At 50.5% G+C, this 52100-nt stretch overlaps 1 protein-coding gene across 1 annotated transcript; it reads left to right on the top strand.

Moving 5' to 3' along the window:
• Positions 1-14949: 14949 nt before the first annotated feature.
• PDGFB (platelet derived growth factor subunit B) lies at positions 14950-37709 on the top strand. Its single transcript, XM_027870908.1, has 7 exons — positions 14950-15102; positions 26076-26172; positions 29971-30060; positions 30604-30809; positions 32105-32249; positions 35067-35222; positions 36176-37709. Exons 1-6 carry the CDS (start codon positions 15046-15048, stop codon positions 35189-35191), a joined length of 720 nt encoding a protein of 239 aa, XP_027726709.1. The 5' UTR covers positions 14950-15045; the 3' UTR covers positions 35192-35222; positions 36176-37709.
• Positions 37710-52100: the final 14391 nt, after the last annotated feature.

Here is a 52100-nt window from a genome sequence, read left to right on the forward strand (position 1 = left end):
CAGTTCTGACATTATTCTAAGGTTCTATGACCTCTACCAATTTCCCCGGTGTGGGCGCATCCCAAGGTGCCAGGCTTTCCTCGGGGCGATGTCCTATTTGGAATGGGGCCGGGATTTCCCTGAGGCCAACACTAGGCACATGCCCCTTTCTCCCTCTTACCCACAGCCCTTCAAGAGAGTCGGCTGGAGGAGAGGGAAGAGGAAGACACAGGAAAGAAAGGGAGGGAGCAGGTTCTATCCCAGAGAGAACTGGTGGGGAGAGAAGGGGAAGAAGCCGGCGACCCCGACTCCAGCCCCCCAGCCTCCCCATGAGCATAGAGAATATCCCCCCATGAGAATAGAACAGGGTGGCCCGGGAGTCTGGAAAGCCCCTTGGCCTCCTGGCAGGGGGCGGGGTGGTTCCGGGGTGACCTCATCCTCCCCAGCTCCGGTAGGGGGACTGGACGGACAGGAAACCCAGGACATATCAGATACTCTATATTTAGCGTTTTTGATTCAGCTCTGAGGCAGACTATATTCCTGACCTCCTCATTGTTTGAGACGGGCCAGGGCCAGGCAGGCCCTGAATGGCTCGGTCCTGAGAGATGCCACACTGTCTGGGCATGCTGGAGGCTGGAGGGAAGTAGAGCCTCCCTCTCTGCTCAGGCTGCAGCTTGGCTGAGCATGAGGAGTGGTGGAGGGCGGCAGTGGGTGTCCCCCAGCCTCACTCCCACTTCCCAGGAAGGGTTTAAGGCTTAGGGACAGGAGGGAGGCTGGTCGAGAGGCCTGGGGCTACACATGGGAGGGGACCAAAACCAGAGGCATTGATGGAAAGAAAAGGGAGGGATGCTCAGGGAGGGTGGAGAGGAGAGGAGCCAGAATGGGCGGGGGGGGGGGGAGGCAAGAAGGGCAAGGAGGACCCCACTGTCAATCAAATGTAGTAATTGTTGGGGCGCACTTAACACAGTGCCTAGCACAGAGCAGGTGCTCCGACCATACTTGCTCCCCTTCAGAAGTTGGTTGGAATGGGCTGTGGAGGGACAAGGTTAACGGACGGTCAGGCTCCTTTGAACTGTATCATGAAGAGTCCTGGATCTGAAGGCACAGAATCTGTGTTCAGATCTCAGCTCTGCTCTTTTCTGCCTGTGTGGTTTTAGGCAAGTGGCAGAAACTCTCTGGGCCTCAGTTTCCTGCTCTGTAAAATGATGGGTGACTAAATGACCTCATGTCCTTTCCAATTCTAAATAGAGGATCCACAGCCCTCTGCAATCTGGCCCCAATCAGCGACCCTTTGTCAAGCATCTCCTTAAATGCCAGGTGCTAGGGCCTCAAAGACAAAAATAAAGTAAGCCCTGCCCTCAAGGAGCTTCCATTCTAACAGTCCACCTGGCGTGTTATCGTTTCTGTCATGACTCATGGGATCTCAGAGCTGAGAGGGACCTCAGCTGCCATCTTCATCCCACCCAGACCTCCCTTCTACAGCCCTTGATAGAAGGTCATCCAGCTTTCATTTAAACGCCACCTAGGAGGGGGAAGCAGTCAGATGGTGCAGTGGATAGAGCACCAGGCTTAGAATCAGGAAGACCTGAGTTCAAATCCAGACTCAGATATTTACTAGCCATGTGACCCTGGGCAAGTCACTTCACCCTGTTTGCCTCAGTTTCCTCATCTGTCAAATGAGCTGGAGAAGGAAATGGCAAACCACTCCAGTATCCCTGCCAAAAAACAAAAAACAAAAAAATAAAAATAAACCTCAAATGGGATCACAAAGAGTTAGACATGACTGAAAAATGACAACAACAAAACCGTTTACTCTCTGGGGACACCTCATACAAACCTTGGGATAATCAGTCTCTTCACCCCTAGGGATAGAGATGGAAGAGTCCAATGAGCCTAACCCCCTCATTTTATAGATGAGTAGAGTGAGGCCCAGAGGAAGGAAGCGATTTGCTCAGAGGATTTTGGCCTGGGTCCCCCACCCTCTAGGGGTAGTCTAGGCCCCCTCGGACCTGCGTCCCGCTCGGATCCCCTCTCCCACGGATTTCCCAGACCCTCAGCCCTTTTCTCCTCCTTCAGGTACGGCTAAAGTGTGCTTTCTGCAATGTGGGGGATGGGCTTTTCCAGGCCCTGGGGTAAGGGCAGGGGGGTGGGGAGGAGCAGGCTCCAGCCAGGGTGGCCTGAGGAGAGCTGGCTCTTCGCCATTGGAGGCCCTGTAGGGGTCCGCCTGCGCAGGCTCAGCACCTGTCACCATGGCAACCTGGGGTCCAACCCAGAGATGCTTCAGATGGACCTGAACTAGTGGCCACTGGGGAGGAGGGAGACAGACACTCCAGGCTGGGGGTCTGAGGCTGTCAAAGGAGCCAAGGTCAGAAAGAGGCAGGGGCAGTGGAACCCAGCCTGTCTGTGGCCTGAAGACCCACGTTCGATCCCAGCTGTTACCAACTCGTTTGGCAGACGGAAGCCTCAGTTTCCCTATCTGTAAAGTGAAGGGGTTGAGCTGGATAACCCCTAAGGTCTTTTCCACTTCCACCGTTAGGATGATTCTGTGATTACATCACCCAGCTCTTTCTGTTCTTTCTGTGGGCCCTGAGGCTAGCCCCGAACCATTCCTGGGATCCCAGCTCTCGAGCCTGAAGGTTTTTAGAGATCAAAAGGCAATAATAATAATAATAGCTCCTGTTTCTGGCTTTCTGTGCCCTTTCCCTCTTTTTGATTCTCCAAATGCCCCCCCCCCCCCGTGATATAGGTATTATTGTGATCTCCATTTTACAGATGAGGAAACTGAGACCCTGAGAGGGTCACACAGCAATTCAATTCAACAAACATGTATTAAGCACCTACTCTATACTGACCTCAGTGCTAGGCCTTAAGGGAGAAAAACAGTTTGGATCTGGTCCCTGGTCTCTCTTCCCTCCAAGTCAAATGCTCTTTTACCTGCAAGAAGGAGCCTCTCACTAGACTGCCTCGTTTTAATTCGGGTCGTGCCCAGCCACACTGCAGCAGCCCCACCTGCCTATGGTTGTCACCAGCAGCCAGATGGGTGCCCCTCACTCCCTCGTGTCCCCTGCACCACACACCTTCCCCTCTGACTAGCCTCCCTAAGCTGAAAGACCGAGTTCTGTGGGTCCTAGGGGCTGCTTGCTTTCTTATAATACATGTGCATGTGTATATATATGTATATATATATATATATATATATATATATACTCTAAGTATCAGACAAATTCTTTGTAAAAAGAACAATAATAATAATAATAATTCACTCTGCCATGCACAACACTTTTAAGGTTAACAAAGCAAGGATTCTTGCCCCCATTTACAGATATAGAGGGAGTTACAGATAGGGAGGTTAGGGGACTTGCCCAGGGCCACACATAATACCCTTCAGAGGTGGGTTCTGAAGGCAAGACCTCTGACTCCAGAGCCAGCCATCTCTCCCTTGTACCAGGACCTGCCCCTTCTTGCCCACCCCCACCTGTCTGGCTGGGGAGAGCCCCCCTCGGGAGGGAGCCCATGGCTGGCTCTTTGAGCTCCAATGCAGGGTAACCGGGGTCCTCTCTTTCCCCAGCCACCCAGCTCTTACAGGAGCTGCTCCCAGGTCTGGATCTCTTGATTTCATGACTCCGTGAGTCATGTTATCATGTTCTCAGCAGCTGAGTAATCACCTGAGTTATTTATACCCCTGGCCCAGCAGGCTTCCTTCCCTCCCTCTTTCCCTCCTCCCAGGGCCAAGCGAAGGAGAGGGGATCTGAAGAGGCAGTTGAACCCCCTCCCCCTTCCACGCTCCCCTTCCCCCCCCACCGCCGGGAGGAGAGCCTCAAAATAACCCATGAAAAATCCCAAAACAGGATGGGCTGTGATGTATGTCTTCAATATCTAGGTGTCATTACTATTCAGGGGGAATTCCTTTCCTTTCCCGAGTTATTCACCAGTCTGGAAAAATAAAGAAGGAAAAAGCTGACATTTTTTCCTTCCATCAAAACAGGAAAGAGACCCAGGGGAGGTGGAGGATGGATGGGTGGGGGGAATGGAGACAGCAGCCTGCCTGGGTCTGCAGCGGTAGTCTTAGGGGATGGGGCTCATGGAGACCCTGCCTGGGGATTCTCAGGAGCACCAGCTGTGGCGGGAGGCTCCTCTGGCTGTGCCTGTTGCATGTGGGGGTGACACATGGGGGCTGAACGGGGGAGGGGGCTTCCTGCTTCTTCCCCTGAACAAATCACCCACAGATGGAAGCTGGGGGGGGGTGAGGGGAAGGATGCCCAGACACACACACACACACACACACACACACACACACACACACACGTGCTCACACGGGCACAAGAATATGTGCATGTGTGTTCCAGCACGAGGCAGCATGGCCTGGTGTTTACTCTTCCACTTAAGAGTTGGGTGACCTCGGGAAGTCACTTGCCTTTTCTGGGACGGGGTTTTCTCCCCAGGAAAATGAGGGGGTTGGACTCCATCATTTCAAAGGTCTTCTCCAGCTCAATCAAACCCACACACCGAGTACACCCAGCTCACAGGCTGTGCACACTCATATCCTCCTCCCACATCCCTGCCCACCATCCCACACCTCACACAAGCCTTTACAAATGCCCCCAGCAACACACATACACACACCCTACACCCTTACACACACAGCTGTGTGTATAACACGCACAGCCCCGCACGAATCCATACCCTCACACAAATAATATGCACACCCTTGCACACACAGGGTTTTATAATACATCCCCTTACACAACATACCCACCCCTGCATGCACTTATACACTTGCACACACACACACCTGTGTGCATAACATTTACATCCATCCACTTTTATACACATAACACACTCCTGCATGCACTTACACACATACAAACACACACACACAGAGATCAGCATACACTACCTCACTACATAGTACCCACACTCATGTCTCCCCCTCCCTTATACACACAACCCACAAACCTACCATGTATTTCACATACACACAGGTATATACAACTCATATGCCCCTGGGATACACACACATAGCAGTATCTGTTTAAACTTGTTAGCAAACACACACACACAGTATCATAGTATCCTGGTGTGTTGTGAACAACACACACACACACACATCCACCACACTCCCTCTCTCCCCATTCACACACCTGGTGCATATAACATTCACACACACACACACACACACACACACCTGTGTACCTAACATCTACATCTATCCACACACACACACACACCGGTGTATACTAGACTTCAGCCCTGGCACAGACACACACACCCCACCCTCCTTTGTGCTCTCCAGCATACATCCATTCCCCACCCTTGCCCACAGGCAGCCCCAGATCACCCCTACCCCTTCTACCCCTAGCAGCCAGGCCCTTCTCTCCATCTCCCCAGCAGGAAACTCAGATTTTCTCCTCCTCCGGCCTCATTCTCATTCACAAAAGAGGAAAGCCCAGCCCAAACCCAGCTCTCGGCACAGTCAGAGGCCTCGGGCCAAATCTCCCTTTACCTGGAAACCAGGAAGGAGCCCAGGGAAACAGCAGCAGCCCCCTTCCCCACCCCCTTCAGGACCCCCCATGTGCCAAGGCCCGAGTGCCCAGGAACACAAATCTTAACGGTCAAGACATTTACTAGGCTGGGAACCCGTCACCCCAGTAATTCACTGCCACCTTTGTTTATTCAGTTCTTGATGTGGTCTACCTCGGTGTCTGGATAGCTATCTCCGGGCCCTTTCTACCTGGCTGCCTGTTTTGGCCAGGGAGCCCTGAGAGCAAAGTGCCCACAGGAGCTGCCCAGAAGCCAGGCTTCTTTAAAGAGCCCAGAGGATGCCAAGCACCGTGTGGAGAGGGGGCAGCCAGCCTAGCAGGCCGAGAGCTGACTTGCTGTGTGATCTTGGGCAAGTCCCTCACCCCTCTCTGGACCTCAGTTTCCTAACCTATAAAATGAAGCTCCGTAAGGCCCCACTAGAGAGAGGGTGCTGGACTTAAGAGTCAGGAGTATCTATGCAGGAAGCTCAGCTCTGCTGGTTGCTAGCTATGTGACCTTGGGCAAGCCCCTTCCTCTCAGTTTGCTCCTCTGTAAAAAGAGGGGCTGAGATTAGATGGCCGCTGAGCTCCCTTCTGGCTGGAAGGACGAGCTGGGGAGAAAAGTCAACCACACGCTCAGACCTCCAGTCCCGACTGTATGGGAGCAGCACCTGGGGGGCATGGCAGGGGCTGTGCGGGAGCCATGAGAGTCCCTTATTAAATTTTCAGTGTGGACACTTGCCGATTACACCTCCCAAACCGCGGCCAATGCTACAAAGTAGGGCTCGTTGCATTCTTTTGTGGGTATCTAGATTTAGGAAAGTGATGGGAGCAATGTTTCTAATGCAAATTAAACTTCAAAGAGTGTGGAGCCAGTGGTTAGAAATTTACCACTGTGCTTCTGTGAAGGACCTCTCCAATGATGGGGAGCTCACTACTTTCAGAGGCACTCCATTCCACCCTGCAGGAAGGTTAGCTAGAGGCCACAGATTCAGAGTCCAAGGCCAGGTGAGTCAGGGAAGTCTGACTGGGTGGAGTTTCTGAAGGCAGAGAGAAGGGAGGAATAAAGGAGAGAAAAGGGCTGAAACACGCAGCTTTAGCAAAGATAGGAAGGGGGGAATAGACAGTGGTACATTGGACTGGGAGCAAGGAAGACCTAGGTTCCAATCCTGCCTCTGAGAGTGAGCACCTGAATTTTCCCATCTATAAAATGAGGATGACAGATTTAGAGCTGGAAAGAACACCTGGTCAAATTTCCTTAATTTTAAAAATTTAATATATTTTTCAACTCTAAAAAAAAAATCTGTTTTGAAAAAAAAAGAAGAAAAGAAAACTCGTAACAAATATGCATATTCAAACAAAACAAATTCCCTCTCATTCTCAGGGATGTGCTGGTAAATGTTTAACACCCTGTTTAGGGGGACACACTTTTAATCTGAATTATTACCATTTTCCCCATCACTTTCTCCAGTGATGACAATCGACAAAACAACAAAGCCCCGATTTGTAATCTTTGCCAATTTCCAAGATGTGAATGCTCACACCAAACAGAACAATCACCATTCAGTCTGGCTCTAGAACAGCCAGCATTGTGCACCCTGAGTCCTCCACCTTTCTGTCAGGAGATGGAGGTCACGTTTCATCATCTCTGGGATCCTGGTTGGTCACTGCATCGATCAGTTTTCAAGCCTCTTGAAAGTTGTTTACCTTTACAATGCTGCTGTTTCGTAAACTGTCTCCTCAACCCCTTCATTCTACATATCAGTAAAGTGAGGTCAAGAAGGAGGGGAAATGAGTTACCCAAGTCAATTCAGCAAGTTATTTTGAATCCTGGAGAAGAAGAGAGGGAAAGAAAAAAAGAAAGATGGGGGAGAGGGCCGGGGGCTACTTGCTCTCCCTCTCCTGTGTCTCTAATCACCTGCCCCGGCTCTGCTCACCGATGAATTTGGAGGGAGAGGACCTGAGTTTGAATCCTAGATCTGCCCCTTACAATCTGGGGGACCTTGGACAAGTCATTTATTTTGGCTGAGCCTCCCTTCCCTCCATGAAAGAGGGTGGAAGTGACTGGACTGAAGATACCAGAAGGGATCTTAGAGGCCATTTAGACCAAGGCCTTCAGTTTTTAAATAGTATTTACCACTCCCTTCCCCCAATTACATGTAAAGCCAATTTTCAACATTCGTTTATTGTAAAATTTGGAGTCCCAAATTTTTCTCCCTCCCTCCTCTTCAAGACAGCAAGCAATCTGATATAGGTTATACATGTGCAATCATGTCAAACATATCTCCACATTAGTCATGTTGGGAAAGAAGAATCAGAACCAAAGGGAAAAACCACGAGAAAGAAAAAACAAAAAAGAGTGGAAACAGTCTGCTTCGATCTGCATTCAAACTCCACAGTTCTTTCTCTGGATGTGGATAGCATTTTCCATCATGAGGCCTCTGGAGATGTCTTAGATCCTTGTATTGCTGAGAAGAGCTAAGTCTATCAACATTAGTCATCACACAATGTTGCTGTTACCGTGCACGACGTTCTCCTGGTACTGCTCACTTCACTCAGCATCAGATCATATAAGTCTTCCTAGGTTTTTCTGAAACCATCCTGATCATCATTTCTTATAGCACAATAGCATCCCATTACATTTGTATACAACAATTTGTTCAGCCATTCCCCAATTGATGGGTATCCCCTCAATTTCCAATTCTTTGCCACCACAAAAAGAGCTGCTCTAAATATTTTTGTACATGTACATTTGTGCATTTCACTCTTTTTATGATCTCTTTGGAATACAGACCTAGTAATGGTATTGCTAGATAAAAAGTATGTATGCACAGTTTGATTGCCCTTTGGGCATAGTTCCAAATTACTCTCCAGAATGATTGGATTAGTTCACAACTCCACCAACAATGCATCGGTGTTCCAATTTTCACATATCTTCTCCAACATTTATCATTTTCCTTTTCTGTCATATTAGCCAATCTAATAGGTGTGAGGTGGTGCCTCGGATTTGTTTTAATTTGAATTTCTCTAATCAATAGTAATTTAGAGCATTTTTTATAGACCTATAGATGGCTTTGATTTCTTCATCTGAAAACTGCCTGTTTATATCTTTGGACCATTTATCAACTCAATGCCCTCATTTTACAGTTGAGGAAAATTAGATTAAGAGAAATCACGAGACTTGCCTAAGGCACACAGGTGGGATTTGACCCACTATCCTCTGAGTCCAAAGCCAACATTTTTTCCCCATTATGCCATGCTCATCTCTTCTTGTTTCCAATCCTGTGACCCTATAAACCCTGCTACAACAGGGCAGTTTGTCATACTAAGCAGAGGGAGCTCCCACTTCTAGTTGCTGACACTCAACTTCTGCTCAGAAATTCATCAGATCATATTTTTAGAGCAGAAAAGGACCTCAGAGGCCATGGAATCCAATTCTCCTTGTGTTTTACAGATGAGGAAACTGAGGCAGACAAATGAAAAGGTTTGTCTATTGTCATGCAAGTACTCTATGAGAGAGGTCTTCCTGACAGAGAAGATGTCATTTCTGCTCTCATTCAACCTCTCCTCCCTCCCACCATTACCCCCAAGCACAAAGAATGTAGGTTGGCAAGCTTCCTGCTACTCTGAAAGGATAGGGCCAACTTTGCAGCCACTCCAACACATTCACCAAGCAAGAGGCAAACAAGGAACCCCATCTCTAGCCAGAGGCAGGTCAGGGGACAGAAATTCACCGAACCCTTCTGCCTCCAAGCTCACCAACCTGGCCTTTGGCAAAGTAGCAGCAGGGATTCCAGTTCTGACCACCTTGTGATTCTGTCCCTCTCAGGGCCAGGTACACTCCCATACCCACCCCCTCCAATCCCAGTCCAAACATCCTCTTCCTTGTCTGGAGTATCCAGTAGCTAAAAATTTCCTCCCAGTCAGTCCCAGTAAAATAAATACTAGCACTTCCCCCCAATATCATCCGCCAGAAACCAGACTGAGGTTGTGCCCTCCCCGCAAGATCAAATATTGCTGCTTCAGAGTTTTCCTTCCAGTTTGGCATCCTCAGAAGAAAAGGGTCAGTCTGTCCTTTTCCCCTGTTTCCCAGAGTTGATCCCCTTGCTGGCCTAATTTTGGATTTCTGCTAGGAAGCATCCCGAGGAGAATGGGGTACCTTAGAGCAGCTGTGTTGTGGGTACAGTGGAGCCATAATATCCCAAGGCAAGGTTGTGGGAAGTAGGCATGCCTCCTCAAATCTGAATAGTATATGAGGCATCAAGGACCCTTTACCGGGTTCTCCAGACCTCCCTGGACTTTAGAAGGGGAGAAGGTAGAATGTGTAATTCAAGTTAACAAACATTTAGGTAGTACTCACACACCAAACTTGGTGAGCTCCACCTGTGTGACCTTGGATTTGTAACTTCCCCTCTCAGTTTTTCATTTGTAAACTGGGGATAAAGTGACTTGAACCACTTTCCCCAGCCACTTCCACCCTCCCTGACTTTGCATACGCTTTGTTTCTGACCTTGGAATGCACTCAGTTCTCATCTCCACCTCTTAGAATTCCTAGCTAATCCTTAAAAGCTAAGCTCAAATGCCACTTCCTACAGGAAGCCTTCCCTGATCCCCCCAATTTCCTTGACAAAGTGCCATAAGTTTATCTTATGGTTTACTTGTCTCCCCAGATAGAACTGAGCCACTGTACTCTTCCTTCACGAGACCTCAGCTGGAGTCTTGTGTCAACTCTGGCTCTCCCATTTTACAAAGGACATTAAAAAGCACTAGAGGGAGGAATCCTGATGGTGAAGGGCCTTCAGTCCATGGGTCCATGTCACATAAAGACTGATAGAAGGAAAGAGGCATGTTTGTTCGATTCAGAAAACAAAGACAAAAACAGACCAGTCTTTGATGACGTTCTGCCACGTGTTTATAGATAGGTCGCTACCAGGCGGTTCGAAGGGGATTGGAGAGAGTTCTGATAACCAAGGGCATCGGCAAAGGCTTCCTGTGGGAGATGGTGCCTCAGCTGAGGAATACGTTTCTCCTAGAAAGGGGAAGGAGCTTGGGAGGCTGGGATTTCAAGGTATAAGTTGCCGGGGTCATGATCTGCTTGCCTCAAGCCACACATGGCAGAGGACTCAAACCTAAGCCTAGCCTCGTCCAAGAATGGCACCCTGGAAGGGTTCTGAGTCATGGGCACAGCCACGCCCAGCTAGTCCTGGGCCTCTCCCTCTTGGCACTTAGCTCCCAGCTCAGGGCTAGAGTTGCTGAAAATGTTTTCAGCCTGCACCTAAGTGCCTACCATAAAAGCCACTCCCAGGGGGGCCTTGGGGCTGGCCACAGCCCTGCACTTAGTTTCTGGGGAAGCCACATGTACCACATCCTGGACAGCCAAGGTGAGGGGCCATGGGGAGAGGAGACTGACTAGTCTTTGTTTTCTCTAGATAGAGGGTAGCTTCTCTGGTTCAAGAGCCCATTTCCAAGAGAACAATTGTATCACCATCATCATCATCATCATCTTCCAACATTTCATCAGGGTTCAGCCCTTACATCCATTTATCCCTCAATCTAGAGTAGATGCTGCTTTTGTCCCTATCTTTGTGATCTTGGGTAGGAAGCATAAGCATTATTACCTTCCCTGCCCCCATTTTACAGGCTCAAAGATAAGGAAATTCATTCATTCCTGAAGCATTTCTTTTTTTAAAATTTTTTTTCAGAAGCATTTATTAAGCACTGTGTACCAGACACAAAGATGCAAAGATGAAAGCAAAACAGGCCCCTGCCCTCCAGGAGCTTCCTCTCTACTAGGAGGAAACAAGACGGTCATAGATAAGTGAATATAAATGATAAATGATATCAATGAGCATTTATTAAGTCCTTATTCTGGGCCAAACACTGGGGTATACAAAGACAAAAGGGCCTTCCGGTACATAAGTCATGTGAGGGAAAGCACTTAACTGTGATGGGCCAGGAAAGGTTTCTGGTAGGAAGGAGAAGGCAGTCAGCTTGTGAGTAGAAAGAAACTAAAGACTGGGAGATGCAGCCTGGAGGTGGGAGTGCATTCCAGGAGGGTGGCAAAGCTTGGGTAAAGACACAGAGGTTGGATGGGAGGTGGTAGATGCCAGGATTCCTACTCAAGTCCTTTGACCCTGAATCCAGGGCTTCCCCCACCCCCTTCTAACTGTATGACTAGGCTGTGATGGTGAATGGGAGAAGACATTCCAGGTGGGTTTGAATTTTGGCTCTGCCTGTATGATTGTAGGCAAATTCTTTCCCCTTTCTGGGCCTATTTTCTCATCTGTAACATAGGGGTTGGCTTAGATGCCCTCCGAGATCCAGTCAATTTCTAAATCTTGTGATCCTATGAGGACTGCTTCTGACTCTAGTTCTGTGGATTTAGCTATCAGTTCCCCTCTCTGCCTCAGTTTCCTCATAGGTCAAATGAGGGGTTTGGACCAGAGAGCCTTTAAGCTTCCAGCTGTAAATCTCAAATCCTATGAACTAACCCAAGAGCAGAAAGGGTTCTTGGCAGGGAAGGTGAAAATTGGTGACTAGTTTGGTAATTAGGTCATTAGTTTGGGACCAATCCAGGTTCACTTTATTTAAATTCAAATGCTGACTTCATAATGACAGCAACAAAAGTCCTAAGACCAGAGATTCCGAGCTGGAAGAGGCCTCAGAGGCCACGTGGCTGGACCCCTTTATGGTGTAGACGAAGAAACAGAGGCTCATTGAGAATAAGTGACTTGGAGCTGGCCAGAGGTCTCAGAGGCCAACATTTCATCACCGAAAAGTCCGAGCAATTGAGGTGACCTGTCCAAGGTCTCATAGGTAGGGAGCATCAGACATTGGATTTGAACCTAGGTCATCAGTCTAGGTTTTTCTGGCCTCAAGTGGCCAGGGTTCCCCTACAGGGTTCCCCCTATTCTACAGGGTTCCCCCAAAGCGGAATCAAAATTCTGCTTTGATCCCCCACTTCTCCCCAGCCTGATTAGACACTTTAGAAAGAGGAGGGGGCAGATAAGTGAGGGATGAGAAGTCAAGACAGAGAGCAAGCAGAGAGCTAGCCAGGCCTGGGTCTGGGGGCCAAAAAGCCATAAATTCCGAAGAAAGGGAAGTTGTTTAAGCCAACGTGCACCAAAGGACCAGACAGCCGAGAGGGGCTGTGAAGTGTTGGGATCTGCAGTTCACTAGAGTTTGGTGGTGCATGTGTGTCAACAGTAAAGGCAAAACCCTAACCCTACCCCCCCCCACTGGCACACCCCCAGGGTGTGATGCACTGGTGTCCTGGGGAACAACTGGAAACCTTGCAGCAGGGACCACAGGAATGTGGCCCAGGGTCAGGGTCATTGTCAGAAGGGTGAATGTGGCTTGTGTGGGGGTGTGGGGGGCTTGACTGTGGCAGAGTGGTTAAAAAAACCCACACCATCCCCAAATGGATGTAATACAAGTTCACACTGTCATATACAATTTTCTTTCTTGTTCTGTTTTTCATATTGGAATGTCTGTGTTTGTTGTTAAGTTCATGATACAAAATCAAAGGAAGATAAAATGTACAAAGGAAGCCACCGGAGCACTTGATTGGATGGGCTGGGAAAGGGGGGCAGAGAACCAAGGCTGGCTTCTTGGGTAAATGAGAGACATGTTTGTATTACCCACCACACAGAGTAGGGGAGAACGCCATAGATGACCAAGATGATTGTGCCCAAGAGGAACCTGTGGGTATTCACAGAGGCCAAGTGGATGGTTTTTCGCTGGTGGAATGGGCCATTCTGCTCAACTGTAAACATAATGCCCCACATGTCTCTAGTTGGTATAAGATGCAAATAGTACGTCATCATTCCCATTTTACAGACAAGAAACTGAGGTCCACAGAAGGGGGGAGTGACTTGTCCAAGGTCATTCGGTGCTGAGATGCTCCCAGTTCACTCTATTTGTGGTTGGAAGAGGCTGGGAGAGGGTCGAGCCAAGGAAAAGGAGCCTGGCCTCTGGCTCCAGGGGCAGAGGTAGAAGCGGCGCATCGAGTATCTACATTCTCCCACCCCACCCCTCAGTTTTAGAAGCCGGTGTTTCTGGGAGCGCAGACTCTTCTTCAGCTAATCTGGGACCCCGGGACCCCCAGGTTTCTCCTGCTCAAGCAGGTGGGAGCCTGTCCACTCCCTCCCCCCCGCCAAGGCTTTCCTCCCATCCTCCTTTCCTCTTCTCTCCCTCCCATCCTCTCTTCCTCTCTCCTTGCTTCCCATCTTCTTTCCCTCCCTTCCATCCTCCCTCCTTCCCACCCCCTTCCCAGTCCCTGCCTGCCTCCTCCTTGCCTTCTCCGTGCTGACTTCGGGCCAGCAGAGGAAGGCTGTCTCCACCCACCTCTTGCACACTCTGCCGTCTCCTTTAAAAGCCGGAGCAGCTGAAAGGGTGGCAACTTCTCCTCCAGCCAGCCTGGGCTCTCGGCCCCGCCAAGCTCCCGGGCCCAACCCAGCCCAGCCCAGCCCAGCTCCGGCCAGCTCGCCTCTCCCGGCTCCCTGCGGGGGGGGATCCCCTTCACGCCTGCAGCCGCGACCTCCCGAAAAGCTGCAGGACCACGTTGATTTGCCATTCTAAAAGATTTTGTTTTCCTCTCAAAATAAAAAAACCCAGCCCGGCTTGCAGGGGCGAAGCGAGCCGGGGGCCGCCGCAGCCCAGCGCAGCCCAGCCCAGCTCTGCTCCTGCTGGAGCCGCCCAGACGAGAAGCAGCTCGCGGGCACGGAGTCCACCTGTGTCCGCCCGAGGGGGCGCCCGGGAAGAGGCTCAGCGAGGCGACTCTCAGGCGCAGCCCAGGGCAGCGAGGCCCCGACCCCCCCCCCCCTCGCGACTGGGACAGCGGCCCCTCCAACGCCCCAAGGCTGCAACACGGGCTTTTCTCCCCGGCTCCAAGTGCCGCCCCAGCCCAGCCCGAAGGCGCAGAGGGGGTGCAAAGAAAGGGAACTGGCCGCTGGGGTACACCCAACTTCGGAAAAGTTTCCGGGGGGCTCTGGCCCGCTGATTTCCCCTTTCTCCAACCACAGATCCTGAGATTTTTTTTCACGTCCCCCTACCTCAAATACTGCAATTAAGCTAAGCCTGGGGGAGAGAGGATTCGCCCTCTCTCGCCTGTCTTGGGGAGTGCCAACAGGCGTGCCCTTTTTTTCTGAGGGGTCAGGAGCCCCAGGCTCCGCAGCCTTTCCCAGACAGCCCCCTACTCTCTCCCCACCCACACCCCGGGGGACGGTGGATGCGCGCTCCGGCTCGGGATCCGCCCGGGTAGCGCCCCCAGGCCGCCCCGAGCGCCGGCGCCAGCGGCTGCAGGAGAAGGACGCGGCCAGAGCGGCCCCAGGCTCGCTGGGAGCCGGACGGGGGGCGACGGCGCCCCGGGGGCCATGCGGCTGAGTGGTGCCGGGGGCGGCGGCGGCACCAGCGGGAAGAGCCCGAGCGCCTGAGCCGGTGGGAACCAAGGCGAGCGGAGCCGAGCGCGCACACCCTGGCCTGGAAGCAGGCACGGAGGTGCCCTCCGCCCCTGTGTCCAGAGCCCCGCGGGGCCGGCTGCGTCGGGATGAATTGCTGCGCGCTGCTCTTGTCTTTCTGGTACCTGCGTCTGGTCAGCACCGAGGTGAGTGCCAACGACCAAAAAGGCTTTTTTCATTCTTGCCCCCCATCTCCAGCCCTTTACCCCCTTCGCCCCCTCCTTTCCCTCTTCTGCCGAGGCCAGTGAACTTCCCACCCCAACAGTGCCCATACCAAACGGGGCAAGGATTCGGGGGTACGGAGAGGAAACAAGCAAGGCTGGGGTTGGGGGGCTGGGGAGCAGGTAGGGATGTGCCGGTTTGCGGAGGGTTAATAGCAGCTCTCAGATCAGAAGTTGGGTCAGACATCTGAGTTGCATCTTGCCTTTCCTCTCTTCCCCTCGGCCCCCCCCCCCCCGCAACAACAGGTCAGAAAAAAATAAACAAGTCCTTTTCCTAGATGGGGGGGAGGGAGGATGGAAGGCTCTGTTCTTCCTCCTACCCCAAACCCTTCCAGCAGGCGCGGGGGGGGGGGGCATTTTGGCTGCCGCTTGTGGCCCGTTGGGCCCCCTCCCGGCCCGCTGGGGGGGGGGTGTCATGGGGTTTGGGAGGGTCACTGTCCAGTTCGGTAAGACTCGGGAACCCAGGCAGGGGTGGACGCCCACAGAACCGAGGTGCCGCCGGGCTGTGGGAACGGAGTGGGGCGCAGTCCAAGCCCCGCCCCGCTAAGGTAGGTGGGGAGGGGGTGCGGTTCGAGCAGTGCCGCTAGGAACGGCTGACTCGTCCTCCCGCATGCACTGAGGCATGGCTTCGGGAGGCGGGAGATGGCGAGATCGCGAAGATCTGCCGAGCCCCGGGGAGCGGGGGGCAGAAGGACAGCGGCGGGGGAGGGGGCGCGTCTACCTTAAAGGCACGCAGACATTCCCCCCACCTCCCGTCCCGGGCGGAGGCCCGGCTCGTACCTGCGCCTCGCCCCTGCCGGCCCGCCGGGTCAGGGCCCGGGCTGGGGAGCGCGCGCCGGCGGCTGCCAACGTTTAGCCGCAGGGGAGGCGGGCCACAAAAACGTCGGCAGAGAAAACAAATCAGGTCGGATTCACGCAGTAGTGAGTTGGCTGGCCTGTCGGGAATCCAGGTGGGAAAGGGGCGGGGCGGGCGCGGGGAGCACAGGAGGGGAGCGGGAGGGCTCCGGAGGCGGGTGCAGCGCGCTCCTGCGGCACTGAGGAGGGGGCGCGGGCCGCGGGGGCGGGGAGGGGAGGCCGGGCCGCGGGGGCGGGGGGGGGAGGGGAGGGGAGGCCGGGCCGCCGCCAGCCCACCGCATTTGGACCTCGGAGTAGCGGCCGCGGCCGCCGTGGTCTTTTGTTCTCCCGGTTCCTCCCGGAGCCCCACCCTGGGGCAGCACCAGGGCGGCCGGGGGTGGGGGGCGGGGCGGGAGCAGGAGGTTCCCCCTGTTCCCCACCCCCATCCCCAGGCCCGGCCCGATACGACCCGGAGCTAGCCGGCGAAGGAGGCCAGCTGCCCTTGCTGCCGGTGCCAGGGCGCCCTGGGGACTACGGGCCCCCGACCCACTCACCCCACGCATGCCAGGCACGCACGCACGCCGCCGTGCCCCCCAGCCCCGCACCCCCGCCGCTGCCGTACTGTGCGCCCCAGATCCGCGTGGTCCCGCAGCCGGCGTGCGGCCCCACCTCCTCCACCCCGAAGCCGGCGCCCTCCCCGCAGCCTGGGGCGGGGTCTCCCACCAACAGGTGGGTCCCACCCGGGGCTCCCTGACACAGAGGGCTTGTAGGCGAGGCGCTTGCAGCTTCTCCGTCACCCCGTCACTGTCTGTCCTGCTTTCCAGGGAAGGGGAGGGTCCTTCTTCAGCTTTCCTCCATCACCTCTTCCCCCTCCTTCCGGCCTCCTAGCCCCTGCCTAGCGACCCTCAGAGCCCTGACCTTGGCAGTCTGGAGACTCCGGGATTCCCATTCCCCCTTCTGTGACCAGGGCAAGGCACTAACTCTGTCTGAGGCCTCCTCTTTCTCATTTGGCAAATGGGGATGGAGAAGCATCACGGGAGCCCTGCTGGACCCGAGTCCGGCGAGACGCCCGGTTGCTAACTGTGAGGAAGTTATTATTGTTATTATTATTACTATTACTGCAGTGTTGTGGGAAAGGATCCTGTAGAAATATCTTTGGGTCAGGACCCCTCTGACTCAGCTTGGTGATGACAGGGTAGGGGCTGGGTAGGTCTGGGAGGCAGCAAGGCCTGGGTTCACTTCCCCTCTGTAATATTAGCTGTGTCACCAGAGGCAAATCGCCTAACCTCCCTGAGCCTCAGTTTCCTTATCTGCACAATGAGGGGTTTGGATTGAATTGCCTCTAAAGGCGGGCCCAGGTGCTGACAGGCTGCTTTTGTGGTTGTTGTTGTTTATCAGTCCTTCCTCTCTCGGGCTGCCAGTGTAAAAATGGGGCTTTGGAATGGAGGTCGGATCTGCCCCCTCCAAGGCAACCGGCCCTCTAGGAGAGGCTGGGGTGCTGGAAAGAACAGTGCCCTGCTCAGCAGCCCTGGATCCATATCCTGGCTCTGCCCCGCAGATCGGTGTGACCTTGGGTAAATCACCGCCTTCCTGGCCTCCTGCTTGCCACTTCCGCAAAAGAAGGGGGTGTCCCAGATGATCTCAGAGCGCTGACATTCTGTGATTTGTCTGGTTTGGTTTTCTTCCCTAGAAGGAGCATGGGCAGAGATGACCCAGCGCTCCTAGGATCCTGCCTTTGCCCCGGTTCTGCTTTTTATTTTTAAAATGAGCTCATCTCAGTCTGAGTTAGGAGGTCTGAAGGGCAGTTCCATAGTGTGATGGGGCTTTTCACAGATCCTGGTAACTTTCTCTATTGTGAGCTGCTAGGGTCCCCTGCCATACTAGCCATGGGGCAGGCTTAGACTAACCTTGCCCATGCCCCTACGGAATGCCTGCTTGGATGGCACTCCAGGGCTTGCTTTACTCCTGCCAGCACTGTCAGCTTTCCAGATGAGGAAACTGAGGCCCAGGGTCACACCACCACTAGTCAGTGGCAAGTCATAGACTTGGGCTTGGACTTTTTGACTCCTGTATTTACAGTGCCCCCAGGTATTATAACTAGAAGGTCACCTTTCTCTATAAGATGGTTTCAGAGCCATCCTGGGCCCAGTCTGGGAGGAAGCAGGTAGGAGAAACAGAGGGGAAGGAAACTCTCAGAGAGAGAGAGAGAGAGAGAGAGAGAGAGTGTCTCCATCAGCTGATTCCAGCACTTGGTAGCGTGACTGCAGCTCTCATGTGACTTGCTGTTAGCACCCTTTTGGGTCACAGAAACTCAGAGCTGGAGGGGACCTCAGGGGCCCTCCCACACCCCAGAAGCAAACCTCCTACCGTATCTTTCAAGCAAAAGCTTGAGGAGCTCCAGGGAGGAGGATGCCCTTAGCTCTGGAGGCATCCCAGCCCTGAGGGAGGACTTTCCTGACCTGCAGCACCCCCACCCCAATCACTCTTGGACTCCTCTGGGGCCCAGCAGAACAAAGCTAACCCCTTGCCCATATGACAATCCATCATATACGTGAAGTCAGCCTTCAAGTGTTCCCTTTCCCCACTCTTATTCAGACAAAATGTCCCTAGTTCTTCCAACAGATAGACACAGTCATCACCATCCCCTCCTCAGGGCACTCCAGCTTATCTGGAGATCCCCAAATGGGTGCCCAGAACTGACCACAATATTCCAGATGCAGTCTGCCCAAGGCCAAGGACTGGGGACCCTGGAAGGGATATTCCCCTTCATGAAGCCTAAAATTTCATTGATCAGTTTTTTTCTTGGCTTTCTTGGCTGTCAGGCAGTGATATGGAGGAGGACTGAGGAGGTCCTTGGCCATCTAGTCCCCATGTGTTTTGTTGAGTTTTTTCTTGACTGTGAGATATATCCTGATATGGAGAGAGGAGAACGCCACCCCATCCCTGGGCATTCTGTGCTGGCTAGAACTGGTCCCCCAGCACTTTGGAAAGAAGAGAATGGGGACCTGCCCCCCAGCATCCAGAAAGGGAGGAACCCAGACAGACACCTTTTAAACAGGAGGTGGAAAGAGGGGAAGCAAGTGAAGCTGAAGGTCTCTTTGGAAAGATTGCTATATGGAGCTTCCCAGCAGGAAGAGGGCTCCTGTGGGTAAGGGAGCTTCCTGGACCAAGAGAAGGGAGGCGGCCTGGTTAAGTGATCGTGGTTGGGTACAGCTTCACTCCACAAGGAAGGAAGAAACATTTGTATCTTCTTTCTTTTTAAAGGTTTTATTGTAGCTTTTAAAATAAATTACCTCCCTCAATGGCTAGTTCCACCCCTTCCTTCACCATGGAACCCTCCCTAGTTCTGGAATGCAAACAAGCTGGTCCACTCTCCATAGCTGACAGTGTATACCCTATTCTGCAGCTGTAGGCCACCACCCCCCAGAGCAGAGGGGAGATACGTTTTGTCCTCAATCCTCTTCCTCTTTTCTTCCGGGCAGTACCTGGGAGGGTCATCATAAGCTCTGATGGAGCAGCAGCTGTCCAATGAGGAGGCTGGAGCACAAGCACCTTGTAAAAGTGGGCAGAGGGCACAGTGACCAGGCTTCAGATACGCAGTGGCAGGACAGGGAGGAAAGTTGCAGAAACAGGAGATGAGCTGAGGAGCCTGGTGAGGGGCGAGCAGGTCAGGGAGGGATTGTCTAGCTTTTCATATCTTGGGTTGTTCGCCCAGAGATGCCACAGAATACCAGGATGTTAGAGCTGGACTCAGCCTTGGAGGATATCCTCTCATTTCATAGGTGAGGAAAAGAAGGCCCAGAGAAGTGAAGGTGTTTACTGTGGCCCCCCCACTCCCCCCCACCCCAAGTGAATAGGGACTAGAGTGAGTTCTGGTTAGGATCCTGCAATTACACCAAGCTGCTATCTGAAAAGACTACAGCATCTAAGGCTGATTCAACAAGCAATTATTAAGCACTTTCTGTGTGCATGCAAGCTTCTTTTTTTTTCCCCCCTGGGCCTAGAGCAATCTCAAATACAGCAAGTGCTTAATAAATGTTTGTAAGGCCTCAGCCAAGGAGGTAGGGAAACATATACAGTCCCTCCCTTCAAGGAGCTTACAGCCTAATGGGCAATGCAACTTTTCTCCACCCCACCCCCCACACTTCAGGGAGAGGGAGAATGTATTGGGGCAGAGGAGGCCCAGGCAAAATGTCCTGAGCAATTTCAGGAGGGAGATGAGGGATTTCCCCTTTCTTTCTCAGTAGGCGGTGCCCTTGGTGACTTGATGTGACAAGCTTGGGTGGTGGAGAGCCCCAGACCGCCCCCACCCAGCTGTGGAGGTAGAGGCAACCACAGTGTGTGTGGCTTTGGCTCTGGGTGCCCAGCAGGTGGGTGGGGGATCAGGCCTCTTTGATGGGGCGGCTTCCCTTCTGAGGGAGGTAATTAACCTGCCCTGATCCATGTGGCCTCTTTCCTCCGCCTTCCAGGGAGGAGAGAGCTGTTTAGTTTGGCCCAAGTGGCTGGCTCAGCCTCAGGTACCTCCTGTGTACCTGCCTGCCCGCCTGCCCCACCCCTGCCCCTACCCTGGCCACTACCCCAGGCCTGGGATCAGTGATAACATGTGATAACATCAGGGATTGGCAGTCTTTGGCCCCAGCCCCAAGTGACACCCCTCTCTCTTTCTGGAGAGGGAGGGTGCTCTGTGCCCCAGCTGTGCTAACAGTGTTAGTCAAATCACCAGCTGCTCTCAGGAAACCTGGGCTCCTGCCATCTTCCCCCTCCCAAGCCAAGCCAAGCAGAGCAAGCTGGTCCCTGATCCCCAAAGCTCTGCCCTGGAGCTTCAGGAGTCGTGGTGCGGTGGAAAGAGGTCAGGATTTGGAATCAGAGGGCCCAGGTTCAGATCCCAATTCTGCCACTGACAATTGGCGACCTTAGGGAAGTTATTCTGTGCCTTAGTTTTCTCATCTGTGAGATGAAGTTGGATTAAGGGGTGTCTAAGGTCCTTAAATGTCATCTAGAATTTGAGGCTTTAGGGCCCGAGTGGCCCTGGACAAATCACTTTCCTTTCTCTGGTTTCCTTCCCAGTAAAATCTAGGGGTGGGCTAGCTGACCTCTGCTTTGCCATCCAATCCAGATTTGTGATTGTTCATCTTCCCCACAACCCAGAGCTGGCAGCCCCCTCAGCTTGGAATAACGCCATTCTGGTGACTGAGTGCTGCCTCCCGCTGGAGGCAGAAAAGGCTTGGGGAGGCACACAGGCAACATGTGGCCCAGGGGTGATGGTGCACACCTACGTAGGTAGGGCGCTACCAACATCCACTCTCAGCTCCCTGGTTATCACCATCTTTATCGTCCTTGTGTGGCCACCAAATCTCAGAGCTAGAAGGGCCCTTGGAAAGCATGTGGTCCAACCAGAACCTGAACTGGCATGCCTCTGCAACGTGTACCCCATACAAGGCCTGGAGGGGGAGCAGAACCCCCTAGTGCCTCTCACAGCAGCCTGCTCTGCTGTTGGACAGCTCTCAAGGTTAAGGGGCTTTTCCTCCATAGGAGCTTAATCCTATTTCCCTGTGATTTCCACCTGTTGTTTCTTGCACCTGCCTTGGGGGCCAAGTAGACTTCCACAGGGCAGTCTTTCAAAGTCTTGAAGAAGACAACTCTTACATCCTTCCCTTCTGTGGGCTAAAGCTTTCCTACTTCCCTCAACTGATCCTTCTATGGCAGAGTCATATGACTGTCTTCCTCATCCTGGAGGCCAGCACGTCAACATCCTTCCTAAATGGTGGGCCGCAGAACTCAACCCAGCCCTCCACGTGTGTTCTAGCCAGGGCAGAGACAGCCAGACATTCAACACCCTTGTTATGGACCCTCCTTCTTCCTCTTATTGGAACCCAAGATCCAGTGGCTTCTTTGGCCACCGTGTCGTACTGTTGACCCAATGGCTGTCTCAGGGTCTCCAACTGTGATCATACATCAACTGATACATATATTGACAAGGCTTCCTATAGGGAGGACTCTGTTAGACCAGTGTAAAATATGGTGTAAATATGGATAATACAGTCTTCTTCTTCTTCTCCTTCTCCTCTTTCTCCTCCTCCTCCTCCTCTTCTTCTAACTTCTCTTTTTTGTTTTTTGAGATTGAGTCTCTTTATGTTGACCAGGCTCAAAGTACATTGACCACTTACTGAATGGCCCCACTGCTAATCAGCATGGCAGCTTTGACTTGCTTGGTTTTTTCCACCTGAGCTAGTTTGTACCCCCTTATCCAAGCCCACTGACCCCCTACCTCCACCCAGACATATTGGTGGCAGACTTTGAGAGGATGCCTGAATGGTTTAAACCTGACTGTAGCCCAGAACTTCTGAGTGCAAAAGATCCACCAGTAGTGGGGATCATGTGTTGGCCACTACTCCAAAGAGGTATTTCAGAAGGAGCATAAGATAAGGTCATACGTTCCAGAGGCTAAATTAATAGCATAGGTGGCACACTGACTGGGTGGAGAATGCTGAATTTAGTACCAGAAAGACTTGAATTCAAAAACTGCTTCAGACACTTACTAGCAAGTAGGGTGGGCACAGCCTCATTTTCCTCATCTGTAAAATGGGGGTTATAATAGCACTTACCTCCTAGGGTTGTTTTGAGGATCGGGGGAGATGGTATATTTAAAGTGCTTTGTAAACCTTAAAGTGCTCCAGAAGTGAGAGCTAGGAGGAATAGCAGAGTTTGGAGGTAGGAATGATCATCCTTGGGGGATTCAGGGGTTCTTTGGTGGAGAAGGAAGCCTATGAGGTCAGAGCTTAGAACATGGAATATCTTTAGAACAGAGAAGGTCAAAGCTGGAAGGGACTTAGAACAGAGAACGGCAGAGCTGGAAGCGACCTTAGAGCACAGGATATTAACATTGTAGAATGTCCAAGTTGGAAAGAACTTCAAAGACCCGTGTAATCCAAATCTTTTGTCAGTCAGAAAGCATTTTTTAGGGGTCTGTGGTGTGCCTGGCACTGTGCTAAGCCCTGAGGAGGCAAAGAAAGGCAAAAAACAGCCTGTGCCCTGTTGGAGCTCCCAGTCTAAGGGAGAAGGTAAGGTGTATACAGATGTAGAGGAGGAGACAGAAGGTGGTCTCAGAGGAGGAGGAAGGCCCACACCCTGGTTGGACCTTGCCTAAAGTCCTCTAATTTGCAATGCAAGTGAGTTGGGAGTCCAGCCCAGAGGCCCCTTGTACTGTACATGCTGCCTCAGGGTTAGGGGTGGCACCCAGACCACCCAAAGGACTCCCCTGGATCTCTCTGGTCCCGTTCCTCTCATGCCCTGATGCTCCAATGTGATGCTGCAGGTAGCTGTCCAGGGGACAGAGTGTAACTCGACAGTGCCAGTATCCCCTGCAGAGCACTGCCCCCCACCCTTGCTCTTCTCCATTGCCCCCCACCCTCAGACGCTGGTTCAGAACTCAGCTGGGAAGCCGAGGCCTAGCTGAACCTCGGGGAGCAAAGTTCCTGCCTCCCCAGACCCTACAGAGCTCTAGCCAGGCTCCCTTCCCCACCCCCACCTCAGCCTGTGTTTCTAGAACCAAGTCATGGGAAAACAGCTCCTCCCCCCTGCGCCCCACCCTCCCTCAGCCTTAACTAAACACCAGGAACCAAAGTTTGAGTCGGTCAACATTTACTCTGTGTCTGCTCTGTTTGGAGGCCTGGCCTGAGTTGTTAGAGGTTGGAAGACAGCAGAAAAGGCCTGGCCTGGTCACAGCCAGGTTCCGGAGACCCTGGTTTGTGACCTTGGGCAAGCCCCTTCCCGGGGCCTCAGTCTCCTCATTGGCAGAAAGAGGTGAAAGACATGTTGTATACTCTTGCATTCAGGAAGCACTCCCTAATCCACCACTCTACCATGTGGGGTTGGATGCTGGAGACCCAAAGAGCCCCTGCCCTCAGGGTGCTCACACTCCAGGGAGGGGCACTGGATCCCCAGTCTCCTTCTTATCAGCTCTGTGACTACAGGCAGGGCATGTCACCCCTCTGACCCTCAGTCTCCTTTTCCAGAATGCCCGCCCAATCGACCTACTTCCTCACAGGGTTTTTAGGAAGGATCTAGTCAGATGGCAGATGCAAAGCTCTTTGTGAAAGGCCGGGTAAGTCTCGGCTTTTACCGTGGGGGAGGCATCGTAGTGCGTTGCTTAGACCAGCCAGCAGAACTGAGTTTGAATCCTGACCCTAATGCTTCCTATCCTTGGGACCTTGTGTGAGGTACTTCACTTTCCTGGGCCTCAGTTTCCTCCTCTGTAAAACAAGGAGGTTGGACTAGATGGCCCCTAGGGTCCCCTACAGAGCTTCAACCTAAGGTTTTAAGAGCACCTTCTAGCTAAAAACAGGATGATTGCAGTGAGGGTCCGAGTGAGCCCCGGAGGGACGCCTGTGCTCAGGGGAGTACGTGTGACCGGGGGGAGGGGAAGGTGGGCGGCCTCCATTGAAAAGAACCTTCCCGACAGAGGAAGTATTTGCAGAGAAGGCTCCCCTCACTAGGGTCTTGCCGTTAGCATCTAGGAAACTGAGTGGTGAGAGGAACCTGCAGTACCAGGCCCTGGCCTGTGAGATCATCCTTCTCCCAACAGTCTAACTGGGCAGGCAGCTGGAAGAGCAGTGTTTGCCGTGCTGAGGGCTGCACACTTGTTCATCCCTCCAGCTTCCTTTCCCTCCCTTTGGAAGCTGGTCTTTTCCCTGAGCCCTTCTTTGCCCTCCCCCCACCTCGTGTGGGATGTTGGGGGCCGCCCCCAACCCGCGTGAGGTGTGAAACCTGAATCCCATGTGATATGGCCCAGGATGGCCGATGATGTCATATGGCCCTTCGAATGCTTGCGATGTGATATTGTAGGATGGATGGCTTCCCTGGAGGAAACTGGGCCATGGGTGGGGAATGGTTCACCCCCTTATTCGGTTTCATGTGCTTTTGGGGAGAGGCCAGGGCAGTGCTCTGAAAATAGTCTTGGCTGGACACTGGGAGAAGGGCGGATTTCAGGCCTTGGGGTACCTGGGAAAAGAGCTCCCCTATCATGCAAGAGGCTTGTCTGTCTGCATTTTCAATAAGCATTTATTAAGCATCAACTACATGCAAAGCACTCTGCTCAGGGATGGGGAGACAGAAATAAAAAAACATGGGAGGCTTTGAACTTCAGTGGGAAATGAAGGGATTGGGGGTAGGAGGACCTGATTTCAAATCCCTTTCTGCCACTTACTACCTGTATGACCTTTGACAAGTCACTTCTCCCTGGGCCCTACCTTTCTTATCTGGAAAATGAGGTGATTGAGCTACATGGTCCCTTCCAACTCTAAATGTATAATCCTAGAAACAGCATAGGCTCTGTCCTCAAAGAGCTAACAATCTGGTGATGGGGATGGATCATGTGCACAGGTCAGTTTCCTCATCTGTAAAATGGGCTAGATGACCCGAGGTCCCTTCCAGGGTCAGAGATCTGATTTTATGGTCTGAGTGACCTCTGAGCCTCCGTTTTCTAACCTGAAAGATGAGGGCTTGGGGTAGCTCTTCTCTACGGTGCCATCCGTGCATCCAGAGGATGCTACAAGGTAGAGCGTGGCAGAGCTAAAGGACGATCTCTAGGCACGTATGAGGATGGAGATTGGGATTGGGGGGAGCGTCACGACAGAGACAGCCGCTGAGCTGGGCCTTGAAGGGAGAGGAGGATTTCAGCAGGTACCCAGAAAGAGCACGCGCATTCCAGGCCGGAGAGGGCCAGCCTGCCTCAGTGATCAGTTATGTCCCACTCCAAGGGAGGGTGGTTAGACACACGCGCGTGCACACACACACACACACATGCGCGTGCGCATGCACACACACAAGCACATGCACACACACATGCACACAGTGCACACACACACATATGCACACGCACACACGCGCACACACGCGCACACACGTGCACGTACACACATGCACACAAGCACACACGCGTGCACGCACACACATGCACACATGCACGCACACATACACACATGCACACACACACATGCACACACACGTGCACACACACCCCACTTCCAAGCTCATGTCTTCCTGTTTGTGTCTTTGCCTGGCAGGGGGACCCTATTCCTGAGGAGATCTATGAGCTGCTCAGCCACCCCTCGCTCCGATCCATCAGCGACCTCCAGCACCTACTTCGGATAGACTCCGTAGGTAAATCCAGTCTGCCTGAGCATCTCGCCCCTTCATCTCCCCTCCCTACCCTCTACTGGGGACAGGGCATCCACTGGACTAAAAGAGCCAGGTGACCTTGAGCAAGTCACTTCCCCTCCTCTGAGCCTCAGTTTCCTCATCTGTAAAATGAGGAAGACTGTCTTGCCTCCAGTATTTCTTCCAGCTCTAAACCTGTCATCCCCATAGTTCAAATTTCCTCACACAGCAGGGCTGGTGGCAGCCTGGGCCCCAGCTTCTCTGGGGACCTAGCTATGTCCATTCATTGCTGGGCAGGGCCAGCCCATCTTGATGTAAAGGCTGGAAAGAGGACCAATAGCAGGGAGGCAGAAGAGTAGAGGGTGAGGTGCCCAGGTTGCAGGATGGGCACAGGATGTGCCCAGAGCAATAGGATGGTTTGGGGCGGGGGGGGGAGTGGGAAGCTACTGTATTTGCTACCCGTGTGACCCTGGGCAAGTCACTTCCCCTTGACAGACTTCAGTTTTTTCCTCTGTTAAAAAAATGATGACATTAGACAAGGTGATGTCTCTCAGCTCTAACTGATCCAGGTGTGTATGGAAGCTGGCGAGGGAGGGGATGGCATCTCTAGGGAGTACATCCTCCTTCTCTCGCTGGCCACTAGCCCAGTCTCTGAGGTCTCTTGGGGACACCTGCCCCAGTGGAGCCCAGATCTCAGGCACGTGCTCCCGGGCACACACGTGCCAGGGCCAGCGGGCTGGGTCAGGAATGTATTTATAAACTCGGTCTTCAGGGCAAATTCCATTCTATTCTAACCTCTACCCCCTTCTCCACAGCCCCCCCCACCCCTCCCCCAGTTCTCTTTCTCTCTAGGGTTTTGTCTGTAGCTTTCTGATCCTCGCTGAGACACTATCTATAGGGGAACAGAATTTCCTCTCTTTGTTCCTTCTACCAGGCGGCCCACTGGCGTCCTCTCAAAGGCATTCTCGCTCCCTTTCAAACTGGCCTGCTCTTGGTGGGAGGGTGGGGGGAGGAGAGCGAGAGGGGGCACCAGCTGTGTTCACCTATTGTTTGCCTGGTTGAGAGGAGACGGGGCTCCCCACCCAATGGCGGTCTGCTCCAGCCCACTCTCAGCCTGGTGCCCTTGCAGCCGGGCCACACAATGGGGCAGCTTCCAAATTTAGCAGGCCTTCTGCTAGCAAGATCTCCTCCACCTCCCAGCCTTCCCACAGTCCCCTCACCAACAATGCAGCTGAGAGCGGGATGGCAGAATAGGGTGGAGGCCAGCGGGTGGCCAGAGGGGCAGCGGCAGGATCCCAGTAGCAAATTTGTCTCAAGATAACCACGGAGCTATTTTGTTCCTAATCAACCTAACCTCCATAAGAGTATCTTTCCCTCCCCTCCATCCATCTCGCTCCTTCTCCCATTCCCCCCAACCCCCAGTGAAATTCTAAGAGAGGGAGGGAAAAATCCAAGGAGACAGTCGGGTGGGGATAGACAGACAGACACTGTCATGGGACTAATTGGGAGGATGGAAATGCATCCAGCAGGACATTTTCCAGATTCCCCTGAGAGAGCAGGCCGGCTGGCTGGAGGAGGGAGCCTAATCTTGGCCTCAAGGGACCTGGTTAGCTGGAGCTGAGTGGAGCCACACATGGCCAGAGGACAGGCCAGAGGGAGAGCTGGGAAGGTGTGGGAGTGGTCAGGAAGCCCAGGGATCAGAGGCTTTAGAGCCAGAAGGGCCCTGGGCCTTTGTGCAGCCCCCTGCTTTTACCGAGGCCCAGAGAAGGGGTTGACTTGCTGTTGCCACCAGACACCTAGTCCTAAGGCTGGCATTTGAACTCAGATCATCTGCAGGGGAGTGTGGCATAATAGGAGGAGTTGGATAACCCGGGTTTGAGTCCTGGCTCCAACACTATTTACCCACATCTCCTTGGGCAGGTCATTTCCCTTCGCTGAGAACTGGCTGGTTGGGCTGGTTCATGTCTGAGGTTCCTTCCCTTGAACCCCCTTTGACATTGATGATCTGTAACATGGGGATAATGAAAGTACTTCCCTCCCAGGGTTGTTGTGAGGATCAAATGAAATCAGAATCGTAAAGCACTTACTATGTGCCTGGCACATGCAATGGTAGCTGTTATTATTATTAATCACCCGGCAAACATTTCTTGAGCACTGAGCCTGGTGCTAGGGCTACAAAGACCCCAAAATGAATCATTCCCTGCCCTCAGTGAGCTTCCATTCCAGGGAAAGGGTGGGGAGAAGCCCCATGTACATAGAGCTCTGACCTTGGACTCAGAGGATTTATCTCTGACGCTTCCTCTGTACGACTTAAGTCACCTCCCTGTGTCCTTGTCTTTAAAGAGAAGAGAGTTAGGATAGGTGGTCTCAAGGGTTCCTTCTCTCTCTTGGACCCTTTGAAGTACACACGATAAAGGCAAGAGGGCAGAGGGAGACACTGGGAGCTTTGTGACCCAGGAGAGGCTTCTTGTTGATGGCATTTGAGTCTTAGAGGGGAGTAGAAATTCAAAGAATTCTTCGGGATTCTAAGAATGAGAGATTACCCCTCCCATGACCAGCCAAAGGCTTGGAGGTTGTCATTGGAATTCTGCATGTGAAAGACAATGGCCTGGAGCCCCACTTCACCTCCCACCTGCAGCCTCCATCCGAGGCTGGCAGGTAGGCTTTGACTAGAGCCGGTCAGGGGGGTAGAGTTAGTGACTCAGCTGGGGAAATCAGTGTAAGAGTAGAGGGCACCGCTCCTCCCTGGCTTAGAAAGTCAGGACACTTAGAGCCCAGAGACCTAGGTCCCCTGTAGCTGGGCAAGGCACTTGTCTCTGAGCCTCAGGCTTTCCATCTGTGAAATGGGGGCAGTGGTCATGGAGACCCCAAGGCACTGTAGTAGACTCAGCCGGTTAGTCCTTTTAACTTTCCAGCCCTCAGCAGAACAGAATGATCCACAGGGTTGACCTACTCAACCTTCATTTATGCTAGAACCTTTCCTCTATCTGGGGGACAAAAGTATCGACTCCCAATACCAATGGCCAGTCCAGGCCTCCCTGAGAAGGCCCTCTGCCCTCTCAACGAAGGCAGTGCCCAGGAGTAAGGAGGGGCTGAAAGTAAGAACGCTACCCTGCCCTCTCCCCCACACCCAACTTCAGCTCCCCCCTGAGGATTCTGGGAATTTCTCCATTCAGCACTTCCTGTGGGAAAGCAGGGGTGGATGGGGGCACTGGAAATAAGTGAATGCTCAGGGTCCTTGCACCCGCCTGGCCTGGGGGACCGGAGGTTTCACTTACAGTAGCAGAGGGGAAGGGCTATTTTTAACTCCATTTCTATGGGTTCTGGCCAAAAATGTGACTCTCTGACAGAGGGTGGGGTTGGCAGCCCCAGGGGAAGAAGGCTTGACTCTACCAAGCCTGTAATTGTTGCCTCCACCCCCTCTCAGTCTTCCTTGCAAGACTCCCTCTCTCTCTGCCCGCAATCTCACATAGGGCTGAGGAATCATCTTGGGTAGAAGAGGATCTGAGGATCCTAGCTCCAGAGACCGTCTAGTCCAAGCCTCTCGTGTGATGGATGAGGAAACTGAGGCTTGGGGAGGGATATGTTCAAAGCCACACCCCCTCGGTACCAGTCGGTGTGTTTGCTACTCCCCCACAATGCATCGGTTGTACCTGATGGTACCACTTGTGGTGAAGCAGATGACCAGGGACAGAGGATGGAGGTTCTTTTATCTCAGCCTCCCCGGGGAAGATCCCCATCCCTAAACCCAAGGGCCCCATTGCCACGGTCCTGAACATGAAGCTGGTCCTTCTCTTGCAGGGGAGGATGTGGCCCAAGTGGACCTGAATCTGACCCAGGCACATTCCCTGAGTGAGCCGCTCATCCTGCCTCGTGAAAGGAGGAGTGTGGGTAAGATGGGAAGGGATCCTGGGAGAGACTGGAGGGGCTAGGGAGAAACCCCCATGGTTCCCTCCCTCCCTGCCTGCCCTGCTGAGCGGGAAGCTTGGGAGAGACAGAACGATTCCTTCCTTCTGGGGAGTCCGAGGACCTGGATTTGAACCTAAGCCTGGCTTCTACTAGTCATGAGACCTTGTTCAGGTCCCTTTCCTTTTCCGGGTTTCAGTTTTCTCCTCTGTACCATGAAAGGGCTGGACCGAATCACCTCCAAGGTCCCTTCCAGCTCTATATGGGGGCGGGGGGATGGTGTCTGGGGATGTGGCCGGCCTTCCCGCCGTACCACGGGGTGGTGAGAGCCCCAGCGTGGACTCAGAAGACATGGGTGGGAGTCCCAGCTCCGCCTGGCCTGAGCTGTTTCCCTGGATGAGTCACTTAACTTGTCTGGGCTGCAGCTTCCTGGGGTTGGGCCCCCAGGGTCCTTCTCAGCTCTCAGCTGCCAGGCTCCCAGAGGCCCAGGAGGACTCCGTCCGATGGCCACTGCCTCCTCTTCCCTAGCGGCTGTGACCGTGGCCGAGCCAGCCATGATTGCAGAGTGCAAGACGCGGACAGAAGTGTTTGAGATCTCCCGGCGCCTCATCGACCGCACCAACGCCAACTTTCTGGTGTGGCCGCCCTGCGTGGAGGTTCAGAGATGTTCTGGCTGCTGTAACAACCGCAATGTCCAGTGCCGCCCCACCCAGGTGCACCTGAGGCACGTACAGGTGTGTGTCTCTGGCTGCGCCGTGCCTGGTGGTCTGGGGCTGGGCTCCCTCTCCAGGTGGAAGGGGCCCTGCAGAGAGAAACTTGGAGCACCTGAGGGCTGGGTGACCTTGGCCAGATCCATAACTTCTCTTGGCTTCAGTATTCCCATCTTTAAAATGGGGGCCTTGGACTAAATGATCCTAAAGGTCCTATCTCCGCATCCTGTCGGGGTGCTATTGGGGCAGCTGGGTAGCACAATGGATAGAGTTCTGGAGCTGGAGTCAGGAAGACCTGAGTTCAAATCTGGCCTCGGACACCCATCAGCTGTGTGACTCTGGGCAAGTCACTTAGCCACTGCTTGACTCAGTTTCCCCATTTGTAAAATGGGGATAATAATAGCACCCACCTCCCAGGGTTGTTGTGGGAGAATCAAATGAAATAATCATTGTAAAACACTTAGCACAGTACGCAGTAAGTAGCTTATAGATGTTAGCTATTATTACTGTTCTAAGAAGGAAGAGGGACACGGGGAATCCTCATCCCCTCCCTGAGATCAAATGTACACTAAGCATGTTGTAAACTCTAACATGCTACATAACATTAATTATCCATCCATCCATTCCGTAAGGATGGATTAAGGGCTTCTATGTGCTGTTTCCTGCAGCAGGTGCTACCCGAGCTGAGTTTTGAAGGAGGCTGGGGAGGCTAGCCTCTTCCTTTTCCTCGTCCTCCTTGATGCTTGCTGGCTCCTAGCACCTCTAGACCTCCCTGGGCTGTTTCACTTTACTTGTAAAGAGGGAATTCAGTGGGTATTAATGACCCTTTGAGTGGCTCCATGCCCCCAACCTCTTCCCCCCGGTGTCCCTCTGTCCTGTTCACCCTCACCCAACTGGAGGTCCTTACCAACTGGAGTGTTCCCAGGGACAACCATTCCCTTCTCCCTGATGGATTTCCCCTCCAGCCATCTGGAAATGGGCACTTGACAGCTGCCCAAACCCCTGACAAGTGGGCTCCCCCACACTTCCTCCCAGACAGCCACCTGCCCCATCCCTCACCCCCACAGCCGACCCCTGTGAGCTTGGCTGGCACATGAGGGATCACAGGAGCAAGGATGCTCACCATCTGCGGCTCAGAAATGGAAATGCCTCTTCCTCTTCTTAGGGGGTATTTGTACTGGGGCTGCTGGGCAGTCTTGTTTGATGGAAAAAGTGAAGGGAAGGTGGGGGTTGGATTTTCTGATGAAGGAGGAAAGGGTCAACGTTGGGAGATCTTACATCTTCTCTGCTCCGTTCTTATTTCCATCAATCTCCTACAGGTCAGGAAGATAGAAATTGTGAGGAAGAAGCCGACCTTCAAGAAGGCAACAGTGACCTTGGAGGACCACTTGGCCTGCAAGTGTGAAACGATAGCAGCCCCCCGCTTCTCCATCCGGAGCCCCGGGAGCACCCAGGGAAACAGAGGTACTGGGCTCTTTCTGCGAGGAGCTCGGGAAGGCAGCCAGGGGTGCCCAGGGGTGCCAGAGGCTGGGGTGGGAGTGGATGCCAGAGTCCTGAATCCTTGTGGACAGATGCCCAAATTCATCATCAGTATCATCATCATGACCAAATTCAGCATCAACATTGCCATTGTCACGACAACCAACATTTCTGGAGCGCTTTGAGGTTTGCTAAGCTTTACAAATATTATTTCATTTCATCCTCACAACAATCCTGAAAGGTAAACTAAGGCAGACAGTGGTGAAATGACTTACCCAGGGCCACACAGCTAATAAATGTCTGAGGCTAGATTTGAACTCAGGTCTTTCTGACTCCAGGCCCAGAACTCTATCCATTGCACCACCCAGCTGCCTTAACATATCTCGACCATGGGCAAAGTTGCTCCCTTTGTTTGACCCTGCCCCTCAGCCATCCCTCAGACCCCTGCCATTGGTAGAATTGAAATTCAAATCAATTCCAGCACTTGGCATTTATTAATGCCTGCTTTGTGGAGAGAGAAATGATAGGGTGAGGAGTACAGAGAACTGGGACTTTGGAGTCAAAAGGACCTAAAGTGAATCACTGTGTCTTTGGGTCTCAGTTTCCTTCTGTGTAAAATAAGGGAATGAGGTGACCTCTAAGGTCCCTCCCAGATTTAACATTCTATGATCCTATCAATCTGCTTCTAAAATGAGTTAACTATGTGACCTTGGGCCAATCTCCTGGCCTTTCTGAGAAATGGTCTCGTCATCTGTACAAGGGAGATTATAACATTCCCTATTGGTGGTTAGGGGGCAGCTAAGTGGCGCAATGGTTAGAGCGCTGGACCTGGAATCAGGAAACCTCCTCTTCCTGAGTTCAAATCTGGCCTCAGACAGTTTCTAACTGTGTGACCCTGGGCAAGTCACTTCACCCTGTTTGCCTCAGTTTCCTCATCTATAAAAATGAGCTGGAGAAGGAAATGGCAAACCATTCCAGTATCTCTGCCAAGAAAACCCCAGATGGGGTCACAAAGAGTCAGACATGCCTGAAAAATGATTTAATGACAACAAATTGTTGTGGTCAAATGGATGATGCCTGTTAGGGCTTTGTATAACTTTAAAAGCATCGTGTAAGTATAAACACCTCAGCAGGGGGAAAGATGAAATGAGATGGAGTCAGAGGACATGAGTTCAAATACCAACTCTGCCCCTTACTGCTCTGTGAGCCCTTGAGCCCATTCTGGAGCTCCTCTGGAGAGGCCTCATCTCTAGAAAGAAGAAGGTCCAGTCCAGCTCTGGATCTCAGATCTTAGGAAATGTGGGACGAGTTGACCTTTGAATTTTGTGTTTGCTTTTCCGTGTATGTGTTGTTTTCCCCAATAGAATGTAAGGTCCTTGAGGGCAGGGACTATTTCTTTTTCATATGTGCAGTCCTATGTTCTAGCACAGTGCTGGGCACACTGTAGGTGGTTAACAAATTCTTGTTGAGTTGAATTAAATGACGAAAGGAGCTGAACAGGCCATCTCTGTTGCCTTCTCTTCACCAGGGACCCACTGTGAGACCTTAGTTTGCAAAGACACCACGCCCTCTGTGTGTGTGTGTGTGTGTGTGTGTGTGTGTGTGTGTGTGTGTGATGTTCTTGAGGTTTCTTAAAATAAATTTGATAACTTTTATCTTTACATCACCTACATTTCCTAGTGTATTTCTCTTCTCCCTTCTCAGATAGCCTCCTTGATAAAAAAGAATGAAAAAGAGAAAAAACAAAAACCACACACCACCATTTGTTTAGCCATTCCCCCATCAATGGACATCTCTTTTGTTTCCAATTCTTTGCTACCACAAAAGGGAGTGCTATAAATATTTTTGTGTATGTAGAGCCTTTGTTTTTGTCCATGGCCTCTTTGGGATATATACCTAGCGGGTGAGGTGTCTTTGGATCAGAGAGCGTGGATATTTTAGACGCTTTCTTCAAGTCATTTCAAATTGCTTTCCAGAATGGTTAGAACCAGTCTCAACTCCAACAAAGACAGCATTCCTAACTCTCCACAGTCCCTCCAACATTCCTTGTTCTCCACTTTCATCGTCTTTGCCAGTATGCTGGGTTCAAGATGGAACCTAAGAGTTGTTTTGATTTGCATTTGTCTTATCATTAGTGATTTGAAGTATTCTTTCATATAATTGTTAATAGTTTGTGACTCTTTTGATAATTATGTGTTCACATCCTTTGACCATTTATCTGTTGGGGAATGGCTTTTGTACTTGTATATTTCCACTAATTGCCTATATATATCTTGTATATCAGACCCTTCTCAGAGATACTTTATGCAAAGATTTCTTTCCAGTCAATGGCTTCCCTTCATAGTCTAGTTAACATTAATTTTATTCATGCAAAAACTTTTCAAATCCACATAATCTAAAGTATCTATTTTATCTTTTGTAATCACCTCTATCCCATGTTTATTCTTTCAAAAATCACTTCCAGTAATTTTTCTTACTTTTCCAAAAAAATTTATTTCTAATAATCCCAGTACCCTGATATGATCTTTAAAATTCAGGGCGTGTTTCCATTTTGAGTTTGTTGCGGTATAGGGTGTAAGATATTGGTCTAACCCTAATTTCTGCCAGACTGCTGTTCAGTTTTCCCAGAAAGTCTTGGCATGTAGGAAATACTTTCCTATGCAATCTACGTTTTGGGGGTTGAGTTCAATGATTTCTGATTCTTGCTCACAGTCTAAACTGTGTAGAGACACGGTATCGTTACTTCTTCACTACCTTTGACATGAGTAAAACAACAGGCTCTTTCTCTGTCCTTCTGAACAGATGGATCCACCCCAAACAAGGTGACGGTGCGGAGGGTTCGGATCCGACGGCCGCCCAAGGGGAAACACCGAAAGTTCAAGCATACCCACGACAAGACGGCCCTGAAGGAGAGCCTTGGAGCATAGGGCCACCTGCCAGGGAGAGCATGATGGGCAGGTAATGGGAAAGGAGGTGAAACAGGGAAACTTGAGTCAGAAAACCTCCCGTCCCTGGGTGTTCCTGGGCACCTGACCCCACTGGCCCTTCCTTAGGATCGTTCCTGGCCAGGGAAATGGGCCAAAGCAGATGGCACGATGGAAGAAGTGATGGGTTTAGAGCCAGGGGCTAAGGGTTCAAGTCCCAGCTTTGCCACTAACTCCCTGTGTGACCTTGGACCCTTCACGTCCCCTCTGTGGTGCCTCAGTTTTCTATAATGGGAGAAGGACGGATTAATCACTACTAATAGTCAGACGGTTGGGGTCTCAGGTTCCATCCCACTTTTCCTCCAGCAGCCAGCCTTCGGCCCCCAGCGTGGCTCCCCCAACTGTCACCAAAAGTGTAATTGTAGTTATGTGAAGTCCCCATGGACCCCTCACTCGCTGCCCTTCAAATCCAGCCTTCTTCAGGAGTGCCGCCCACCAGCCCTCAGGACACTTCTGCCCCTGACGTCCTCCAGAGTTTCTACCTTAGGGACCCCCTCTTCTGCCTGATCTCCCGACCGTCCCTGGATCTCCACGGACCCTGAGCTCTGTCCCACAAAGCTGACATGACTCAGGATCATCAGTTACAGGCTTATTGAGCTCATGCAAGAAGGAACTTCAACCGTCCTCTTGTCTGACTCTCCCCTCCCCCATTGTACAGATGGGGAGACTGAGGCCCAGAGAAAGGAAAAGACTTCCCCAAGGTCACATAGGAAGTAGAATAGTCAAAATTTATGTATCACTTCAAGGTTGGCAAAAGGCTTTCCATACAGTAGAAGGATCCTTGGCTCTGGGGTCAGAGGACCTGGCGTATCAGGAGGCATCCTCCCCGGAGTCCTTTGGGATCCCTGGAGTGGGCTGGGGGGAGCCACGTTCTGTGTTCTCTGCCGGGGTGTCTGACCACCATGTTCTTCTCTGTTTGGCTTCCAGGCTTATTTAATGTATTTCTCGTATTGCCCCCATGGGGTTCTTGGAGTGAGAATATTGTTCTTGTCTGTCCGTCTCGGTGGCCGACGCGGATGGCAAATGGTGCTTCCCCTGTCCCCCGGCCTTGCAGTGAATCTTCTGTCCCTCCCGGCTCAGCGGCACCCTCGGCTCTCGCCCTCTGCGCCCAGCAGCTGCTGGGGCTCCCAAAGGCCCTGCACCCCCACCGCCACCCCTCCCACAGACAATGGGGAGGAAAGGAAGAAATGGAGGATGCCTTTGGTGAGAGGGGCCGCTTCTTCCATCCTCCCTTTCCTCCCAGAGGCCCAGCCTGGGTGATGGATGGGACGCCCACAGTAGGGGCCTGAGGGCTCGGAGGGCTCCAAGCACTGATTGTACCCCGAGGACCCATAGGATCAGCCTGGCCACGTGACAGCCCCGAGCCTGAGTGTCTTTCTGTGGCCGTGGCCCTGGACTGGTGGGGCTTCAGGCAAGAACCTTCTTCCCGTGCACTCCACCGCTGGCCAGTGCCCAAGGAGCATGGAGCTGGGCAAGGCAGTCCCTCTCCCCGTGTCCTGCCCATTCCCTGCACTGTTATTTTACTTTTTATGCACATAATTTTGAAACTGTGGTTTCTTCTGAAGCGGGTTTTGCCATGGGAGAGCAGCCTGTGGCCGGTCGTGCTGACGGGAGGCTCACCTCCTGCTCCTCAGAGCATTGTCTCAGGTGGGCTGGAGACTGTTCTGCTGAGGGAAGCCAGACCCAGTCTGGTTATTTCCTTATCCTGTCTCCCCCGACATTTGCTGCCTCCGTCCTTCTTTCTTCCCTCTTTCTCTCTCTCTGCCTTCATTCTCCTACATCATGGTCAGCCCCTATGCTCCCCCAGCCCCAGCCTGGCAGCTCCTGGGTGGGGCAGGAGAGGGGTGACAGGCAAGCCAGGGACAGGAGTGGGAGGGAGGGAGTGAAGGCCCCTAAGTAAGGGAGCAGCTTTGGTGTGGTGGGAAGACCACTGAGTCTGGGGTCTGCTTCTGGCGTCTGCCATTAACACCCCCACCCCAACCTCATCCCAACCCTGTGACCTTACCCAAGTCCCTTCTGCTCTCTATGTCTCAGTTTCCCCATCTGTAAAATGAGGGGGTTGGACTAAATGATCCTAAGGTTCTGTCCAGCTGTAAAACAAATCCGTCCCTGAGCGTCTGGGGCCTCTCCTTGAGTCTGCTTTGGGGACACGCTAAAGAAGAGTCCCTTGGGAGAGAGGAAGGCCCCAAGGGACCTCATTGCAGTTCCCAGAGGCTGCTGAGTCTTGGAGGAAGCCTGCCCTCAGGCTTGGCCAGCTCCCAGGTGTCATCGGGGAAGGACTGGGTGGGATGACTTGGGCTGGGAGGGGCAGGCTTGCCTTCCCCTCCTTCCCACCTTCTTCAGCTCTTTCCCCTACTCAGAAACCTGCTTCCTTCAGTTTTTAAAGTCGGTGATTATATTTTTTTTGGCTTTTCTTTTATTTTTTAAATGTAAAATTAATTTATATTCTGTATTTAAAGTTGTAAAAAAAAAAAAAAACCAAACCGTATGAAACAAAAGCAAACGAATCCACCGGTTCTGTCTCATCGGTCACCTTTGTGTCCTCCTCCCTCCCTCCCTCCCTCCCTTCCTCCACGGGGGAGCAGACGGGGGGGCCACTGTCTGGCTCCCCCAAGGAGCCCTTTGCTCTGGGTCTCCGTCACCCCAGCCCCGGCTCTGAAGGGCACGGCCACTGTTTTTCCTTCCATTCTAGTGCCCACGGTAGAGTCCTGGACTTGAGCTCAGGGGAGCCCTGGGTTGGATTCTAGGCTCTGCTGCTTAGCAACTATGAAACCTCGGGTAAGTCACTTTGCTTATCTGGGCCTCAGTTTCCCCATCTGTAAAATGAGAGTATTGGACTAGCTTGTCTTTAAAGCTTTTCGCGGTGCTAAGTGTTATAGAAGGTAGTGTGGTGTAATAGATAAAGCGTTGGACTTGGAGTCTGGAAGATCTGAGTTCAAACCCGACCTTAGACATGTAATAGCAGTGTTGACCCTGGGTAAATCACTCCACCACTCTGAACCTATTACTTCATGTATCAAATGGGGATGATAGTCCTCCCTGCCAGAGTGGTTGTGAGACTCAGCCGGGCTCCCCCAGTTCTGTATCTCTCTGCCGCTGGGAAGGCTCTTGTTTCCTATGGCAGGGAGACGAGAGAGAGAGAGGAAGGGCCAGTCTGGGGCTGAGCATTCCAGCCTCAAGGTGTGACCTGGTTCCAGGGGCCCAGCACACTTAGCACCTCAGGATGTTAACATTACCTGTAGTCAGTTGTATTTCTATTTATTTTTAATATTTCTCAATTACATTTTAATCTGGTTCAACTCACTCTGGAGTGTTGGCCAAATGTTTGGCAATGTAGGAGTCCCATCTCTCTGCACGCCCTCCAGAAGCCATCCAACTCCTGCTTGAATACTTCCAGGTCTGGAGAGCTCATTAACTAAAAGGATGGCCCATTCTTCTGTTGGGCAATTCTGATTGTTAGAACATTTTGCCTTCTGTAGAACTGAAATCAGGTACCTTATGGCCAACAAACTTTGCTGTCTTTGTGCCAAACGCTGTGCTAAGCGTTGGCACTGCAAAGAAAGGCTAAAACCTTCCCTACCCTCAAGAAACTTCCATTCTAATGGGAGAGACAGTATGCAAGTAACTAGGTACATACACTATGTAGACAGGATTCATCAGAGATAATCCCAAGGTTAAGGCACGAGTGTTGAAGGGAAACCCTTATTTTGAGCCTAACTCTAAGTCTGAGCAAGGCTTCTTGTAGGAGGCAGGATTTACAATAAGGCTTGAGGGAAGCCAGGAGTCAGAGTCAAGGAGACATGGGGGACAGCCAGTGCAAAGACATGAAGTCAGGAAATTAAGTGTCTTGTTCAAAGAACAGGCAGAAAGGCCTGTGTCGCCAACCCTATAGCTGAATCCTCGAGGTTTCTATTTACTGGAGACTTCGATGTAGAGCCTGGTTCTAGAGCTGGAAGTTGGGACCTTAAAGGCTCCTTCTCAAAAGTATAGCGGAAAGAACGGGGGATTCGGAATCTCGCCTTGGAATCTCAGCCCTGAAGCTTCTGACTTAAATGTCCTCTGTCTCCCTGGTGCTTAGCAAGGGACTCATCCAAAGTCGGTCTTTAATACTGAATTGAATTAACCTTGGGCAGCTCACAGGAGAGCTAGGTGGTGAAAGAGATAGAGAACCAGACCTGGGGTCAGGAAGACTCATCTTCCTGAGTTCCAATCTGGCCTCAGGCACTTCCTAGCTAGGTGACCCTGGGCTTCACCTTGTTTGCTTCAGTTTTCTCATCTGTAAAAATGAGCCGGAGAAGGAAATGGCAAACCACTCCAGTATCTTTGCCAAGAAAGCCCCAAATGGGGTCACAAAGAGTCGGACAGGACTGACCAACAGTGCAACTCATACCCTTCTCTAAGCCTCATCCATAAAATAACTAGAAAATAGAATGTTTTTAATGTCCTTTCAGCTCTGATTCCTGTGGAAAGGACAGACAAGGACTTCATTACTTTGGGAAACCAGAATCATTTCCAAGCAGGGCCAGGGACTGGCTTAGTTTCGTCCTCTAAAATGAGGGGATTGGACCGAATGGCCCCTGAGGGCTCGTCACTGTTCCAAATCCTTAAGCCCTAGAACCTGTGGGGCATCAGACAGGTCAGAAACTGCTCGGGCCTCAGTGTCTTCAACTCTGCAATATGCATGAAGAGTACTAGTTCAGACTTTGGCCAACAAGGACCTGGTTGGCCGGATTTCCAGGGATATATTTGGATAGATAAGATCTGGGATCTGGCCCACCTCATCTCTAGGGAAACTTCAATTTCCACCTTTGTGGAGAGTAGGAAGAGGGCCTGGGCCACACTGAGGTTCGGTGCCTAGATTCTAGCTCATGAATCCAGAGAGGTCTGACCAGAGCAAAGGACAATTGGAAGGTCTCCTCCATCTCTCTCCACATTACCCTTCTAATCATTCAGCCTGAGATCACATTCAAGCCCACATCACTGTTGATTCACCTCACCCCCACCCCCAACCCTGCCCCAGTCGTCATTCCCACCCTCATTCTTTTTTTTTAATTAATTTATTTTGAATTATCAACAATCGCTACCATAAGCTTTTGAGTTTTAGATTTTTCTCCCCCTCCTTCCCCACCTCCTTCCCCAAGACGGCACGCAATCTGATATAGGCTATACATTTACATTCATATTAAACATATTTTCACATTAGTGATGTTGTAAGTAAGAATTAGAACCAATAGGAGGAACCACCAGAAAGAGGAAACAAAACTCAACAGAAGAAAAAAAAATAGCAAATAGTCTGCTTTGATCTGCATTCAGACTTCATGGTTCTTTCTCTGGATGTGGATAGCATTTTCCATCATGAGACCTTTGGAGATGTCTTAGATCCTTGCATTGCTGAGAAGAGCTAAGTCTATCAACGTTAGTCATCGCACAACGTGGCTGTTATTGTGTACAATGTTCTCCTGGTTCTGCTCACTTCACTCAGCATCAGTCCATACAAGTCTTTCCAGGTTTTTCTGAAGTCTGCCTGTTCATCATTTCTTATAGCACAATAGTATTCCATCACATTCATATACCACAACTTGTTCAGCCATTCCCCAATTAATGGGCATCCCCTCAATTTCCAATTCTTTGCCACCACAAAAAGAGCTGCTATAAATGGTTTTGTACATGTGAGTCCTTTTCCCATTTGTGTGATCTCTTTGGGATACAGCCCTAGAAGTGCTATTGCTGGGTCAAAGGGTATGCACATTTTTATAGCCCTTTAGGCATAGTTCCAAATTGCTTTCCAAAATGATTGGCTCAGTTCACAACTCCACCCACAATGCATTAGTGTTCCAATTCTCCCACATCTTCTCCAACATTTATCATTTCCCTGTTTTGTCATGTTGGCCAATCTGATAGGTGTGATGGCCCACCCTCATTCTTGACCCCATTGGCTGAGGGTCAACATGTCAGGGAGAGGTTCCCCCTCCTCCAGGTAGACCAAGATGGGGGTGGGTGGATGGGAAGCGCAAGGATGCCAAGGACATCTGGGTAGCAAGAAAAATGGAGGGGACTTGGATGGTCAATGGGGGAGGTCTCAGATTCAACTGATTTTTGAAATTTATTGATATCATTTGTTTTTGTGTCACCTTTACTTTCAAATATATCACCAGTACCCCCTTGAAGGGGTGGGGGAAGCAGTTCATAAAAACTAACCAATACATCAGCTGAGGCTGGTATATATGACATTCCACCCCAGTAGTCCCTTACCTCTCTAATCTTCTCCTCTCTTGGAGAACCCCCAGGTCAATTTCATTTCAATTCAGCAAAGACTTAAGTGCCTCCTAAGTGGAAGGATCCTGCTAAGTACTGGAAACAAGCCAAGAATGAGTCTCGAGTGTGAGAAAAGCTCCCAGGATTAGGAGAGGGTAGAATATACTCCACATAAGGTCTTAGCTCTCGAGCTCCAAGAAGGAAGAATAAATTGGGGTGGAGGGGAGGGAGCAAAGAAGGAATCCAGACAAAATGGGACAGAGGAGGGAGAAGATGGAGGCGGGGGATGAGAAAAGGGGATCCTCCTAGGCCAAGCCCCTCCTTGAACAGAGGAAAGAGAGGCTCAGGGAGCCAGGGAAGGCTTTGTGCAGAAAGTGTCATTTAGTTGGGCCTTGAAGGAAGAAACAGAGCTACAGAGAGGTGGAGGGTTGAGCCAAGGACAAAAATGAAAGCATCCCTGCCCTCGAAGGAATTCTATTCTACAGGAAGATACAACATATGCAGAGAGAAGTCAGTCAGTCAACAAACATTAAGCACCTACTATGTGCTGAGAGGATAGAAAGCTGGTCACAAAGCCAGGAAGACCTGGGTTCAAATCTTCTGATGTATATTGGCTGTGGCAATACATGGGTAGCTCACTCTACCATTCAGTGCTCTGGGTAACAGAAGATGGTATATTCCAGAGAAGGTGCCTATTTGTATGATAAAGGGAGTTTCCTCATGGCGTCATTCCCCCTACCAATGAAACAGCAGGTTCACTCACTGGCTCTATCCCTTCTAAGTACCAGGCAAATTGAAAATTATCCCTTTCCCTCAAGGAGTTCACGGCCTGAGGGGTGGAGTGTTGGGGAGGAAGCTTTGGTCCAAGGTTTGCCAATTACAGGGACGGGGAATGAAGCCAAGGGGCAGTGGATTTCCATGCCCTTTCTTATATCAATGAGAGCATTTATCTGACTGTTGTTACCCAAACAGGAAATTATCGAGAGGAGAAAACTGGTGACTACAAGGTAATTTGAGGAAGGATACAACACTAATGATGTGAAGGATGGTGAGGGAGAGATCCTAGAAGCCTTCACAGAGATGATGGTACCCAAGCTGGGACTCACAAGGAAATGAGGATTTGAAGAGAGAGCAGAGAGGAAAAAGGCGCCAAGCATGGGGGACAGGCTATGGGGCAGGGGTTGGCAAGTTCCAAGGACATACCCAGGAAGACCTGGGCTCAGTGACAGCTTAGACCAGTACTACCTGGGTGACCCTGGGCTGGGCATTTAACAACTCCAGGCCAAAGTTTCATCATGCATAAAATGAAACGAGGAGTGTGGACTTACAGCCTCCAAGGTCCTTTCCAGCTCTGAAGTCATTGATCAAAGGCTCCCAGTTTCTTTGTGTCTAAAATGAAGGGATTGGACTAACCGTCCTCGAAGGTCCCTTCATGCTCTAAATACAACCTTATGTCTCTATACAGAATGTGACACATATGGAGAAGGAAACTGTCTCTCTCTCCATATATACATATATATGGAAATATAGATATATAGATATAGATATATAGAAATATACAGAGAAAGAGAGAGAGAGAGAGGAGGGAGAGAGAGAGAAAAAGAGAGAGAGGAGAGAGAGAGACAGAGACAGAGACAGAGAGAGACAGAGACAGAGGGAGAGAGAGAGACAGAGACAGAGGGAGAGAGAGAGAGGAGGGAGAGAGAGAGAAAAAGAGAGAGAGGGGAGAGAGAGAGAGAGAGAGGGGAGAGAGAGAGAGAGAGAGAGAGAGAGAGAGAGAGAGAGAGAGAGAGAGAGAGAGAGAGAGAGAGAGAGGAAATGGCAGACCACTCCAGCATCTTTGCCAAAAAACCTCCAAATGGGGTCACAGAGTTGGGCATGACTGAAACGGCCGAACAACAACACAATACATGACGGGAATAAGGTTGAATAAGATTGGCAGGGAAGTCTGGAGCCCATTTTGAGAAGCCTACAAGGCTACATCCTAAAGGCAATTGGGAGCCACAGAGGAGTCCTGAGGAGAGGTCTGACATGGTCTGACCAAGTTTTAGGATGCACATATGCTTTCCTTTTTGGAAAGCTGGGGGGAGGATGGCTGATAGAGGAGAGACACTGTAAGCCGAGAGACCAATTAGGAGACAACGTCGATGGTCCAGACCAGAAATAATGAGAGTTCACACTAGGGTTGTAGTTGTGTGAATGGAGAAAAAGGGAGAATGCAAGGGAAGAATTCCCAAGACAGCCCCTGATTCAACATGGGGAGTGAGAGGGAGGAAAAGAGTCAAGGATAATTATGAGATTACATGGATGGGGGGAGGGGAACTGAGATGGTGGTAGCGCTCTTGGCAAGAATAGAAAAGTTTGGAGGAGGGGCAGATGTAAGAGAAAATCTACTGAGTTTGAGATACAGCCAGAACGTGTCTGAGACGGCCCGTGGGTAATAAGTGACGCAGCAGCAGAGCTCTGCAAACAGATCTGGGTTGGCCGCGTCCCTCTTCCACGTGACGGGTCTGATGAGCATATCCCCCTAAATCTCTTCTGTAGGCTGAACCCACCCCCAAACCCGATGCCTTTAACTGATGACTGGACGCTAGTTTCCAGTCTTCTCTTCCTGTTCATTATTCTTTGGCAATGCTTCGGCTTATCCAAGTCCGTTCCAAAATGGGATGCCCAGAAAGTCAGATCCCATCTTCCTAACCAGCTGTCTCCATCCCCATCTACCTTTCCCTTCCGAAGCTTTCATCAGCAACGGTGATGAAAACACCACCTGTGTCCCTGGGGGCTTCAGTTTTCTTGCCTTGGACGGCATAATCTCATCATCTTTGTGGTTTGCCTTAATTTTTTTAAATGCCTTTTGTTTTTACATCACAGTCATTTCCCGGATATACACAGCCTCTCCCTCAGTGCTTGAGCTTGGGTACACACACACACACACACACACACACACACACACACACACACACGAGCACACACACGCACACACACGCATGCACACGAGCACACACGCAGCCCCGTGCGCCTTCTCACGTAACAAAGATAAAGTTAAGTACCATCAACCAAGTCTGCTGGTGCATGCAGCCTTCCAAACTCATTGTCTCCTCCAGCCTCCAGGAGAGGAAGGAGGTGCATTTCCTCATGTCTTTTCCAAGGCCACGGCTGGTCATGATAATCCCACATGTTTCCTGTCTTTTTTCAGACGGGTCTACAAGTAACCGACTCATATTTCTCAGCCATCTCCACGATTTGGACTTGTCTTGAATCCTCCAGAACATGAGGACAGACATTTGGGAAGACACTTCAGGGGTCTTCTGGGGTCTTTGTCCTTCCCCTGACTAAGGACAAGTCATTGTCTCTCTCAGTGCTCTAGATGATAGATAGATAAGCTGCAGAGAAGGTGCTGATCTATACTGGGGGAAGGAGCATCCCCAAGTCTTCATCCTTCATGTGTCTAATCAATGAGCTTAGCAGAGAACCTTTGCTCCAAGGACACACAAGTCCCTTTAAATGCCTGTAGAGAGCCTCACAGAAACATACAAACATTGACATATGCAGGCAGGCCCTAGGAACCCCTAGTAAGGAAAAGCTCTTAGGGAGTCTTTAAAGAGATTTTTTAAAAAATATTTTTATTTCATTAAACATTTCCCAATTACATGTAAAAAAATTTTAGCATTCATTTTTGAAAATTTTAAGTTCCTACCCCTCCCCCATCCCTTGAGAAAGCAAGCAACATATTGATTACACCTGTAAAGTCATACAAAACATGTTTCCATGTAACTACGTTTCAAAAGAAAACACACACATACAAACAAGAAAAATAAAGAAAGTTTACAACGTGGGCTTCAATCTGCACTCAGAGGCCATCAGCCCTTTCTGGAAGGGGATAGCATTTTTTCATCATGGGTCCTTTGGAATTGTCTTGGATCATTGTATTGATCAGAATAGCCAAGTCATTCACAGCTAATCACTGCACAACGTTGCTATTACTGTGTACAATATTCTCCTGGTTCTGCTCACTTCAGTATGCATCAGTTCCTGTAAGTCTTCCCAGGTTTTTTCTGAAAACATCCTGTTTGCCATTTCTCATAGTACACTAGTATTCCATCACAATCATATACTGCAATTTGTTCAATCACTCCAAATTGACAAGCATCCCCTCAGTTTCCATTCTTGGCCACCACAAAAAGAACGCTATAAATATGTTTCTACACATGGGTCCTTTCCCTTCTTCCTTGATCTCTTTGGGATACAGACCTAGTAGTGGTATTGCTGGGTCTAAGGGTAAGCATAGTTTTATAACCCTTTGGGCATAGTTCCAAATTGTTCTCCAGAATGCTTGGATCAGGGGCAGCTATAGAGCTCCTGCCTTGGAGTCAGGAGGACATGAGTTCAAATGTGACGTCAGACACTTGACACTTACTAGCTGTGTGACCCTGGGCAAGTCACTTAACCCCGATTGCCTCACCAAAAAAAAAAAAAGAAGAAGGAAGGAAGAAAAGCAGAACGGTTGGATGAGTTCACAACTTCACCAACAGTGCATTAGTGTTTCTGCTTTTTCCACATTCTCCTTTTCTATCATGTTTCCAATCCGATAGGTGTGAAGTGGTATCTCTGATGGAGTCTTAGTAGACAAGCTTGACACAAGTCAGGAGTCTAATGGGGTGGTCCTTAGGATCCTAGGAGCCTAGCTTTAAAAGCAAAAAGGACCTCAGATGCCATCCAATCTTAACCTCTCATTTTACAGAGGAGGAAACTGAGGCACAGAGAGTTGAGGCAATCTGCCTGAGGACATACAATATTGCCAGATGGCAATTAGGTGGCATAGTAGATAGAGTGTTGGAATTATACTGTGAGTACTGTGAGAATGAGGAAGACCTGAGTTCAACTTCTGTCTTAAACACTTCCTGGTTGTGTGACCTTGGCCAAGTCACTCAACCTCTCTCTGACTCAGTTTCCTCATTTACAAAATAGGGATAATAATAGCCCCATTACCTAATAGGGTTTTTGTGAGGATAAAACGGCGTAACATATGTAAAGTGTTTTGTACATTTACAATGCTGTATAAATACTAGGTATTATTACTGTTATTGTTATTATCATTATTGTTGTATTAGAAACGGGGTTTGAATTAGGTCCTGAATTCAGAATAGTACTCTTTCCGCTACGCCAGGATGCCTGGGTCTGTTTCTTTATATTCCCTATATTCCTTAGAGGTTATATAACCAAGAGTACATGTATATAATGTCCTGTCCATTAGATTGTAAGCTCCTTGAGGGCAGGGACTGTTTTAAGATAGATAGATAGAGTGGCAGGCCTGGAGGCAGGAAAACCTGAGTTCAAATCTGGTCTCAGACACTTAACACTTACTAGCTGTGTGACCCTGGATAAGTCACTTAGCCCCCATTGCCTCACCAAAAAAACAAAGGGGGATGATACCTGTGGGATCTCATTGGTTTAGGGAACTCACAGGTGGAGAAATGGTCCCCACCAATCCCTTCGGAGTGGTCTAAACCAGTGGTGTCAAATTCAAAAAGAAAAAAGGCACTACTAACCCATATGTAAGGATCCCTGCAGGCTATATGTTGACTTGGAAAACCACACATGTTTATATAATTCTTTTTATTAATACATACATTAACACATTTATTAATACATGTTATTTTTTATTTTATTACTACATCATTTATTATTTTATTAATACGTCAACACACTAAAATCTGATGAGAACCACATTTGAGTCTGGCTCAGGACACACTTAGGAGTGTGGTGGGCTGCCTGCCCAGACCTCTGTTCTACACACTTTGAGGTTAAAGGGACTTGCCCAGTCTCACCACGATGCAAGCATGTCACCAACAGGACTCATTCGAACCCAGGCCTTCCTGGATTTGAGGCGAGCTCTCTATCTCTTCTACCGCGTCTCCATTTTTCTTATTGCTCCTCAGAGTCTCTTCGGACAGGCACATAAACACACCTAGGTATGGCATGCACATACATGTATCTATCTTTGCTTCTTGACATGAACATCTCTGAACGTATAGCCTCAGGATGCTCAAGATGGAGCCAGGACACCTGCTCTTGAGTGTCTCCTCTGTGATCTCTGCTTCTGGCTCCCCGGCACTCGGCCCACATTGTAGGCCCTTAAGAGATGCGAAATCGAGTGGGATTGACCTTGGCTAAGTTACTTCTCCCTTCAGGTCTCAGAGGTCTCATCCACAAAATAAGGAATAACTACATTACTTCTAAGATTGGTCCCAGCTCTAAAGCCTATGGTTCTGGGTCTTGTCTTTTTAGACAGTGTGAAGGAATGTTGGTGTCTGTTAATTAATTTTTGGTAGTGGGGAGGTGGGAAGCTGCTGTTTTTGATATTGGGACAACTACAGGTCTCTTCCATTCCTGAATGTTCTTTAATTTGCCTTTGGTTAAGGGGGTGGGGAGATAATGAAGTTATGGAGGCAGGAATCACAGGTGGGGGGGGGACAGGCAAGAAGGACCCCCTCCCTGTAGGCGTCATATTCTTTAATCAGGAATAACCTGGTTCCTGCTGGCTGTTGTTAATCATAGCATTGTAGAATTTTCTGAAAAGTACCTTTTTATTTTACAAATGAAGAAACTGAGACTCAGACTTGTCCAGGGTCGAACAGCTAAGTAATGACAGAGCCCAAACATATGCAGAGTTTATGGTTTTCTTCTTTAAAACATTTGGACCAGGAGTCAGAAACACCTGAGTTGAAATTGGCCTCAGACTCCTACTGGCTTAGTGACTCTGGTCAAGTCATTTAACTTTTCTCAGCCTCAGTTTCTTCATCTGTAAAATAGGGATGATAATAGCACCTGCTCACAGGGTTGTTGCAGAATCCAGGGAGATAATATGTGTGAAGTACTTTGCAAATCTTAAAGTGCTCTATAAATGACAGTTATTATTATTATTATCATCATCCTCATCCCCAAAACTATCACTATTTATGTCAATAACCTCTCTGATACTGAGACCTTTCTGATTCTCAGTTTTCTTGGTGAGAAGGGCTTTCTCTTTTGTGGTGGCAAAGAATTGGAAATTGAGAGGATGCCCATCAATTGGGGAATGGCTGAACAAGTTGTGGTATATGAATGTAATGGAATACTATTGTGCTATAAGAAATGATGAACAGGCTGACTTCAGAAAAACTTGGAAAGACTTGTATGGACTGATGCTGAGTGAAGTGAGCAGAACCAAGAGAACGTTTTACACAATAACAGCCACGTTGTGTAGTGACTAATATTGATGAACAACCCTTCTTGGAAATACAAGGATCTAAGACATCTCCAGAGGCCTTGTGATGGAAAATGCTGTCCACATCCAAAGAAAGAACTATGGAAGTCAAATTGCTATTTTTTTTCTCTTCTGTCAAGTTTTGTTTCCTCTTTCTGATGGTTCCTCCTATTGGTTTTAATTTTTACTTACAACATCACTAATGTGAAAATATGTTTAATAGGAATGTATATGTGTAGCCTATATCTGATTGTGCACTGTCTTGGGGAGGGTGGTGGGGAGGAAGGGGGAGAAAATTTTTAAACTCAAAAGCATATGGAAGTGATTATTGATAAATCAAAATGAATTAATTAAAAAAAAAAAAGGACTTTCTCCTCCATGTTTCAGCCACATCCTACTCTGGTCACATCTCAGGCCTTACCAACACTCAGAACTTCACTGCCTTTGAGATCTAGAACTTTGAAATCCTATTCTAATGACTAATTCTCATCCTTCCACATCTTCCAATCTCCCAGCTCATACAAATGTGAGTGGCCCAAACGTTGGTTCTAGGAATCTTCTTGTATTTGATTGGAAACTATTCCTAATGAGGGTCAGAGCCCCACCCACTGAATCTCCTCCCTTAGACCAGTCAGGATTTAGCACATGACTTCTTAACCTATCCAGAACAATTCAAACCTAAAATAGAAGATATTGTGATATCGAGAAAATACATTAAATGCAACACTCCCAATGTATGTGGCCCCAAGGAAGCCACCTCACTTCCTCCCATTCCCCTGGGAGGGCAGCTCAGTCTCAGCCTGGAGTCAATGTAAGGAAGCCAGAAATGTGGGGATAACTACTTGCCCTTCGGATGACCCCCAAAAGGTGCTATATAGCTTGATATCTGGGTCACAGCTGCTATTCCACTCAAGATCATCTAGAGATCAGGAATTGGCCACCCATCGCCCCCGATAAGAATGGGGTGAGAATTGCTTGTCCAAGGTCTGGAAGAGCTAAAAACAATGGCTGGCCCTAAGAAGAGGAAAATGAATACAGATAAAACATAAAGTTCTACAAACTGGGTTAAAACAACAACAACAACACCAACAACACCAATAGTGCAAATACAGAATGGAGAGGATGAGATACTTTGTGTGAAAAAGATCTGAGAGTATTAGTGGACTACAAGCTTAATGTGTGTCAATAACATGATACAGTAACCAAAAAAGTTACTCTGGTCTTGGACTGAATTAATAGAAGCATAGCTTCCAGCAAGTGATGGCTATTCATAGATCCCAGAATTGAGAGCTAGAAAGGACCTTAGGGCCCATGCAGCCCAATCCCTTCATTTGACAGAGGTGGAAATTGCAAAGCGGCTCAGTAGTTGTTCTTACTCAAGTCATTTCCATTCACTGGGCCTCAGTTTCCTCACCTGTCAAACGAGAGTGTTGGACCAGATGGCCTGTGAGGTTTCTTCCAGGAAGCTCATAGGACTCCAGATATAGAAGGAAGCTTCAGAGACCACCCAGTCCAACGTCTTAGTGCCTTCCTTCAGTTAATTATTTCCTCTTTATCCTATGTAAAGCTTGCTTTGTACATACTTGTTTGCAAGTTGTCTCTCGGGTTAGATGGTAAGCTCCTTGAGGGCAGGGACTGTTTTTTGCCTCTTTTTGTATCCCCAGCTTTTAGCACAGTGCCTGGCACATAGTAGTCATTTAATAATTGCTTATCAGCTGACTCTCCTCCTAATTTTTCTTTATTCCTCCCGCTCTCTTCTTTCTCTTTTTTCTTCTTCCTCCCTTTCTCCTCCTCCTCCTCTTTCTTCTTCTCTCTATGAAGTAAATGGTCCTTATCTACAGACCAGAAAGTTCTAAAGGAATGAAAACCATTGGCGTGGAACAGCCACAGTCTAAAACCTTCTTGGAAAAGGTGGGACCAGCTCTGATCCTTGAAGGATGAATGAGATGTGACATAAGGAGGAACCATCGGAGGGTGTGGACAGGATGCCTGGGGACCACAGCAGGGAGCAGGAGGAGATGCGGTGGGAGATCGTGACAGGCCTAGACTGGGGGAGGGGTGGACTTTCTCCTGCAGGCCTCCAGGAGAGAGGCGCACCTGCCTGGGGGAGGACCGGTGGGGGAGCAGAAAGGAGTGAGGCGGGCAGGGATGAGAGTTGCTTGTGGTGGGGAGGACAGGATGAGATCATGTCTGAGCTCCTGGAAGAACCAGCCTTAGATAAACACCCGCTGAGGCTTCAGGATGCTAGATAGCGCATGCTGCTCCCGAGGGGACCCAGCCCTGGCGTGGCTGGGGTGGGGGGACACACAGGGGCATGCGACAGCATGTGTGTGTCTATGTGTGGCCTCTCGGCGTGCCTACGTGCGCTCAAATCTGTCTCTGTGAGGGTGTTTTCCCCCATCTGTGAGAGTCCAGGACCCCCGTATTACAATGGAAACCCCTTGGGGGCAGGGACGACTTAATTCATTCTTCCGGGCCGGGTGCGGAGCTCCAAGGCTGGCCCGAAGGAGAAACTTTTAAAGCTGACTGAGTGACTGATCGCCTGCATTCACTTGTCCCAGTGAGTGTAGCTCCACATGAGAGCCGTTAGTGTGTGCCTGTGGGCGTTTGTCCCTTAGTCACTGAGCTCGGGGAATCTGAGTGGGGGAGGGGTGTTTCACGATTCTCTTAAGAAGACCCTCCCCCACTTTGGGTTCTGACAGGGGCTCACCCAGCCTTTGCCAGAGACCTCCAAGGATGAGGATCTCGCTCCCTATTGAAGCAGCCCCTCTCGCTTTGGGGCAGCTCTTCATTTTACAGATGGGGAAACTGAGGGAAATTGGCTTGCATAAGATCGTACAGCTACTAAATGGGGGGGGGGGGCGAGGAGGAAAAAGCAGCACTCCATACGCCGGTCCTCTCATACTTTAGGACAGCTTTAATTGTTAGGAAGTTTGTGTTTGTTTTTTCTGAAATCGAGCCTAAATCTGCCTCTCTCCAAGGCGTGCCCATTGCTTAGAGCTCTGCTCTCTGGGGCCAAGCTGAGTAAAGTCAAGCTCTCCACAAGAGAGCTCTTCGAACATGCTGTAAGATGCTATAATGCCCTTCCCCCAAACCCCAGGCTTTTCTTCTCAAAACTAACCGTCATCAACAGATCCTTGTAGGTCAAGGTGTCCAGATCCCTCAGCCTCCTGGTTGCCCTCCTGAAAGAGTCCGCTTTTGTATCTATGTACCTGTGTATCAGGGTGTACCCATCTATCTGTCTCTGTCTCTGTCTCTCTGTCTCTGTCTCTCTCTTTCTCTCTCCCGATTTCTCTCTCTGCTCTGTGTGTGTGTGTGTGTGTGTGTGTGTGTGTGTGTGTGTGTGTGTGT

This window comes from Vombatus ursinus, unplaced genomic scaffold (genome assembly GCF_900497805.2).
Source record: "Vombatus ursinus unplaced genomic scaffold, bare-nosed wombat genome assembly UNPS02003292.1, whole genome shotgun sequence".
In the NCBI taxonomy this organism is placed as follows: domain Eukaryota; kingdom Metazoa; phylum Chordata; class Mammalia; order Diprotodontia; family Vombatidae; genus Vombatus; species Vombatus ursinus.

Excerpts from the sequence above, each read along its gene's own strand:
- PDGFB (XM_027870908.1), top strand. The coding sequence starts at position 15,046 with ATGAATTGCTGCGCGCTGCTCTTGTCTTTCTGGTACCTGCGTCTGGTC. Across the intron at positions 30,061-30,603 it reads TCGTGAAAGGAGGAGTGTGG|CGGCTGTGACCGTGGCCGAG; the intron begins GTAAGATGGGAA and ends CCTCTTCCCTAG. Across the intron at positions 30,810-32,104 it reads TGCACCTGAGGCACGTACAG|GTCAGGAAGATAGAAATTGT; the intron begins GTGTGTGTCTCT and ends AATCTCCTACAG.